Source organism: Anabrus simplex, chromosome 3, assembly GCF_040414725.1.
Source record: "Anabrus simplex isolate iqAnaSimp1 chromosome 3, ASM4041472v1, whole genome shotgun sequence".
Lineage (NCBI taxonomy): Eukaryota > Metazoa > Arthropoda > Insecta > Orthoptera > Tettigoniidae > Anabrus > Anabrus simplex.
Window position 1 is genome coordinate 47554164 of NC_090267.1, and position 72089 is coordinate 47626252.

The following is a 72089-nucleotide window of genomic DNA, read 5'->3' on the forward strand; positions in this document are numbered from 1 at the left end:
AGCAATTAAAAAAAATGTCTCTCACAAAAGTTCGTCCTGCGAGTATATCCGGGAGAAAAAGGACGTTGAAGAGTGGCAATCTGGCAACACTGTAACCACATGTAGGGTAACTACCTCTGTCAGCACGTAATAGTCGTACTGTACAGATGGTGCAATGGAAACTTTACATTAATTTATCTCAGAGTTTGACTTTTTGACTTGTTCCTCTATTGCAGCCCATAAGCAATATATGCAATCTTCAGCTTATCTCCGCATGAAAACTCAACCATTCATCCATGAAATCATTCATCGATTCATTCATACAGTAACTCAGTCTCTTATTGATTCACAAAAAAGTACAACAAAACAATATACCATAATTAGCAGAATATCAACCTCTACACCAAAGAATACATAAGCAGCCAGCTATAACACAATAAAGCACTAGCCAAGAAGCCGACAAAACTTTCCTATCATCTTCACTATTCATACCATTCACAAACACCTCCTTTGATCCCTCACATCTCCGTTTACAGCCCGCATCTCTTGGCCAGAGAGAGGGCATAGCCTCTGAGGGTAAGAAATGAAAACAGTTGATGATGATGATGAAATCAACCTGGGAAAAATTTAGACAGAACCGATATGCTTGGATCAGAGAGCATAGATGCTAGAGGGGCAGCCAAAATACACCTCGTATAGAAAGTCAAGCGGTTGCGGGTGGCCTTGGAATATCCCCCCCCCCCCGTCTAGTCGCTCCCCATAAAATTCAGAAAATTTAGCACTCAAAACATGCAATTTTAGCCTTTTTTTTGCTAGTGGCTTTACGTCGCACCGACACAGATAGGTCTTATGGCGACGATGGGACAGGGAAGGGCTAGGAGTGGGAAGGAAGCGGCCGTGGGCTTAATTAAGGTACAGCCAAAGCATTTGCCTGGTGTGAAAATGGGAAACCACGGAAAACCATTTTCAGGGCTGCCGACAGTGAGGTTCGAACCTACTATCTTCCGAATACTGGATACTGGGTGCACTTAAGCGACTGCAGCTAACGAGCTCGGTCAATTTTAGCCTATTTTGTAATGATTCTGTTTCAATAAGCTTTCTTTCTTTTTCTTACTTTCTTAATCTGTTTTCCCTCCGTGGTTGGTTTTCCCTCGAACTCAGCGGTGATCCCATCTCTACCACTTCTAGGGCAGTGTCCTGGAGTGGGGGGCCTCACCTGCTATGCTAAACAGGAGCCTTGTGGTGGGGATGGGAAGATTAAGTAAGGAAGAGGGAAGGAAAAGGCCGTGGCTTTAAGTTCGGCACCATACCGGCATTTGCCTGGTGGAGAAATGGGAAAACACGGAAAACCACTCCGAGGATGGCTGAGCTCGAACTCCCCTCTACTCAGTTGACCTCCCGAGGCTGAGTGTTCCCCGTTCCAGCCCTCATACCACTTTACAAATTTGGTGGCTGAGCTGGGAATCGAACCCGGACCTCCGGGGATGACAGCTAATAACACTACTCACTACACCACAGAGGCGAACTTAAAAAGCTTTAATAAATTAATTTGGTTAAAATGTATAAAAAATGGCTTTATTAGAAGCAAGTCAATAACTAAAAATCAAACATTGTTTGATGCCATCTCTGTCACTAGCTCTGGAATTCAACACTGACTAGGACACCAAATTATACAAATGTTTTGTTTTATGTTTGTAAGATATAATTATTTACTAACTAATTACTATTATCATACTTATTTTACGCCATTTTCCGACGTTAATGCCCAATTTAAAATGAGAGAAAAAGTGTCAAGTTTCCCTTTGGGAAAATGCTGTGATAATCAGTGTTGCCAACTTAGCGGATTTTTCGCTAAATTTGGCGGATTTAGAAGACTGTCGGCGGAGAAATATATTATTTAGCGGACAGCGGATTTTTTGGCGGAATTCTAGATTTATTATAGCGGATTTAGTGTTTTATCCATTTTACGTTTTTTAAAAAAAATTGTACTCCAGTCTTTCTCCGAGCTATTCCGTATTTCTTGTCAGGAGCTAGCAGTCACCTGAGGAAAAAATGTTATTGGGATTCGATGTTATGAGATCATGGTATCATAAATTTGTAATGGGTGGGGAAAGGGTATTTAACTCCTAGTTGACGAATGACTACAGATAATGAAACTGTGAGAGAGTAGCATTTACATTTATGCTGTGAAGGAAGACCGTTTAATAAACTGGCCTGTTCTGTATGTGGCCCTTGAGGTAGAGGATTCACCTAGTTGGCACCCGGCAGTAAAAGGCCTACAAGTTTTAGCTCGCCGGCTCACAGGCAGGGTGTTAATCCCAGTGAAACTCACAGATCAGGTGAGTGCAGACATTTACTTTTATTATTATTATTATTATTATTATTATTATTATTATTATTATTATTATTATTATTATTATTATTATTATTATTATTATTATTATTATGCTAGTTGCTTTACGTCGCACCGACACAGATAGGTATTACGGCGACGATGGGATAGAAAATGTGTAGGAGTCGGAAGGAAGCGGCCGTGGCCTTAATTAAGGTACAGCCCCAGCCCTTGGTGTGGAAATGGGAAACCACGGAAAACCATCTTCAGGGCTGCCGACAGTGGGGTTCGAACCTACTATCTCCCGAATACTGGATACTGGCCCTCACTTCGGCGACTGCAGCTATCGAGCTCGATATTATTATTATTATTATTATTATTATTATTATTATTATTATTATTATTATTATTATTATTATTATTATTATTATTATTATTATTATTATTGTTGTACCGAGCGGTACACCTCCACGCCGCTAATTTAAAATGTGCGCCAGTTGAAACTCCTCTGCTGGAGGAAGTCTGAACTTTATTGACGGTATTAATTTTCAAGTTTCTCAGAAGATGTCACTACCTGGAAATTTTGGAGTTTTTGAACTGTGTCATTTTCGACGTATTTTTGTTTTACTTGTAGTAAGAAGTGTGAACTTTCTCTTCTAGAGGACACTACTGAAGATCAACAATAGTGCACCCTAGTGCGGAGTGAAAGAACTGTTTTTTTGGAGAAATTTTTATTTCAAAAGTTTGTTTCTTGTTAAATTTCCTTCTGTTATTGTTTAAGTTGGCTGTATACCCCTCTCTTTCCCCTTGTTTTGTATTTAGCCAATCCCGAATTTCTTTAATTAATTTCTGACCAATCCGATGTATCTTCCCCCAACTGGGATATATTGCTGTACCCTACCCAATAAAGTGATTGTGGGCGGGTGTTTTCTTCCCTAAAACGCCTCGAACCTTCCGCGAGAGTATATAAACTGCTGATTTTTGGGTCTCTGGGCCACTTCTGTTCCATCTTTCAGTGTGTAAAGTACATAGCAGGGGGCGGGAAGCGCCTCCTTCTCCGGCAGCGATCAACAACCAGGTAATGGCCGATTAATTACTTCTTTTCTTGCTTGCTCAGCAGTTTAACTCCCGGGGCGGGTTCGAAGTTTTTCCATCATGTAACCTTCCTTAAAATGTATCTATTCTATCTTTAAAAGGCATATCGGGATAGAGAGTGCTTAACACTCTCGAGCTCCCAATCATATTGTTTTGAGGTGAACTTACTTCTCACAACCGATTCTTCCTTAACGTAATGTAAATTTGTTTCTTTCTTAAGTCACCTCTTTAGTATGGGATTAGCCCTTGCATTTGCGGCCTAGAGCCAAATTAGGTTTTAAAAACAAAATGTATTAGGAGTGCAGTTCGCCTCCTCTCAACTTGGTGTTTTAGAGGTCATGTAATTATCCTTCTTTTCATTTAATAGACCTCAGTAGGTTGGGTATTTTACCCCTGTGTATATGTCCTTAGAGGACAACTTGAAGGTGGAGTTAGGTGTGGCCTTGTGATAGGCTTAAAACCTTGAGAGCGGATCGCTCTTTTGCAATTTGTTTCTGCGTGCCTCTAGGAGGTATTACTGTGTAATTTGGAGCAAGTACTCCTGGGCATGATTGGGGTTTTCTGCCCCTTTGCTGAACCTTATGTACATGTAAATTCGGGCTAACTGCTCGAGAATAGGAAGTTCGGGGCCTGAAGCCCAAAACCTGTAAATACAATTGTTGCTCTTTGTTGCCTTGCTACTCTGTACCTGCCATTCTTGTTATTTCTGAGTTTGAAAAAGAAAATATAACCTTGTTAATTTTTACATGCACTATAATTTCGTAGCTTGAGATCTGTTCACCACCCCGCACCTTCTTTCACGCATAACTACCACAAAAATACGGTAACAAGTGGTAGCAGAGCGTGGTTGAATGGGTCTCATTTTAGCCCCTTTTGACGGCTAAACATTGCTTTGATTACAACTTTAACTATTTTCTCAGTTGCTGGAATTTTTTGAGTTTTTCAAAATTGTTCTGTCATCATGCCCGGCCCTCGCGATGTTCTCCATCTTAACTATTTGCGCAAAGAGGAGTTGATATGTGAGTTAACTATCAGAAATGTGCAATCTGGAGGCACGGTTGCGGTAGACACAAACAAGCTTAGAGAGTCCCTTGATTTGCCCATTTCCATCCCCACCTTGGGAGAGAAAGAAATTGACGACTCTCTTTCCACGATCGCCGAGAATATTACTGGGCCAGCATCTGTAGTTAGTTTTTTTGATGAAAATGATCCTTCTCCTAATCAAATTAAGCGTGTGCAAGCCAGGCTGTTTCATTTCTCAAATAGAGTTAACGATCTGTTGTCTCTAAAGCTGAATGACGTTCAGAAGAAGGAAGCTAGTACGCTGCTTGAAAATATTTCTGAATTATCTAGCAAGGTCACTCAATTGTTAACTGGGGAGGTTCCTCCCAAAAGCGATCTACCCACCACAGTGAATGTAGGTAGCGAGGAAGAGCCTCCTAAGGGAGAAGTAAATAGGAAAACCATCGCTGCTCAAACAACCTCTGCCCCATTGCACGAGTCTGAACGCCGTGCATCGTTGAATAATATACGTTCTGAATTAACTTCCTTGCCATTGAAACCTTTACCTACTATGTCACCCGGGTTTAGCAGCTTGCCTCATCCATTGGCAATGTTGCTCAGAGGTATCTCTAAGTTTTCCGTTAATACCACCAGTGAAGTAATTTCCTTTTTAAGATTTTTAGTTGAATTTCAGGATCATGCCCTTGTTTTTTTCTTTCTCCGTGTCAAATTTTGCAAATCATCTATCCTTATGCAATTGGTATTCTCTCTGACAAAATAGTAAGAGCCATAGCCGAACAGTCATCTATTGAAGATTTTCATGCACACTTACTTGCAAATTTTATTCCCGCCCGCGCGAGGTCATCTCTGATTCAGAAATACTATTATCGTGTACAGCGCTTGGATGAAAACTTGGCTGATTTCATACAGGACATTAAATTTTATACTAGGGTGTTTGCTCTTCACTTCCCTGAGGATCAGATTGTACAAGCCATTGTGGAAGGTATCTCACCATCCTATAGGTCATATTTGTGTTTCGCGGCGTGCCCGCAAACCTTCTCGGAACTTGAAGCATTGGCCGTTTCAGCGGAAGGGGTCAGATACGCCGATTCCTTGCGTGTCGCGAAAGAACCCCCGCCTTCTTTTAGTAATACTCGGCCTCCACCTCGCCGATCAGTCACACCTCGTAAATGTTACGCTTGCGGGTCGCCCGACCATCTTCGGAACAAGTGCCCATTGCTCAAGTCTAGTGGGACAAGGAATGGAGCGGGTTCATCACAAGGCTGCTTTAAATGTGGGGCTTTCTCACATATTGCCAAGAATTGCCCAAATTCAAATAGCACCCCCTCCTGCTCAAATTCTGGTGCAACTTCCAACAACAATCAAAAGTGACAAGTGTCTTCGGCTGAGTCAACTAATCCATCTTCCCGAGACTCAGCCCCTGGTAAACAGGTTGTAAATTCAGGGAACGATCAGTCTTCAAATTCATCTTTTGAATGCCCTAAAGAATGTCTTAGGATTGCGGCGGATACCCCCGCACCTGTTCCTTTTCTTAAGATTGAGTTAAATAACGAGCCTATAACCGCTCTATTAGATTCAGGCAGTGTTTGTTCAATTATTTCGAACCAATGGTATTCAAAATTGAAGTCTGTTTGTAAATTACCTGACTATGGCTCATCTACTGTTCAATATGTTTCGGCTAATTCATCTCCATTAGAAATTCTAGGTTCCGTACAGGTCAAAATTCGTATTTTTAAATTTACATGGAAAATCAAACTGTTTGTGGCTAAGCACTTGTCTTGCCCCATCATACTGGGAGCTGACTTCATTTCTCACACTGGTCTTGTGCTCGATCTCCAGAGTAGGTCGTGCACATTCAAATTTGCGTCCAATTGTAAAATTCCCTTGTTAAAGTGTAATTCTGTATCATGTTCATCTATTTCGCCTACCCAGGATGAGATGTTGTTAGACCTTAGACATCTACCTGAGGAGCAGGCTGATAGTATTCGTAAGCTGTGTCAGTCGTTTCCAGAGGTGTTCTCTGATACTCTTGGTGTTACTGACCTTATTGAATACAAAATTGTGGTCACGGATTCGATTCCTGTCCGTTTTCCACCATATAGGCTATCTCCACCTAAAATGAAGGCTCTGAAAGAAATCATCCATCAGATGTTGAAGGACGGTATTATTAGGCCCTCTAAGTCGGCGTATTCGTCACCTATTTTTCTAGTCCCGAAACCCCAAGGAGGCTTCAGGCCTGTCATTATTTATAGGGCTCTCAATCGGAAGGTGGTGTTGCAATCCGTGCCCCTTCCTGACCTTCATTCTTGTTTTTCATGGTTTCGTAAGGCCAAGTTCTTTACTATCTTGGACTTGAATCAGGCCTATAATCAAATTCCCCTTGCCGAAGAGTCTAAACATCTTACAGCGTTTGCCACGGACTGGAATTTATACGAATACAACCGCGTGCCTTTCGGGCTCCCCACGGGAATAGCTGTACTCACTAGGCTACTAGATAGGGTCTTCTCCGACATCAAATTTGAGTACTTATATCACTACTTTAATGATGTCGTCGTATTTTCAGAGACTTTTGAAGAACATGTAGATCATCTGCGAGAAGTTCTCGATCGCCTTCGTAAGGCTGGGTTAACTGTCAAGTTGTCCAAGGTTGCCTTTGCTAAGCCCTCTATGTCATTCCTAGGGCATATTGTGTCACCTGATGGTGTAGCAGTCGATCATTCTAGAACACAGGCCATCAGTGATTTTAAACCTCCCAAGGATATTAAAGGTATCGCCAGGTTCATCGGTATGGTGAATTTCTTCAGGAAGTTTATTCCTAACTTCGCTAATAGAGCGGCGCCCTTAAACCTTCTTCGTAGGAAAGGCATCAAATTCGAGTGGGGACCTTCTCAACAAGCCGCCTTTGAAGATCTTAAATTAGCTCTCTGTAATGCCCCTGTCCTTGCTATGCCTGATTTCTCAAAGAAATTCATCGTCCAAACCGACGCGTCGTCGTCAGCAGTAGCTGCATTCCTTCTTCAAGAGACTGAACTAGGGAGGCGACCCATCGCCTATGCATCTAGGACCTTGTCGGCTCAAGAAGCCAAGTATTCCATCTACGAGCTCGAAGGTTTGGCAGTCTTATTTGCCTTAGAAAAGTTCCGTCTCTATCTGGAACATGTCAAATTCGACCTGGAGACAGATAATCAAGCTTTAAGCTGGGTCTTAGGTAGGCCGCGTCGTACTGGTCGTATAGCCCGTTGGGCCATCCGTATTTCTGCCTTCCAATTCGATGTCCGGCATATCAGAGGTACCGAAAATGTTGTCGCTGATGGACTCAGCCGTATGTTTTCCAACGTCGTCGAGACCCATCAACCGGTCGACAGTTCATCACCTCCCGAGTCCAGACTATCTGATGTTAATGCCATCTTAACAGATGCTCCCATGCTCTTTAGGGATATCGAGAAATACCAACGTGAAGATCCGACGCTGGCTCCGATAATGGAAACCCTTTCTTCTGGGGAACATGTCGTCCCTTATGTTCTGAGGAATGGTGTTTTATGTTGCCCTTCGAGGCATGACAAGATGATGAAATTTGTCGTTCCAGCTGTTCTTGTGCCTATGATCTTCAAATACTATCATGAGACCCCATTAGGGGGGCATCTTGGAATCTTTAAAACTCGTGAAAAGATTCGTGAAATGTTCATCTGGAAAGGTATGGACGGTGAAATCCGTGAACTAGTGAAGGCTTGCAAATCCTGTTTGCTTAGTAAACCAACCATGTCCACCAAGGTAGGCCTTTTGTCTTCTCATCAAGCGTCGCGCCCCATGGAACGCCTGTATATTGATTATGTAGGACCCTTCCCCCAGTCTAAGGGAAATGCTAACAAGTTTATCTTTGTATGCGTAGATGGCTTTACTAGATTTTCCTGGTTATTTCCGACTAAGCTGGCTACCGCTCAGTCTACCATTACTTGCTTAAATTCTATTTTTGCCTCTTTTGGTCCGTGCCAATATATTGTGTCTGATAATGCTAAGGCGTTCACATCAAATCTTTTTCGTAAATTCTGTTTTGACTTGTCCATCTCTCATGTAACTAACCCTCAACCATCTCTGGCTGAACGGGTTAACCGTAATCTCAGGTCCGCGCTTATTGCCTATCATCATGAAGATCATTCCAGGTGGGACACGTCCCTGCATTGGTTAGCTTTTGCTTTGAATTCGGCGGTTCATGAATCACATAAATTTACTCCAGCCTCTTTGATGTTCAAGTTTGTTCCCAACACGCCGCTCTCTAACCTCTGGTCTCTGAGTGACATTCTACCTGAGACAATAGATCCGGACAACATTAAAAATCTTTGGAAGAAGGCTAAAACCAATCTTAAAGTGTCTCATGAAAAGGTTAGGGAAAGATATGATCGTGGACGGAGACCCACCCCTTTGAAGGTAGGTGACCAAGTTATGGTCAAGAATTTTGTTCCCGCGGGCAAGCTTGCCCCCAGATTCCATGGGCCGTGTGTCATTCTCGATTTCCTTACGCCGGTTACGTTGTTATTAAGCAATCCAGCCACCGAGAGGATATTTAGGGTTCACTTGTCGCAGGTGAAACCTGTATAATTTCTGTGCTAACTTGCCTCATATTATTTTGAAAGGAATATGAAGGTTATATTTTTTTGAGTTTTCACTTTTAAGGCATTCTGCCCCTTCTATAATATTTTGTTTTATACGTAAGCATCTGTGTAAAACCTGTCCCGAACCGTTAAACTGCCATTCTGTCCTTACCACGGCCATTACCACGCTCCCGTCTCCTGCTTCACACACTGTGGCTTGCTTCTATAAAATGCCATGGATATCTGCACGCCGCTGGCCCCTCAACCTCTCCACATAGCCTGTGCCCTCAAAAAATGATGATGGTCCAACAATTTTGCCGCCTAGTTTTAATGTTTCAGTGCCCCCGCAGCCGCGCGGCGCCGTGCCGCGTATGGGCTAGAGGAAAGGCCCCCTCGACCCCAGCGAGGACGATATGTGCACGGCGAGCCGGAGCTCTCCTCCCGGCCAAGGCTGATGTGCGGCGCACGACCTGCTACTGGCCCGCAGCCTGTATCTGTTCACCGCGGGCGCGGCGTGCTTCAACACCTCTGCTCCCCTCATAGTGCGGGCGAGCGGTATCTCAGGGTACTTGAGGGGCCCGGGCGGCTTCCTCTGAACGCAAGCAGTGGCGGCTGGTCTGGCCGTTAAAATCATCAACGTTTGAAGTACATATCCAGCTATATGGACATTCCAGTTCTACTTTACTACCTTTTCTTGGGTATTCTACGGCAATATTTGGTGGACTTAGAAAATTTTCCTCAACTTTAAAAACTAAAGTTTATCTTCTGAATTCAACTTCTACAAACATAAAATCTTTACTTCACCAGTCACAACGAAATTTTGAAACTGAATCAAACTAAATTTCAGCCATTTCGATAAATGCTTCTGCAATCAATCTTCAAATCCACATCATAACTTGGACCTTGTTTTCAAACAGATTTCATGTGTCACCCCTGGAGGAACCTTTGGGTGGGGGAGGTCTGTACCGGGCGGTACACCTCCACGCCGCTAATTTAAAATGTGCGCCAGTTGAAACTCCTCTGCTGGAGGAAGTCTGAACTTTATTGACGGTATTAATTTTCAAGTTTCTCAGAAGATGTCACTACCTGGAAATTTTGGAGTTTTTGAACTGTGTCATTTTCGACGTATTTTTGTTTTACTTGTAGTAAGAAGTGTGAACTTTCTCTTCTAGAGGACACTACTGAAGATCAACAATAGTGCACCCTAGTGCGGAGTGAAGGAACTGTTTTTTTGGAGAAATTTTTATTTCAAAAGTTTGTTTCTTGTTAAATTTCCTTCTGTTATTGTTTAAGTTGGCTGTATACCCCTCTCTTTCCCCTGGTTTTGTATTTAGCCAATCCCGAATTTCTTTAATTAATTTCTGACCAATCCGATGTATCTTCCCCCAACTGGGATATATTGCTGTACCCTACCCAATAAAGTGATTGTGGGCGGGTGTTTTCTTCCCTAAAACGCCTCGAACCTTCTGCGAGAGTATATAAACTGCTGATTTTTGGGTCTCTGGGCCACTTCTGTTCCATCTTTCAGTGTGTAAAGTACATAGCAGGGGGCGGGAAGCGCCTCCTTCTCCGGCAGCGGTCAACAACCAGGTAATGGCCGATTAATTACTTCTTTTCTTGCTTGCTCAACAGTTTAACTCCCGGGGCGGGTTCGAAGTTTTTCCATCATGTAACCTTCCTTAAAATGTATCTATTCTATCTTTAAAAGGCATATCGGGATAGAGAGTGCTTAACACTCTCGAGCTCCCAATCATATTGTTTTGAGGTGAACTTACTTCTCACAACCGATTCTTCCTTAACGTAATGTAAATTTGTTTCTTTCTTAAGTCACCTCTTTAGTATGGGATTAGCCCTTGCATTTGCGGCCTAGAGCCAAATTAGGTTTTAAAAACAAAATGTATTAGGAGTGCAGTTCGCCTCCTCTCAACTTGGTGTTTTAGAGGTCATGTAATTATCCTTCTTTTCATTTAATAGACCTCAGTAGGTTGGGTATTTTACCCCTGTGTATATGTCCTTAGAGGACAACTTGAAGGTGGAGTTAGGTGTGGCCTTGTGATAGGCTTAAAACCTTGAGAGCGGATCGCTCTTTTGCAATTTGTTTCTGCGTGCCTCTAGGAGGTATTACTGTGTAATTTGGAGCAAGTACTCCTGGGCATGATTGGGGTTTTCTACCCCTTTGCTGAACCGCTGAACCTTATGTACATGTAAATTCGGGCTAACTGCTCGAGAATAGGAAGTTCGGGGCCTGAAGCCCAAAACCTGTAAATACTATTGTTGCTCTTTGTTGCCTTGCTACTCTGTACCTGCCATTCTTGTTATTTCTGAGTTTGAAAAAGAAAATATAACCTTGTTAATTTTTACATGCACTATAATTTCGTAGCTTGAGATCTGTTCACCACCCCGCACCTTCTTTCACGCATAACTACCACAAAAATACGGTAACAATTATTATTATTATTATTATTATTATTATTATTATTATTATTATTATTATTATTATGATTATTATTATTATTATTATTATTATTATTATTATTATTATTATTATTATTATTATTATTATTATTATTATTATTATTATTATTATTATTATTATTATTATTATTATTATTATTATTATTGCTGATTATTTGAGATCGGATTTCTTGGCGGAATTTTAGCGGATTTTTAGTAGTATTTAGCGGATCTTGAAAATATAAGTTGGCAACACTTGTGATCATAACTATGTCTTACAATACATGAATCTCAAATTGATAACGATTAATACATTTGCACCTAAAGAATCATTTTCCTGAGATATCTGTATGCAGCGTTCAGTGCATCGAAAGGGGGAGTCTGACTAAGGGTCTCCGAAACTACCACGAATGAAATAATCACTTTTCTACAATGTGAGGAGATGAGGCCTCTTTGATAAAAGAGCCTTCCATATGTCTCACAGTCATCGCCATCCATTGATACTTCACATCACAGCCTGCAAGATTTTATCGACCATCTGCACTCTAATGCTCATCTTTGACAATATGTCTGTCATGGCCATCCGTCGATACGTCACATCACAACATGCAAGATTGCATCGACCATCGGCACTCAAACACCGCTCTTTGATATTATGTCTTTCAGTCATGGACAACCATCAAAACTTCACACCACAGTCCGCAAGATTATATGGGCCATCTGCACTCTAACGCCCGTCTTTGATAATATGTCTCTGAGTCATCGACAACCATGAAAACGTCACACCACAGTCCGCAAGATTATATGAACCATCTGCACTCTAACGCCCCTCTTTGATAATATGTCTCTCAGTCATCGACAACCATGAAAACTTCACACTACAGTCCGCAAGATTATATGGGCCATCTGCATTCTAACGCCCCTCTTTGATAATATGTCTCTCAGTCATGGACAAACATCAAAACTTCACATCACAGTCCGCAAGATTCTAACGCCCCTCTTTGATAATATGTCTCTCAGTCATAGACAACCATCAAAGCTTCAGACCACAGTCTGCAAGATTCAATCGACCATCTGCACACTAACGCCCGTCTTTGAGAATATGTCTCTCAGTCATGGTCAACCATCAAAACTTCACATCGCAGTCTACAAGATTACATCGACCATCTGCACTCTAACGCCCGTCTTTCATAATATGCCTCTCAATCATGGACAACCATCAAAACTTCACATCACAGTCTGCAAGATTACATCGACCATCTGTACTCTAACGCCCCTCTTTGATAATATGTCTCTCAGTCATCGACAACCATGAAAACTTCACACTACAGTCCGCAAGATTATATGGGCCATCTGCATTCTAACGCCCCTCTTTGATAATATGTCTCTCAGTCATGGACAAACATCAAAACTTCACATCACAGTCCGCAAGATTCTAACGCCCCTCTTTGATAATATGTCTCTCAGTCATCGACAACCATCAAAACTTCACATCACAGTCTGCAAGATTATATCGACCATCTGTACTCTAACGTCCCTCCTTGATAATATATCTCTCAGTCATAGATAACCGTAAAAACTTCACATCGCAGTCTGCAAGATTATATCGACCATCTGCACTCTAACGCCCGTCTTTGATAATATGCCTCTCAATCATGGACAACCGTCAAAACTTCACATCACAGTCTACAAGGTTACATCTACCATCTGCACTCTAACGCCCGTCTTTGATAATATGTCTCTCAGTCATGGTCAACCATCAAAACTTCACATCACAGTCTGCAAGGTTACATCTACCATCTGTACTCTAACTCCTCTCTTTGATAATATGTCTCTCAGTCATCGACAACCATCAAAACTTCATGTACCGGTTGGTACACCTATACGCCGCACATTTGAACTTTCCGCCTTAAAGTACTCCTCTACAGCTAAAACTCTGAACTTTAAAAACTGAATTAATTCAACCATTTATCAGAAAATGTCAGTGTTAATTTCGAATTGTTTTTGTTTACTAATCATCAAGTAGTGTGGACATTCTCTAATAGATGTCTACTAAAAAACTATGATCATGCACCCTGGTGCGAAGGAATGAACTTTCTTCAAGAAATTTTGTATTCAAAAGTTTTTGTCTTTACTAAATTTTGTTCTTTCATTTGTGGGTTGGCAATATTAAGCTTTCTTTCCACCAGTTTTGAATTTAGCCAATCAGTAATTTCTGTAATTAATTTTCCTCCAATCATAGCTTTCTTCTATTTCGATGTGTACTCTAAGCTACCCAATAAAGTTGATTGGGCGGGTCGTAATTACTCATGAAAAGTCTCAAATCTTCTGCGAGGGTATAAAAACTGCTGATTTTCTTTGTCTCTCCGCCACTCGAACAACATCTAGCTCAGTGTGTGGATATGTAGTAGGGGGCGGGAGGCGCCTCTTTCTTCGGGCAGCAGTTCTTCAACAAGGTAATGGCCGTTTAACATCTTTTCTTGCTAGCTCAGCAGTTTAACCCTCGGGGCAGGTCCGAAACTTTTAATATGTAAACCATCCATTGAGACATGTAAAATCCTTCCGGTCTTTGTAAAATTTTCATATAACTTTAACTGTAAATCGGGGATAGAGAGTGCTTTACCCTCTCGAGCTCCCCTTCATTTTGAATTTGAGGTGACTACGTTTTCGTAATTGCTTTTCCACTCTTTCCTTCTGTAATATCTTAAGAATTTGCTTGTACGAGTCACCTCTATAGTATGGGAATAGCCCCTGCTTATCGGCCTAGCGCCACTTAGGTTTTAACAAGCTTCATGCAGAAGTGCAAGTACACGCCTCCATTCATCTTGGTATTTTGGGCCATTTAATTTTTCTGTTCTTTTTCGACGAAGGCTCCGTAGGATGGGTACAAGTTACCCCTGTTTATTTGTAAGTGTACCTTGAGAGGCAGTTAATGGGAAAGTTGTTGTGGCCTTTGATAGGCGCGAGAACTTGAGAGAGGGCCAGCTCTTTCTGATGTAATAAAGTGCGTCTAGGAGGCCCGATATGGTTTTTGGAGCCTATGCTCCTGGTATGAAGGGGATTTCTGCCCTTTGAATAAATGTGCAAAGTTGGGCTAATTGCCCAAGGATTGTGAAGATTAGGGCTCGGACCCCTGAATTTGTAAACACCCGGAACTCGGGCTTTCTTTGTAAAACTATACCGTGTACCTGATTATTGGATTGTTGTTGATTGTTTTTGTTAAGTTTGGTCATTTGCAAAAATATAACCTTGTTGAAATTTTAATTCTTGTTTCGGCCTTGTAGTTAGACCCATTCCACCCCGCACCTTCTTTCACCTCTGCTGATCCACCAAACCATGGTAACACTTCACATCACAGTCTGCAAGATTATATCGATCATCTGTACTCTAACGGCCGTCTTTGATAATATGCCTCTCAGTCATGGTCAACTATCAAAACTTCACATCACAGTCTGCAAGATTACATCTACCATCTGTACTCTAACGCCCCTCTTTGATAATATGTCTCTCAGTCATGGTCAACTATCAAAACTTCACATCACAGTCTGCAAGAATACATCGACCATCTGCACTCTAACGTCCGTCTTTGATAATATGTCTCTCAGTCATCGACAACCATCAAAACTTCACATCACAGTCTGCAAGATTACATCGACCATCAGCACTCTAACGCCCCTCTTTGATAATATGTCTCTCAGTCATCGACAACCATCAAAACTTCACATCACGGTCTGCAAGATTATATCGACCATCTGCACTCTAACGCCCCTCTTTGATAATATGTCTCTCAGTCATCGACAACCATCAAAACTTCACATCACGGTCTGCAAGATTATATCGATCATCTGCACTCTAACGCCCCTCTTTGATAATATGTCTCTCAGTCATCGACAACCATCAAAACTTCACATCACAGTCTGCAAGATTACATCGACCATCTGCACTCTAACGCCCCTCTTTGATAATATGTCTCTCAGTCATGGTCAACCATCAAAACTTCACATCAGAGCCTGCAAGATTATATCGACCATCTGTACTCTAACGCCCCTCTTTGGTAATATGCTTCTCTAGTCATACACAACCATCAAAACTTCACATCACAGTCTGCAAGATTATATGGGCCATCTGCCATCTAACGCCCGTCTTTAATAATAGGTCTCTCAGTCATACACAACCATCAAAACTCCACATCACAGTCTGCAAGATTACATCGACCATCTGTACTCTAACGCCCCTCTTTGGTAATATGTCTCTCAGTCATGGCCATTCATCAGTACTTCACATCACGGCCCGGACGGTTGTTAGGTATCATCGCATCACACGTTTTCATCTCTTATTTTGTAACGCAAATATTCAGATGACCCCCAGCGATATGACTTATTTATGTCAGAAAAGAAAGATCAGCACAAACGGGGGAAAGTAATATTAGTTAACTGGTGCGCCCACCCTCATCGGAGGGTCTGCCTTACAAGGGCTGCACTCGGCTAGAAATAGCCACACGAAATTTTAAAATAACAGGATTTAGTTGCCTTTAATGTTACAAATACATTTTTAGACAAAATATCACGTGAAATATTCGTTATAAATGACTTCATGCCATATTAAGCTGACTACGGACCTGAAAGGTATGAAATCACCTTTCAAAATTGTTTCTGGAAATGAACATTGAAAATCCACAGCCTATTTCCAGTTTCTACCGGATCAGAAATGGAATGTATGAAGCCCTAATCTAGCGGCGAGGATAGGAACTGTGCCGGCTGCTGAAGCCTGTCACACTCCTCTCGAGCAATGATTAGTGATTTACAGAAAGATGACAGGGAAAATCGGAGTACCCGGAGAAAAGCCTGTCCCCGCCTCCGCTTTGTCCAGCACAAATCGCACATGGAGTGACGGGGATTTGAATCACGGAACTCAGAGGTGAGGCGCCGGTGCGCTGCCGCCTAAGCCACGGAGGCTACTGATTTTGCAAATTGTTTATTAAATTAACAATGGCCTCCCACTAACACAACTATAAACTGAGTAGCTGCCCCACAATATACAGAGTATATCCGTCATGATGTTAAAAACTTCAAATGTATCAGTTTGAGATAAGGAACCATATTCCGGAAACGATCGATTCAAACTGGTACGGAGTTATCCGTGGAAGTCAGAGGTGAAAGAAGGTGTGGGCTGGAATGAGTCTAACTACAAGTCCGAAAGACGAATTTAAAATTGAAATAAAGGTTATATTTTCAATAGACAACAATAGTTAACAAAAGTTTACATAGAATTTGAAAACTTAACAAGTCAATCAGGTACAAGACCAGAAAAGCACGGATTTAGATACAAATTAATGATCTGGGCTTCAAGCCCCACCTTTTACAATCTCTGAGCTCTCAGCTCACAACCACAACATACCAAAGGGCAGAAAACCCTTAATTACATGGAGCATTAGCTCCCAACTTTACATCTCAAGCCTCTCTAAGGCACTTTTACCACAACACCATAAAGAGCTGACCCGCTCTAGATCTTTCAAGCCTATAAAGGCAATAACAGACTTTTACACAAACTGCCATCAAGGCATAATAAAGAAACAGGGGTATCTCGTACCCAATCTACTGGGCCTTAGTGTGCAAAACTAGGTTAATTTAAATGGCCCAAATCAAAAAGGATGGAGGCGTGAATTTGCACTCCTAAATCTATATTTTAAAACCTAAGTGGCTCTAGGCCGATACACAGGGGCTAATGCCAAGCTAGGGAGGTGACTCATATGAGAAAACTTTAATACATTAAGGAAGAGAAGAAACGGTTACGAAAACGTAGTCACCTCAATTTAAAATGAAGGGGAGCTCGAGAGGGTAGGCACTCTCTATACCCGAATTAAAGTTCAAGAAAACGGAAGTTTACCAGGAAAAGGGTTTACATGTTTAATAGTTTACATATTAAAGGTTTCGAACCATCCCCGAGAGTTAAACTGCTGAGCTAGAACGAAATAAAGATGTTAAAAGGCCATTACCTTGTTGGAGATCTCTTGCCCGAAGAAAGAGGCGCTTCCCACCCCCTGCTACATATCCACACACTAAGCTAGATGTTACTGAAGTGGCTCCGAGACAAGAAAATCAGCAGTTTTTATACCCTCGTGGAAAATTAGAGACCTTTCAGGAATGAGTAGACACACCCACTCAATTTTTATTGGTAGACTAAGAATTACACATGGAAATTTGAAGAAGAAAGCTATGATTGGAGGAAAATTAATTACAGAAATTACTGATTGGTTAAATTCAAAACAAGCGGAAAGAAAGTATTAATATTGCCAACCCACAAACCACAGAACAAAATTTAGTAAAGACACAACTGATGAATACAAAATTTCTTCAAGAAAGTTCATTCCTTCACACTAGAGTGCATAATCATAGTTTTGTTGGTAGAGACCTCTGTTAGAGAATGTCCACACTTCTTGATCAATGAAAAACAAAACCAAATCAAAAACGCTCAGTGACATCTTGTGATAAACCGTAGAGTTAGTTCAGTTGTTAAAGTTCCGGGTTTCTCCAGTTTCAATTAGGGCAAGATTTGAACTTGCGTCGTAGAGGTGTACCCCCCGGTACACAAACGTTAAGCAACATTCTACTCATTTAAGTCCGTTTACCTACACAGGTTTCACAAGCTGCTCTATTTACAGCCGATGTTCGAAATGCAGGCGTGGCATCGTCGCACAAGGTTCTGTCGTACCCGTTCGAATATCCTCGGTGTCGTTTGAACAGCGTCGCACGCAGCGATGATTCTTGCCAAGAGATCCTCTTCAGTATCGACATGTGTCTCAGACACAAGGCTTTTCACATGGCCCCACAAGAAGAAATCAAGTAGACTGCGATCAGGTGAACGAGTGGGCCACGAAGCAGGAAACAGGACCTCCCCTTCCTATCCACTCTGCAGGGAATGACTGATCCAAGTGTTCACGAACCTTCAGTCCAAAGTGAGGTGGGGTTCCATCACGTTGGACGAAGGGCAAGTGAGATGTGTTTCAGGAACTTGGGTAGTACATCCCTGAACATCACTGTGTACACTGCTGCTGTTAAGACGTTAAACAACTTGGATAATCCAGTATAATACGGTTCCTTATCACAAATTGATCCATCATCCCTGAAAGTTTGTAACATCATCACGGATACACCTTGTAGAACAATAATTTAGCGGTTTTGTTATGTTCTATTCGGAGGATAACATCTGTTCCCTCTCCTGAAAAGTAGTGAAAACTGACTTAATGCTTCTTAGCTCCAGCCGATGCAATTAAGGAACAGTCTGGTGTGAAAACGGGAAACCATGGAAAGCCAACTTCAGGCTGCCGACAGAGGGGTTCAAACCCACTATCTCCCTTATGCAAGCTACAGTTACGTGACCCAAACCGCGCAGCAACTCGCTTTGTTTTCACACTGGTAGTAATACAGATGTCCGCCTCTGTGGTGTAGTAGTTAGTGGGATTAGCTGCCACCCCTGGAGGCCCGAGTTTCATCTCCAGTCTCTGCCACGAAATTTCAAGCAGTAGAACGGGGTCCACTCAACCTCGGGAGGTCAGCTGAGTATAGGGAGGTTCAGTTCCCGCGTCAGCCATTCTCGAAGTGGTTGTCAGTGGTTCTCCACTTCTCCTCCAGGCAAATGCAGGGATAGTACCTAACTTAAGGCCACAGCCGCTTCCTTCCCTCTTCCTTGTCTATCCCTTCCAAACTTCCCATCTCCCTCACAAGGCCCCTGTTCAGCATAGGAGGTGAGACCACCTGGGCGAGGTATTGGTATTCCTTCCCAGTTGTATCCTCCAACCCAAAGTCTCACGCTCCGGGACACTGCCCTTGAGGCGGTAGAGGTGGGATCCCTCGCTGAGTCCGAGGGAAAAACCGACCCTGGAGGGTAAACACATTAAGAATAAATAAATAAATAAATAAATAAATAAATAAATAAATAAATAAATAAATAAATAAATAAATAAATAAATAAATAAATAAATAAATAAGTAAATAAATAAATAAATAAAATTCCTTTTGTAAACATTACAAGGGGAGGTTTTCTAGCCCCATATACCTCCTCTCCCCGTGGATACACCCTCGTTCAATTACCACCGGACCGAGCCAGGCACAGAAGACCAGCGTTCTACCGTCGGAGCCATTCAGCCCGGCGAGTGAGTTTAAGACAGAATTCCTCAGGTGATATTTATCTTATGATTAAAATGCTAGTTTCTGGAAGCTCTGGATACCGATTGCAACGTTAAGTGTGTTGATTTAAGATTTAAGATAATCCACAGCAGTCCTACTGAACTATCATGGAGTGAACTCCCATAAATTATGATATCTATTCGTAAGATGCTTCCTTGTAAAATTCTCCGCGATAAGTTCCCGCGAGGGATTTAGTTGTAAGTCTTCTTCCAATAAGCAGCAGCCGCTGGTAGCACAGTATAATCCAGGACGATCTGGATCCATAGTGAGCGCGCATCTTAAAACCCATTAAATCCCATATTATTAAACTCTAATTTAATTTTTAGTGAAAACACATCTGTGCATCTGTCAAACCCTTTGCCTTTCTCTACGAGGTCAGGTATGATGTGGAATTTTTACAGCCAGATGCCAATCCTGACGTCAACCTCATCAGAGTTGATGAGATGAAATGAATGGCATGATATTTGATAGCCTACTCCTGTCGAATAGCACTGAGGGGTCTGCTCAAGGCTTGACGACCCCATCCCACCGACGAATCACCACCAACAGCGTCACATGCTGCCACTCCACATGAGCACTGCGGAGAGGTTCGGAATAGAATCCAGGGTTTTGGCAAGCAATTTAGTGATGAGAAATTGTATACCACCACCTATCCTACGAGGGTGAAAGTTTGTATGACCAATGGGACTCAAACCAGCTAACCACAATGTTCATAGCCACCAGGCGGGCTGCTAAACCATCACGGAGCAAACTGCCATAAATTATGGTATGTACTCGTAGGATGGTTCCTTAAACAATTCAGATTCGTGACATATGATGGTAGGAAGACAGAGGGTGAAATCCGGCGCCATAAACTATGAAAATCCGTCGATACTTTATTTCTTCTTCTACTTTTGTTTTGCCCGACTATGGATCACGTTATTTCGAATTCAGCTTCGTAAATTTCTGGGTTTTAATACTCTTCCAGTACTCCTTCATCAACTCACTCTGCAATATCTTCCTTTCTTCTGTCCATGGCTCTTGGGTATTTCCCCTTCTTCTTCTTAATCTGTTTACCCTCCAGGGTTGGTTTTTCCCTCGGACTCAGCGAGGGATCCCACCTCTACCACCTCAAGGACAGTGTCCTGGAGCGTGTGATATTGGGTCGGGGATACAACTGGGGAGAATGACCAGTACCGCGCTCAGGCAGCCTCACCTGCTATGCTGAACAGGGGCCTTGTGGGATGATGGGAAGATCGAAAGTGATAGACAAGGAAGAGGCCGTGGTAAGTTAGGTACCATCCCGGCATTTGCCTGGAGGAGAAGTGGGAAACCACGGAAAACCACTTCCAGGATGGCTGAGGTGGGAATCGAACCCACCTCTACTCAGTTGACCTCCCGAGGCTGAGTGGACCCCGTTCCAGGCCTCGTACCACTTTTCTAATTTCGTGTCAGAGCCGGGAATCGAACCCGGGACTCCGGGGGTGGCAGCTAATCACACGAGCCACTACACCGCAGAGGCGGACGGCTATTTCCTTTTGAATCTATATTCTAAGAAGCCTCGTAAGTTGGATTTTACTCTGTGATCTGAACATACTGTAGGCCTATCTTCCGCTGTAAAACTGTTGAACTTGATATTATTGTTCTTGTTCTTTTTTTGAAGAACTTGAAGAAGTTGCATTACGTCAAGTCGACGCAGATAGGTTTTATAGGTTTTACGGCGACGATGGAATAGGAAAGGGCTAGGAGTGGGAAGGAAGCGGCTGAGGACTGAATTAAGGTACAGCCCCAGCATTTGCCTGGTGTGAAAATGGGAAAGCACGGAATACCATCTTCAGGGCTGCCAACAGTTTGGTTGTTCTGTATTTTAATATAAGATTCTGTACTGTGCCAGTATTGCAATCTGAATATCAACATATTTCACTTGTATCAGTGTCCTTATAATGGCCCGCATTCACCCGTACCCCACACACGCTCAAGCACCTTCATTATGTTCTATCATAAGTTTGCATGTATATCCCCGCCCCTCCAATCGGTCGATCCTGGTTACGCTACAGTATTTGAAGGTTGCGCCCCCTCTATATCGTACGATAATGTGGTTGTGTTAGATCAGTCCCATGTTATTCTTCTCACATGCCCACGCCAGGGTTGGGCACGATGAGCACCGAGGAATAAATAGCCGGAAAACACAACATATACACAGGCAGAAAGATAACGAAAAATGAAAAAAAAAAATCAGTGGAAGCTCAAATCAACCAGAGGTAACGGGGCGATAAATAAATACTTACCTATCATATTCGCGCGGACCGGGTCGAAAATGACCAGAGACAAAGTCATGAACTGAACTCGAGCCTATTAAATCAAAGGGGTAAAATTCAAAAAGGCTACTCCTCGTATTACTACAATAATACCGCCGAGAAGAAAACAATGAGTTTATTAAATAAACTTTACATCAAAATTATAAGTGGCCACATGAAAATTAAAAAACCCAAACCAAACCAAACCAAACCCCATGGCACTACAGCCCTTGAAGGGCCTCGGCCTACCAAGCGACCGCTGCTCAGCCCTAAGGCCTGCAGATTACGAGGTGGCATGTGGTCAACATGACGAATCCTCTCGGCCGTTATTTTGGGCTTTCTAGACCGGGCCCGCTACCTCACCGTCAGATACCTCCTCAATTCTAATCACGTAGGCTGAGTGGACCTCGAACCAGCCCTCAGGTCTAGGTAAAATTCCCTGACCTGGCCGGGAATCGAACCCGGGGCCTCCGTGTAAGAGGCAGGCACGCTACCCGTACACCACGGGGGCCGGTACATGAAAATTAGGAGAAATAAAATAAGAAAGAAAACTGGCCCTGGTGGAAACAATGCATAAGCATAATAACCTAATTGCTGTGATCATAGCATCTTGCCTACCCAATAATGCGATTCGGCCAACAGGTTCAACCATTCATAAAATACAATAATTCAGAACCAAAAGAAATTGTTACCTTAGGAACAAAGTAGAGTAATTCCATGACGCAGACCTGGGCCCAAAATAATAAATCATGTGATATCCATATGAACAGGACGAGTATTTACAGATAGCGACACATTGCCATTAAATGGTTTGCAACGAATTCCAAAATAGGCGAAAGAATAAAGTATGGCCGAACCCAAGATCAAAGAAGGGAGGCACGCTCAAGCATGGCACCCGAGATCAGCTATAAACAAGGCGTTGATAAGGGAACATCCACACACAAAAAATACATGTACCCAAGAAAATATAAAGATAAGAACGAACGACACAACTAGGCAATATGATATGCGTCCTAAATATCTCACATTCGAACACTCACGCAATAGGTTAAAAGGGTGCAAGGAACAGGGAACGTATAACAGGTAACTATGGTCAAAAGGACCACAACGTGTTGAAGCACGGTTCATAAATAACTTCTCACGCGGATATGCGAAGCTAAATCCATACAAGATCGGAGGCCCAATTCACATAATTAATTAGTCTGTCATATACAACTCAAATGCCAAAGCAGTACAAACCTTCCATGTACAGGCCCTTCCGATACACTACCACATAGCGGGGACATCGGAGAACAATTGGTACACGAGTAATAACATAGAGACCTCCACAACATGAACCGTAAAATAAAGTCGATGTAAAACACATCCAAGATGCAACAGGGCTCATTCATGGAATACAGACACTCAATGATAGTAAGACACAAATCAATGTACCGAGTTGTGACACAAAGATAAACATAGCTGATATAAATAACGTCACATGGGAAACAACAGAAAGAACAAATACGAGCCACCGAAATAAATAAATAAATACATACGGAGAGCAAAGAAATAGTGGCTAACCACAATGCCACGTGGTGATAAAAAGAAACACAAAAATATAGAAGTTACATTACCTTAATCAAGCCATTCATATATGTGCAATAAAGATCGTTGGAAACCTCCGAGACTAATAGCATTCACGTGTTAAAACGATTGAAATAGCGCTTGTAATAACAAGCGTCGAGGGACATTGTGTCGCTCGCCATAACCCTTCACAATGATAAAAAGCTTAGAAGAAGAGCCATTGAGAATCTAGACAGGCAAGGTCGGGAACAAACGTCTTAAAATCACAGGACGACAAAGGGGACATCTGTGATCTCGTTGGGCTAAGTTTGCCTGCAAAATAAAGTCAAAATCGGCCATCCTAACCAATGAGTACACATAAGTAACAGAGGGCAAGGAGTTCGTCCGAAAAGCGAACAAGATAAAGATAGAGATGGTCAGGATATGGCACATGTTCAGATACGTGAGCCTCGAGTCAGTAGATTCACTTGAACGTAAAGGAACTCCTGCGTGACGAAATTCCATCACTTCGACGTCTCTGATGACAGTAAGAAAAAAGTAGTTAGTGGGACGTAAAATCAACACCGTTATTACTAAATTCAGTCAATCTTACAGCGAGAGCCCTCCGCGTGGTCCATGCGTTAGCACCCCAGGAACCCACAGTTTCTGAACATAGTGTGTAGACCACGGGGTCGGAGCTGAGTCTGGTATTGCTTCCACTTACTTGTGCCATACTCCTCCCGTTCAGCTTTTGTTCTCTTCCAGCCCAGACAGTATTATACTTCCATGGCCCTTACTTTTTAGCATTATCCAAAATCAAAGTTGACGCCATTTATCATCTGTTGGTGATTTAACGGACGGCTCTGGCTCACAAACACGGAGTGGCCCAGAAAAAAAGATAACCGAAATGTTTCTACAGAATATGGCAACTATCGTACAACTAAGTGTTCTACATGTCTTCCGTCACTCTCTATGACTTCTTCCATGTGCTGTACTGAGCCGTATCCTGCCGGCCCATAAGAGATATTCAGATTATTATTTGACATAATATATAAATTTTATTCATATAAATATCAGTCGTATATGGTAAAGTAATGAAGCCCAAGATAGCTGAGACAGGAAGTCGATGGAGCCATCAAATCGCTGGATATTGCCCAACACTTCCTCGGGACCGTGAGAATAGCTTAGGGTCAGCAAGCGTTGGCACAGATCGCCACGTGTACAAAGTGCTGACCAAGCTAAATATTCAGCCAATGAGAACGTGAGGATATGGCAAACATGGAGTCTACATCGCGGGAAGTCATAATCCCAGGTTTACCAACGTGTGCAGTTGCTTGAGTTAAATTCTGTCATATGTCGGATTTCCACAGGTCTATAAGTGAAATATAATCGGGAATACGATATAAAAATTATAGGAAGAGATTTGATATTATTTGAACTGTGTTTTATTAATGTGTTATAATTAATATTGTGTCATTATGAATGGCAAGCATTCTGATTGATGGTTTGTCTAGACAAGCGGGAATCCCGTGCTTGCAACGGCGTTACCGAAGCGTCCTTAGCACCCCAAGCTCTGGAGAGCATCATTCTGATCGCGGTAGCCGAGGTGATGTGACGTTGTTCGGTGTGCTCTGAAAATTATACTTAAAAGTTGCCACAAGTATATATCAGTAACAGTATATGGTTTTAAACAGTGTTTCAGTCGTGCAGTTGGATAAAGTAACTGATGCAGAGTTAATTGCAGATTATATTATAGCAAAGTTCACTACCAACATATAGACGGTGATAATTAGCCGCAGTGTAGAAAGTGCAGGAGAGACGTGCCATTGTCTCATATTTTCGTGTCGGTTGCGTTTCGCGAGGAATTATCGATCCGTACCGCGTGCCGCTCTCAAAAACTGTGTACATATACCCTTAAATATAAAGTTTACAGTATTTATCTGTCAGTGTGTTTGGCTGAGTTTGTAACCAAGGGTTGTTCGGCACGTGCAGAATTGAGCGGTGAAGAGATATTCATTCAAAGCCTTCTGTGTTGCAGTGTTAAATAATTTTCAGCAAGAAGATTGCTTCGCCTATGGAAGAAGGAAGTGTATTTCTACGTGTTGAAACAGTGATCGACATGGAGTAGAAACCCAATCAGGCAGAGATGTGAGCTGCTGTCATGTATCCAGAGAGTCGTCCAAGTTAAGATAAGACGCATGTGTTAATTATGGAATGTTATATGGGTTATGTTAATATACTAGTGCAGTTTAGAATAGGGATTTTATTTAACGTAAAGTAAGCCTGACGGCATGTGTTTGTTTCACTTTGATATTGTTGTACATACGGATAAGAGAGTAATGCATGTTCTCTATAATTTTATTTTGATTTATGACTAGATAGTTGGGATAATGAGGGATTTGTTAGGATTATTTTGTTGTTCATTTATGCATGTTTACTTAGTGTAGATTATTCCGATTTTCCTTGTATATTAGTGCTAGGAGGATTAGATTGACAAGTTCATCCAAGTTCAAAGTTAAATACTTGCTACGTTATTTTATTTTGGTCATTTAGAGAGACAGTAATAGTTGATTGCATGACGCATGGTATTTCAGAAGCTGTGCGTAAGGAGCTGCATAACGACGTTGAAAGAATAGGATCTTCGAATTTAGGTTGGAATCTGTTTTTACCCAATGATTTGCACAGGAAACGAACCGGGTCTCATAATGTAAAAGGCTGATGTGATTTGTAAGAGATATGAGAAGTTATAATGCATGCGGAGTTATAAAGTGATTATAAAGTAATATGTGAAAGAATAATGTGCAGTGGATATGTACATGCTATTGTCTTCTGAGAGAATGTTAATTATCAGAATTGACGGAATTGATTCCAGACCAATGAGTCTGATGTGTGTTAAATTGTAAAAGCATGCTAGGAAGGAATACGATTACACGTGAGTTTCCCTGTCGCCGACGAAAGATGTTATCTCATTGCAAGCTGATATATTGGCCATGTTTTCTTAGACGGCGCGAATGAGATGGTATTTCCGTGTTACAATCTTGGGAGATAGTATCTAAGCCTTAGTACAGTGTTGAGTTCAACATTTCCTTTCAGCTCACAGCCCACCAGGAAATACAAGACGGATGATCGCGCTGTTGAGTGCGCAAATGCAGCAGAAGAAGGCAATGTTGCCCATTGCTTTCTACATGATATTGATGGATCATTATATGTTTTTCCCTTACAGGATGATGTTTTATGATGTTTCATGTTGTTTGTATACGTTGTCTCGTTGTTAATGGGGAACAGCCCGAGTGCTGATTTATATTGATGGTCAATCTAGTTCTCACTAGATCCTTTGTGGTGAACCGTGATTCACGTAGAATCTGTGTAGTATGTAAGATTTTCTCTATATCCGATGTAAATAGATGTGATATTTTTGCTTATTTTGTTTATTGTAAATATAGCGTAGGGAAATGCCACTAGTATTTTTCATAATTCATATCATGTCCCACTGCGTCTTAGTTTTTCTTTTCATCGTAACTTTTCTTTATATGGTAATTTTCTTTTAACGATAATCTTTTGACGACTCTCAATCTAAATTAAATTCGTAACCCGTATTTTTGTGATATTTTCAAGGGTGACTCATTCGAAATAACTACGTATCAGTGTATGCGTACATGTGTTACTATATAACATGAACAATGGACAATAAGAAGAAGATTATTTCTGAAAGTATGCAAGTATTCAATGTTGTGCTTGATACTTTATTTTACCTTTGTTTCTTTGAACAATTAACGTTGTTAATGTCCAGTTATTTCTTTAATTTTGAGATTTTTGTAATGACATTTTATTATTTGATTTATTTGATTTTCGAGTAGTATGATTAGGGGATATTTATGAATAAATTCATCCTACTCCATATATTTGTTTCTCATTCGAGTTATACCTCCATTTTCCTGTCATTTACTTATATTTAAGTGTAGAACTTCGATTTTAAGCCTGACCCAATTGACGACCAACTCACTCTCAACCCAACCCTGAGTTAGTCGGATGTTCATACAGGAACGGAGGCATCGTCCTAGAGGGTATTTACCCTTGGGTACGGTACAGTATCATCCTGGTAACCAAAGCATCACGCTGTTGTCTTGTTAGGTTGTGCAGAATTGGTTCGATGTTTTCACGTAGAGCGTGAAGGCTACGTGGGACGAGTCTGAAGCACTGCTCTTTCACTAGTGCCCACAGAAACGCACCACAGAAAGACAGATCAGGATTTCGTGCAGGATACGGAAAAACTGATCGCCTACTGATCAATCGACCAGGAAACAGCTGTTGCAGTAGAGGCGGTTACCGCACCTTACTGAAAAACTTACTGTTCCAAATCAAGCTTATTTAACTCACAAAATGTTAACAAATCCCCGTGAAAAATAAAATAAATACTAACTATCCTTAGAGGGTTTATTTTTTCGTGTAGCTATTTCTAGCCGAGTGCAGCCCTTGTAAGGCAGACCCTCCGATGAGGGTGGGCGGCATCCGCCATGTGTAGGTAACTGCGTGTGATTGTGGTTGAGGATAGTGTTATGTGTGGTGTGTGAGTTGCAAGGATGTTGGGGACAGCACAAACACCCAGCCCCCGAGCCACTGGAATTAACCAATGAAGGTTAAAATCCCCGACCCGGCCGGGAATCGAACCCAGGACCCTCTGAACAGAAGTCCAGTACGCTGACCATTCAGCCAACGAGTCGGACTCCTTAGAAGGTGAGACCTTGGCATGGGCATTTCGTACACGCTGCAGCCTCAAGCCTTGTTTATTATTTAGTTATAATTAGTGGACACGTGCTGTTCCGGTGCATTCGTTATTCGGTATGTCGCAGTTCGTCGTCAGAATTCATTCATTTTGACGTAATCAAGCCGTGGGTTTGGTAAAAATCGATCAGTACATTTGCTTCTTTTATCCTGCAGTTCTTGATGTAAAGCTTGGTACTGTGTCCTAGAAGTAAATGGTATTTTTAATCGCAGTTCTTCTATATACTACAGTTGTCTTGTGAGCTCATAGGTTAGTTTTGAAGAGCGGTTTTTGCCAGGCAGAGCTCATTTTTAGGATACATAGCCTTCACTCTTTCTAGTGTAGCTGCGGTAGGTTATCCCTCGTTAGGTGTCCCCAGATAATGTCTAAGGCATATGCCATGATGGGGTCTGTTTGTACATAGACTATTTTCTCTTAGCAGCATGTAGGTTATTAGGAACGGTCTGCCATCTGTTGAATATATTTGGAAGCTGGGAAAGGTTAGAGAATCAAAGAGTATCTAGCAGGGAATAGTATTCTTCCGTGATCAGAGGAAGTGTATATTCTCTGGCTTGACAGGTAGTAATCAAACATGGCTGTATGAAGTCACATTACTATAGTTCCATTTTTATGAGTTTCGACTTGACAGTTAACCGGAAGTCAGGCAACATTGGTGCCAAATTGATACGAGTACAAACAGCTAATCCACGATACGCAACACGAACGGAAATGTATATACTCGAATATAAGTCCAGAATCAATTATTCTTTGTAGCATCTTGCATAACTCACATAAAATTAACAATAACACACCCCATATTTGGGATAAGGCTATAAGATAAAAATATATCAATACTCAAAGAGGTAAACGCGAGAGAATGGTCTGGTGGAAGAGGAACAACTTTATGCTCATGCCCTTTGGCTATTTCATCCACCACGTAAACTAGGTACTAGGTCTTGCTTTGGTTTACAAGATGCATGAGATCCCCTCCCCCATCCTCATGACAGCGCGAACCGAAATATTGTGCTCCTTCAACCTCTCAATTAACTAATTATTTCTAGCTGCCATTGTTGGTTCTTTGTTAAGAATGACCAAGTGAACTGACAAAGACCACTGGACTGTATCGCGATTGACCTGTCTAAGGCATTTGATAGGGTAGATCATGGGAGACTACTGGTAATGATGAGTGCAATTGGACTTGACAAAAGAGTGACTGAATGGGTGGCACTGTTTCTAGAAAATAGAACTCAAAGAATTAGAGTAGGTGAAGCTTTATCTGTCCCTGTAAATATTAAGAGGGGAATTCCTCAAGGCAGTATTATTGGACCTTTATGTTTTCTTATATATATCAATGATATGTGTAAAGAAGTGGAATCAGAGATAAGGCTTTTCGCAGATGATGTTATTCTGTACAGAGTAATAAATAAGTTACAAGATAGTGAACAACTGCAAAATGACCTCGATAATGTTGTGAGATGGACAGTAGGCAATGGTATGATGATAGACGGGGATAAAAGTCAGGTTGTGAGTTTCACAAAGGGGAAAAGTCCTCTGAGTTTTAATTACTGCGTTGATGGGGTGAAAGTTCCCTTTGGGGATCATTGTAAATACCTAGGTGTTAATATAAGGAAAGATCTTCATTGGGGTAATCACATAAATATGATTGTAAATAAAGGGTACAGATCTCTGCACAGGGTTATGAGAGTATTTAGAGGTTGTCGTAAGGATGTAAAGGAGAGAGCATATTTGTCTCTGATGAGACCCCAACTAGAGTTTGGTTCCCGTGTATGGGACCCTTACCAGGATTACTTGATTCAGGAACTGGAAAAATCCAAAGAAAAACAGCTCGATTTGTTCTGGGCGATTTCCGACAAAAGAGTAGCGTTACAAAAATGTTGCAAAGTTTGGGCTGGGAAGACTTAGGAGAAAAGAGACGAGCTGCTCGACTAAGTGGTATGTTCCGAGCTGTCAGTGGAGAGATGGCGTGGGAGGACATCAGCAGACGAATCAGTTTGGATGGTGTCATTAAAAGTAGGAAAGATCACAATATGAAGATAAAGTTGGAATTCAAGAGGACAAATTGGGGCAAATATTTGTTTATAGGAAGGGGAGTTAGGGTTTGGAATAACTTACCAAGGGAGATGTTCAATAAATTTCCAATTTCTTTGCAATCATTTGAGAAAAGGCTAGGAAAACAAGAGATAGGGAATCTGCCACCTGGGCGACTGCCCTAAATTCAGATCAGTAGTGATTGATTGAAGAACAGAGCACAATACAACACACAGCTGACAGCACGTGGTTTCAGTAAACAACAGATCGGCAATCCTGTTAACCGGAAGTAGAGCCTAACGCGCTCTATCGGACCGATCGGCTGCCTATGATTGGCTGTTTATTAATTCACTTAGTCTCCGCCAAAAGGCAGCACTCAAATGTCAAGTCGAAACTCATAAGAACTGAACTATAAGGACAAAAATCACATATATCAGAATATTAATGAAAGTAGTAGTCGCTTAGCAACCTGCTAAGTATGAATGTATTGCGGGTCAGGATAAGCCTTCGCCTGTAATTATTAGAGTAATCATTTAATGATTTGAGCCTTCGCCTGTAATTATTGGAGTAATAATTTAATGATTTGATTTTATGATTACTCAAAGTTGGCTTCACTGGCAGGTAATTCTGGAGAGAATAAATCACAAATAAAGCAAATCGTTCCAATAGAACGGACGAACGGACGGATTTGTTAAAGCTGCTTTTAGTAAAATCTTATAATTTATAGATGTTATTGTTTTACGCTTTTCCGGACACATTGAGGTGCCGGAATTTAGTCCCGGGGGAGTTCTTTTACGTGCCAATAAAACTAACGACACGAGGCTGACGTATTTGAGCAAGTTCAAATACCACCGGACTGAGCCAGAATGGAACCTGCCAAGGTGGTGATAGAAAGTCAGTGCTCCTACCATGTGAGCCACTCATCCCGGCTATTTATTATTTATATCAATGAAAACTGTAAGTTATTTCAGTAATCGAACAGCTGGAACAAAAGCGATTGTAAGAGCTTCATTTTCAGGGACTGCAGGCTTTGACATAGCTTTTCGCAGACATTTGTCACATACTGTGACCAGTGTAATGTTCCGCTTATAGCGACACCAACATTGATAAGTGCAGAACATTTCTGAATTCTCGTCGTAGTTCCCATCTGAGCCACTCGAAACTTACTCCCCGTTCCCATACTCGAGTCAGCTTGCACGGTTACATAAGCCCAGACCAGGAAGCGTGAGACTGTTAGTTGTTCAAGTGAAGATAAGGCACTCAAACATTTAGAACTACTGCACGCGGTTCACTGAAATGTGATAACATTTTTCATAGCTGAAGAGAAAACTTCTAGAAGAAGGCCTGGAAATTACATAGCAAGGACCTCACTTAAAAATTCCAAACATACTTTATTATTTGTTTGTGATAATGAAAGATGGTTTTCATTGAGTAGGCCTATAATTTATTTATGTATCTCCCAGTGGTAGGGGTGGAAGAATACAACCACGGTATCCCCAGCCTGTCGTAAGAGGCGAATGAAAAGGAGACCAGGGACTCAGAAGTTTGGAGCGTGGGTTCGTAACCACGCGTCCTCTAACTGAGTCTGCCAATGCTTCCACTTAATTGTGCCAGGCTCCTCGCTTTTATGTTTCTTATCCGACCTTCTTTTCTCAACCTACTCCGACGTTATTAGGTTTGTAAGGCCAAAGGAATTTTTCATATTCATGCCAATTGTAACCCTTGCATTACTTTTGCATATATCTTCATGTTTTCGAAGTGTCGGACCTCTTTCTATTATTCCTCTTCTTTTTCTATCGCTTTTCCCACACATGTGGGGTCGCGGTTGTGAAATGCGTCGCACATGTGCATTTGTCCCTGTTTTACGAGCGGATGCTCTTCCTGACGCCAACCCTATATGGAGGGATGTAATCACTATCGCGTATCTCTGTGGTGTTGGGTAACGTGGTATGTTGTCTGAATATGAAGAGGACTGTATTGGGACGGACACAAACACCCAGTCCCCGAGACAGAAGAATTAGTTAGAAGCGATTAAAATCTCTGACTCGGCCGGGAATAGAACCTGAGACCACTGAACCGAAGGTTAGTACGCTGACCATTCAGCCAACGAGTCGGACCTTTCTATTGTTCCTCTGATTAGTGTTAATAGATGGGGCCGATGACCTAGATCTTAGCATCAACATCTGTTAATTGAGGACGTTTGCTCTATTGTATTTTATGATAAAATGATAATCACCACCAGTTTTATTTATATAAGGGGCGATCAAAAAGTTTCCGTTCAACGGCCGTACACTCCTGAATCGGGATGCCAATCAGGCAAAATCACCGTAAGCATTGAGGCACTCATCCCACCAACCCACCAGGTTGAAGATCGCCGTGCGGTAAAACAGCGTGTCCTGCTGTATATCCTCGTCCGATGGGGAGTGTCAACCCTTGAAGGCCTTTCTGAGAGGACCGAATGCGTGATAACCGCATGGGGAGAGATCAGTACTATAGACCTCATCCAGCCCGCTTGTTGTTGTCCGTTATGGATGAGGCTGCCCTCACAGATCGACGGTGGCCCGTACGAACTTGGTGCACAATTCCACAACGGTGATTTCGACAGACATGCTGCCCCACACACAATCTTCATTCTCCGGTGGATGTCCACCGGTGTTTGTCCTTCGGCAGCTAAGAACAGAATAACAGCACGTTGGTCCTGTTTGGACGTAACGTCGCCATAGTTCACGTGGCCGCATTTAACGCACGACACGACTGCCACACTAATCCCTTTGAGGTTTAGTGGGAAGTGATACAAGGAGTATCTGTCGGTTTCCATGTCAGACACGTTATCATGGCAAGAGTTTGTGTTAGGTAAGGTGGTGTTGAAGAATGGTATTGAAGGGTCAGGGAAAAACCACATAGGCAGAGAAAAGAAATAACTTACATGTAAAACCTGACATCTTTTGATAGCACATGCAAGGATGTGGGCTGGAAAAAAGTCCAGTGGTAGTGTTAGTTGAGAAGAGGTATCATGCACCAGCTAGCCATGAACCATAGTCTCGCCGTTCCATCTGCCAGGGGATCAGACCCTCTGGGCACTGCCGTGACTAGCGCGGGCCTTGCCGGCTGCGGAGCAATGCGTCGAGTACCACTAGGGCCTGCCGCACCGCACCACCTCCTTGGGGTCCCCGGTACCCAGTCTCCGATCCCGAAGAATGAGGCCAAGCCCGCCGAGGCGGGTACCTCCTGGAAGGGGGTGGGTCATGACGCCGGGCCTCCTTCCTCTCTGCCCGCGCCATGGCCCGGTAGACTGGGCAACTGCGATGGGAGGCCGGGTGGCCCCCCGCGCAGTTGGCGCACACCGGCGCCTCCCCAAGTGTTGAACAGGCCGTGTAGTGATGATCACCCCCACAACGGTTGCACTTCACCTGGAGCCCGCAGCTCTCCTGCCGGTGGCCCCACCTCAGACAGCGGAAACACTGCAAGAGCTGCTGAGGGGGACGTTTCCATCTCACCTGACTGCCGCTACCCTCTGAGGTCCTCTTCTGATTTGTTCCTCGGTAGACTGCTGACCTGGGAGCAGTCCTGGGTTGCGGCTGGGTGGCCCTTTCCTGGTGGGCCGGCGTCTTCTTCCTCCTGGTCCTGGGGCGGTGTCGTTTTCTTCCCGGGGGTTTCTTCTCGGCAGGGGAAGAGGCCTCGTCCTGGTGGGGCCCTCTTCCCGGCCTGGTGACCTCGGGGTAGCGGGTGGTCCTGCTGCGTCGCCGTCTTCTTTCTCCTGGCAGGCGGTGGTGGCGTCGGTCGGTGCTAACACTCGACTGCGTTCCCTGTCCTGTGGGGCGCACATAGATGTCTGCAGCTCGACGGGCACGCTGGCAGGCTGGGCCTGGACAGCAGCCTCAGAACGCCAGGGGCGTCCTCCTCCACAGCCGTGCTGCAGTCTGCCTTCACGGGCGCTTTCCTGGATTGCGCCCGGGTAACAGGCCGTTCCTGGTAGGCCTGGGTCTGCGTCCACTTTGTGAAGGTGGTCCATAGAGGAGCGGTCTGCGTCCATTTCGCAGTACCGAGCCGCTCAGCCTGGGTCGCACAGTCGCGGCTCCAGGGGGCAGCAAGCTCCACCTCCGTTGGGGAGTCGCAGGTTGCCGGCTGGGTGGCCTGGACTAGGTCGGTGTTAACCGCCCTATGTCGTAGCCTCCTTGGCGTCTGGGTGATGGCCTCCCTGATCTCCGTCTCGGCTCTCCTCCTGAGTGCGCCGGCGTTGGTCCCTGGGACGCCGTCCCTCCCTGTTAGGCGGATGACCTGGAACAGAGTAGAGAGCTCCCTCTCCGCGTCGCGCATCCGCTCCTGCTCCTGGTGCCTAATGATGAGGCCTCCTGGTGGGAAGCTTTCGACGGCCATGGTCGTCGATAGGATCCTGCCTCTGTAGCGGGGACGCCGCATTCTATCCAGGACTAGGTCCCGTTCAGAAGATACAGGGCACCCCGGCCTGTAGTACACCAGCAGCGCCTCGCACTCCGGGTCGGAGTAGCCCTCGGAGAAGAAGAAGCCGTCAGGGGGTCGCACTCGTCCCTGTGCGGCTCAGTCTCCACCTCGATCTCCGGCGCCTCCTGCTCCAGCTCCGGCTCGGGTGCCCGGGTCTCTGGCTCCGTGCTGCTCTCCGTCGCTGGTGGGACTCGGCTGAAGAGGTTCCGGACCATGAGCCCGAACTCCCTCGCAACCTCTTCGGGTTTCCTCGGTTCCATCTGACTGCCCTCAGTTGTCCGCAGGAGTCCTCCTGAAAGAGAAGCGAGCACTGAGAAGTGCTCAGCTTAGACAAATGCTCCTTCGGGAAAGTACTAATAAGTACAGTTTCCTGGCTTGCACTTAAGAAGTACAGAGCGCCTGGCGAGGAGAGGGACAGTGGAGCGAGAGACACGTACGTGTTCTCGCTAGCGCAGGCAAGCACGTCCTCGTTAATCCCTTTGTCTACATGCCCGTGCTTATATACACGCATTGGAGTCGCGCTACGTTGCATGTCCGCTGCAGCAACGCCCTCAAACGGAAAGGTTTTGATCAAGCCTGATATATCTAGAGACTAGACCCAATTACAATCGACGGAGAAATTGACATTTGACTCAAAGACTTCAACTGAAACAAAATAACAGAATAACCAACCAAAGGAGCACACTGTACTATAGAAAAAGAATAGTGAAATAAATTTTACATTTAATCAGGTTTCAAATATCTGAGGCAAAGACAATGTCATGTAACATTTACGTTAAATAATTAGACTAATCAGGAGCCTCTGTGGCTCAGGCGGCAGCGCGCTGCCTCTCACCGCTGGATACCGTGGTTCAAAGCCCGGTCACTCTATGTGAGATTTGTGGTGGACAAAGCGGAGGCGGGACAGGTTTTTCCCCGGGTACTCCGGTTTTCCCTGTCATCTTTCATTCCAGAAACACTCTCCACTATCATTTCATTTCATCTGTCAGTCATTAACCATTGCCTCAGATGAGTGCGACAGGCTTCGGCAGCCGGCATAATTCCTATCCTCGCCGCTAGATGGGGCTTCATTCTTCTCATCCCACACCCTGTCATTGACTGGAAAACGGGTTGTAGGTTTTCATTCAATTAGAATAATCAATCAATCAATCAACCAATAAATAAATAATTCAATGATCTGCATTTAGTGGTGTCGCCCAGTGTGGCAGATTCCCTAGCAATTGTATACCTAGTTTTTCTTAAATTATTTCAAAGAACTTGCAAATTTATCGAACATTTTCCTTAGTAAATTATTCCAATCGCTAATTCCTCTTCCTATAAATTAATATTTTCTCCAGTTTATCCTCCTGTATTCCAACCCTCTTCATGTTATGATCTTTCCTACTTTTAAAAGCCCCACTCCACCTTATTCGACCACTAATGTCATTCCACGTCATCTCTCCACTGACAGCTCGAAACATATCGCTTAGCTGAGCAGCTCGACTCTTTACTCCCAAGTCTTCCCTGCCCGAATTTGCCAACATTTTCGTAACTCTATTTTGTTGGAAATCACCCAGAACAAATCGTGCTGCTTTCCTTTTAATCTTTTTCAGTTATCCTATCAAGTAATCGTGGCGTGAATCCCACACACTGGAGCCATACTCTAAATTGATGTCTTACCAGCGACTTAAACGCCCTTCCCTTTACATCCTTCCTACAACCCTTACATGCCCTCATAACCATGGGAAGAAACCTGTAATTTACAACCTCCTTTATGTGATTAACCCGATGAAGATCTTTTCTTATATTAACATGTAGGGCAACCAGCTGCTTGCAGTAATACGTAGGAGGAACTATTACCCTCTTAACAAAGTAATTAAAACTGAGAGGACTTTTCCTCTTGGTGAAAATTACAACCTGATTGTTCATCCCATTTGCCATCATACCATTATATTCTATCCATCTCAGAACATTGTCTAGATCCCCCTGCAGTCGCTGACAATCCCATAGCGTATTTACTACTCTGTACAGTATAACAAGCCGTACCTGTGATTTCAGTTCTTTAATCGTATAAATATACATAACTAAAAGTAAAGGCCCAATAATACAGCCTTGTGGGACCCCCCTTTTAACCATTACGGGATCAGATGTTATGATTTTTTCGTGAATTAATCCTGCTTTGTCATGAGATCAATAGTAGTTACTTTTGTAATTTGCACGTCCATGTGAGGAAAACCATTTCTCATCATTTTGGTTTTCAGTTCACCAGTCACGTCACTCACATATCAGTTTCAAAGCAACTGATGTTTTCTCAATTGAAGTATGGACAAAGTGGTCAGGAAGGACAGCAGAAACGATACCAGGACGTTCTGAAGTCCTGGCATCGGCATCCATCCGGTTGCAGCAGCTGCTGGACCGACGTGGAAACGTATTACTCTCGAAGGCAATTTGAACAACCCCGACGAAGACACAATGAACGAAATTGTACAGTGTGAGTCTCAGTCGAGTTGCTGGTTATTTCCTGAGTCGTGTTTGGGCGAGTGGATGATGCAATAGTCGCCTGCCTCATATAGCTCACCCAGAGCTCGCCAAAGGAACAGGCATCCTGGAGAATCTTATGGCGGAGGGAATAGGTAAGGCAAGAGAACGCGAGGAATACACCCAGTCAGTAGGTGGACAGCTGCAGTCTCTGGTGGGGAAATCTTTCCACCAGGCTACCCTTAAAGTGACAGACCGCCAGACTTGGAGAAAGTAAATCTCGACAGTAAAAGCATGAACTCCGCCATGCCCTGTCCGGGGTAGAGATTAAAGAGAGAAGGAAATATAGTGGACCCTAGAGAGGAAGACAATTGGATAAAGGAGCTCAGGAAAGAGAGAAACAACCCAGATAGTGTGAACAGAAATGGAAACCTCCGTGGCTCTCGAGACAGTGTGCCGGCCTCTCACCGCTGGATTCCGTGGTTCAACTCCCGGTCACTCAATGTGAGATTAGTGCTGGAAAAAGTGGGGGTGGGACAGAGTTTTCTCCGGGCAATCATCTATCAGTCATTAATCATTGCTCCAGAAGAGTGCGACAGGCCTCTGCAGTGGGCACAGTTCCTAACCTCGCAGTAGGTGGGGCTTCATTCATTCCATTTCTGACACAGTTCAAACTGGATACAGGCTGAGGATTTTCATTTCAGTCTGGATAGAAATGAGAAGAGTACCCGATCTCCTCCTTGCATTATTCAAACTGACCCGACGAAACTTATAATCTCGTCTACGAATTGGTAAAGACACTTTTTTCATTGAAGAGCTACGAATAAGATTGCTTTACACGAAGCAAAGCTGAACAGAAACCTTTAGACATCAGGGAGGAAAAGATAAATCAAATATGGTCAGATTTTTACGTCACATATGTCATGGTGGACAGGAAATGGGAAAAGGAAAACCAAGATTTAGGACACTTGTTCGTAAGATTGGTCTTTTATGACTATCATCATAAAATATGTAGGAACCCAAAATATCGTGAGCCACATGAAAGTTGTGTGTGCAAAGTGCGTGAAAAGCAGCGCGGCAGATACCACATTGCCGACTGCATGACAAATAAAAAAAATTTTAAAAAAAGAGGCGTATGGCTTTCAGAGCCGGGAGTGTCAAAGGACATGTTCGGTTCGCCAGGTGCAGGTCTTTCGATTTGATGCCCGTAGGTGACCTGCGCGTAATGATGAGGACGAAATGATGATGAAGACGACACGTACATCCAGTCTCCGTGCCAGAGAAATTAACCAATGGTGGTTAAAATTCCCGACGCTGCCGGGAATCGAATCCGAGACCGCTGTGACTCAAGGCCAGTACGCTAACCATTTAGCGATGGAGCCGGAGTGCATGACAGCAACTAAGGGATTACAGTAAAGAATAAAAAAATCACTGTTGTAGTTTGAGTCATCAGTCCATAGACTGGTTTGATGCAGCCCTTCATGCCACCCTATCCTGTGCTAATCTTTTCATTTCCACGTAACTACTACATCTTACATTTGCTCTAATCTGCTTTTCATATCTTGGTCTACCCCTGCCGTTCTTAAGGCCTACACTTCACTTAAAAACTAACTGAACAAGTCCTGGGCGTCTTAGGGTGTGTCCTATCATTCTATCTCTTCTTCTCGTCTAACTTAGCCAAATCGATCTCCTCTCACCAATTCGAATCAGTATCTCTTCATTCGTGATTCGATCTATCCATCTCACCTTCAGCATTCTTCTGTAGCACCACATTTCAAAAGCTTCTATTCTCTAGTTATTGCCCATGTTTCACTTCCATACAGTGCCACGTTCCAGACGAAAGTCTTCAAAAACATCTTTCTAATTCCTATATCAACGTTCGAAATGAACAAATTTCTTCTCTAAAAAGAAAAGTCTTCCTTGCTTGTGTTAGTCTGCATTTTATGTCCTCCTTACTTCTTCCATCCTTAGTCATTTTACTACCCAAGTAACAATATTCATCTACTTCCTTTTAAAAATTAATTTCCTAATCTGATATTTCCTGCATCACCCAACTTCGTTCGACTGCACTCCGTTACTTTTGTTTTTGATTTGTTAATTTTGCAATCCTTCCTCAAGACTCTGTCCATACCATTCAACAACTTTTTCAAATTGTGTGTAGTCTGAGACAAAATAACAATATCATCGGTAAATCTCAGGTTTTGTTTTCCTCTCCTTGGATTGTGATTCCCTTCCCAAAGTCTCCTTTGAATCCATTGTAAGTTTCCTAACTGATTGACTTATTTTACAAAAATATAAATCTGCATTTAACTTAAAAATCTGAATATCTGCATTTAAAATGGAAATTATGAAAATTAACATTCATTAAATAAAATACACATTCGTCGGACCTTGTACTCACACTTACTTGTTACCTGCTTACTTACACATACGTTATTTGAAGGGCGCCAGCTGTCACTCAGTACAGCAATAATAGAATGAGACTCCTGACTACCTCTAGGGTGTGGGGTAATAAGCTTACTTTTGACAACATACCATATAAGTTCTGGGAAAAGGAGATTGGCGTTCGGTTTCCCCATTAATTTTGAGGTTAAGATATTTTACTGTCAATGAAATGAAACTATGAATTCGTTTGATAGAACAATATATATTCTTTAAATAATATATCAAAAAATAACGAGTCTTGTTGCGATAAAACAGATGAGAATGTGAAATTATGACATTGCAACTGAAAGAAACTAGGCATGAATTTGAATTCTTCTTGACCGGACATTTAACAATTTATACGAAATATTTCCCTCACTTATTCACTTGACTGTACCTTCAACACTTTTAGTGTAATTACGACGTATTCCTTTGATCTGGTGTTTACTGTAGATGTGTCACGCCTAACTTGGTGATACATCCTTGTGACTGCTTCTTCTCCATATCATCTGACTTCTTTGTAAGTCAATATGGTATTACCTCTTGGTAGGTCCAGGGTTGCCCTCTCTGACTTCATGGTAAGCCCTTGCGTCCGTGTCTTCCACTAAGTGACGGACCAACCAATTGGTCTCACTCTCTCAATGACCAATAATTAATGGCTCACTGAGTCTTCACCATCTCTCGTTCACACTCGTTCTCTGACCAACTAAGGCCTCTTGATCTAGTAGACTTCTTCACTGTACTGCATCCGTATAACTAATGACTGACGCTACAATATGCACCCACGTTATATAGACGTTGGTTGACACAGCTACGTAATCTCCAGAAATAACAATGACATACTCCCACCTACGCGACAGATATTACATACAGTGGTGAAATAGCCCCGGGCCGGCCGACTCTCTGAGCGCATATTCTAAATAAATACGATGACATAGCCATGGAGTGGCGATTACTTGGCAGAATCGCCACTAATCTTGCACAATGTCCCAACGTCACACCCAATCTCTGATATATACAACAATTCTCACTGTACAGGTATTGAGTGTTATACTACACATACGTATATATGCATACAACTAAGTACAATCTTGCAAGCAACAGGCAATTGCAAAATCAAATTGAATAAAACGGATAATTACAATAATAGTAACAATATCACAGATAACATAATAATAATACTGACATAATAATAATAATAATACTAATAATAATAATAATAATAATAATAATAATAATAATAATAATAATAATAATAATAATAATAATAATAATACAGATAAAATCATACAATAATAAAAATCCAGATATCATCTTGTAACGGGATTTGAACCGTTACACCATACACTGCCTGTTCCACGAAAATAAACATTAAAACATTGAAAAGGAGAGAATAAACAATCACTACTTGTAATTAATAATCTCTTTGCACAGTTGTACTCCTTATATAATAATAATAATAATAATAATAATAATAATAATAATAATAATAATAATAATAATAATAATCGTCATCACCACCATCATCATTTTCCAACTATATTTCCCGAGTGTGGTGTACAAGCGGTCGCCATCTCTTCCTATCTGCATAAATCTTCTGTTCCAGGACATCTTCCCATCTGAGAACTCTTTCCTCCACAGCTTGTTTCACTGTGTCTATCCAGCATTTCCTTGGCCTTCCCCTTGGTCCTTTTCCTTGGACAGTAAGTTCGAATTATTTTCTGGCAGGTCTGTCGCTCTTCATTCTCATAATGTGCCCTTAAAACTGAAATTTACGCTTCTCTATTAGACTGGTGATGGGGACCTGCTGTTTATGTCATTCCTGATCTATATCCTCTTTGTTCCTGATTTTGTCCTTTCGAGTATAGTTTGATTCATACCTCGAATGAATCTCATTTCTGTTGTCTGAATTCTACTGGTAGTCATCGTTTAGTAGAGTATATGCCCCTTATATGTGAGAATCGGTACGAAGTAGGTGTGCTACAGGGTTATTTTTGCTTTCTGCAGTATTTTACAGTCCCATAGCAGATTTCTGATTTGATTGTAACACTTTGATGCTTTTTGTACCCTGCTGAATATTTCCTGCTTGACATCGTTGTCATTGGAGATTGTGCTTCTGAGGTTCTTGAAGTGAGAAACCGTTTCTAATTTTTCTCCTTCCGAAAAGAGGTTTCAGTTTGTTCCTTTCCTGTTGATGGTCATTTGTACAGTCTTTGTTTTACTTAAATTCATGTCAAATTTCCTGAAGATGTTGTTCCACTCAGCTTTTTCTGTACTTCAGCTTCTGTTAGGGTATTTGGTCTGCTGTCCATTTTTTTTTCGTAGACTTTATGATATAGTCCATTTCTATTCTGAACAAGAGTGCTGGTAAGGCACTTCCTTATTGGACACCTCTCTTTGACTCAAGCCATTTTGATCGTCGTTTTCCTATATCTAATAATAATAATAATAATAATAATAATAATAATAATAATAATAATAATAATAATAATAATAATAATAATAATAATAATAATAATACCGGGCAACTTGGCCGTGCGGTTAGGGGCGCGCACCTGTGAGCTTGTATTCGGAAACCACAATGTCGGCAGCCCTGAAGATGGATTTCCATGATTTCCCATTTTCACACCAGGCAAATGCTGGGGATGTACCTTAATTTTTTTTCTATTTGCTTTACGTCGCACCGACACAGATAGGTCTTATGGCGACGATGGGATGGGAAATGCCTAGGAAGTGGAAGGATGCGGCCGTGGCCTTAATTAAGGTACAGCCCCGGCATTTGCCTGGTGTGAAAATGGGAAACCACGGAAAACCATCTTGAGGGTTGCCGACAGTGAGGCTCGAACCCACGATCTCCCGATTACTGGATACTGGCCGCACTTAAGCGACTGCAGCTATCGAGCTCGGTGTACCTTGATTAAGGCCACTGCCGCTTCCTTCCTATTCCTAAGCCTTTCCAATCCCATCGTCACCATAACACCTATAAGACCTATCTGTATCGGTGCGACGTAAAGTAAATATTATTATTATTATTGTTGTTGTTATTATTATTATTATTATTATTATTATTATTATTATTATTATTATTATTATTATTATTATTATTATTATTATTATTGATACGGGGTAACAGGCTTTCACTAGGTGCGATCGCAATAACATATCAGGTACCATGACAAAGTTTTTACAAGGCCAGTACATCCAAATTTTAGTAATCCGGGCTTCCAGCCCCTTGCTTAGCATTTCTTGAGCTCACGGCTCCCAGTTACAAGAAGGTACAAAGGTTTAGAGGCAGAAAACCCCAAGTTCACGGAGCACTTGCTCCCACCAACAACATACCTAGCCTCCAAGAGGCACTCCTTGTAAGTACAAAATTTTAAGGAAAGAGCTATCAGGCTCTCAAATTCTCAACATCAAAAATTTACAACACTCTGTCCTACTATGGCCCAATTTTACAATTTGAAACAGGGGTATATCGTACCCAACCTACAAGGGCCTTCGTGGAAAAGAACAGAAAATGGCCCAAAATAACAAGATGAATGGAGGCGTGTACTTGCACTCCTACATGAACACTTGTTAAAACCTAAGGGGCACTAGGCCGATTAAACAGGGGCTATTGCCACACTAGGGAGGTGACTCGTATAAGAAAATTTTAATACATTAAGAATAGAAAATCGGTTATGAAAACGTAGTCACCTCCAATCAAAAATGAAGGGGAACTCGAGAGGGTAAAGCACTCTCTATCCCCGATTTACAGTTAAAGACTTTCGAAATGTTTACATTAGACAGAAGAAGGTTACATTTAGGAACAATGTTACATGTTTAAAGATTCGGACCTTCCCCTTGGGCTAAACTAGCGAAGTAAGCAATAAAGAAAGATGTAATGTGGTCATTACCTTGATGGAGAGCTGCTGCCGGATGAAAGAGGCGCTTCCCGCCTCCTGCTACATATCCATACACTAAGCTAGATGTAGTAGAAGTGGCCAAGAGACAAGAAAATCAGCAGTTTTTATACCCGCGGAGAAGATTCGAGACCTTTCATGAATAATCAAGCCACATCATCTTTCTTTATTGGTCAGTCTTGAAAATACACATCAACATCGAAGAAGAAAAACATGATTGGTCAAAAAATAATTAAAGAAATTCGGGATTGGCTAAGTTCAAAACTGGCGGAAAGAAAAGATTAATAATGCCAACCCACAAATGAAAGAGCGAAATTTAGTGATAAGAAAACTTATGAATACAAAATTTCTTCCAACAGAGTTCCATAACAGGGTGCATGTTCATAGTTTTTTAGTCGAGACATCTAGAAGAGAATGTCCACACTTCTTGATCAATAGAAAACAAAACACGTTGAAATCCACACAGTATTGACAACTTTGTAATCACAAATTTTACAGTAGTGACATCTTCCCAGAAAACTATGAGTTAATACAGTTTTAAAGGTGCACAGTTTCTCCTGTAGAGGAGGATTTATTGGCTCAAGATTTGAAATTGCGGCGTACAGGAGTACCACCCGGTACAATTATTATTATTATTATTATTATTATTATTATTATTATTATTATTATTATTTTTTCCTAGGGGTTTTACGTCGTACCGACACAGATAGGTCTTATGGCGACGATGGGATAGGAAAGGCCTAGGAGTTGGAAGGAAGCGGCCGTGGCCTTAATTAAGGTACAACCCCAGCATTTGCCTGGTATGAAAATGGGAAACCACGGAAAACCATTTTCAGGGCTGCCGATAGTGGGATTCGAACCTACTATCTCCCGGATGCAAGCTCACAGCCGCGCGCCTCTACGCGCACGGCCAACTCGCCCGGTGTTATTATTATTATTATTATTATTATTATTATTATTATTATTATTATTATTATTATTATTATTATTATTGCTAGTTGCTTTACGTCGCACCGACACAGATAGGTCTTATGGCGACGATGTGACAGGAAAGGCCTTGGAATTGGAAGGAAGCGGCCGTGGCCTTATTTAAGGTACAGCCCCACCATATGCCTGGTGTGAAAATGGGAAACCACGGAAAACCATCTTCAGGGCTGCCGACCGTGGGGTTCGAACCCACTATCTCCCGGATTCGAGCTCACATCTGCGCGCCCCTAACCGCACGGCCAACTCGCCCGGTAATAATAATAATTATAATAATAATAACAATAGTATTAATAATAAACTCACCTATATTCAGTAATAGATAGGCAGTGAAAGAGGAAGAAAAATGTTATCGAAATAACTGTTGAATCTTAGTGTAGCATGTTTTCTTGCCTTCTGAGCTCTTATTCAGGCCAGTCATGTAGCCGGTACGGTTCATTCAGGGGGGCAGTAAACAACTAGTCTCATTCATTAGCAAGTAAACCGTGACGGCTCCCAAAGACAAACCGCAGAGTAACTCTTCGCGTAAACATCGATCTGTGTATCTGGCTGATCGAAATTATTAGGCCAAATAATACATGAGTACGTAATTCAAACAGCGGGGAATATTTAGAAATGATTTTTGGGTCACACTTGACATGGCGGAGCCTATTCACGAGCACATTAGCGCGTGAACACTTAATTTAATTGTATGATAACTGATTCAATACACCATTCAAATGTCAGTCTTTTCGGCACTTGAATAAAACTATTGACGTGTGGCGTCTGGAAGGGCTGATTCAGAGCGTGATGATGATGATGCAGGTGGAAAGTGAAACCCGGTGTTGGCACATAGCCTACTCCTGTCGAATAATACCATGGGGGTCTGCTGAAGGCTTAGGGTCGCCATGCGACGGACTAATCACCATCATTCCAAATGAACACTGCCGGAAAGTGTGGAATTTAATCCAGACTTTTGGTACGTAGTCTAGTGAGAAATTGTGTACTACCACATCTCCAATCCTGTCGGCCAGCATTCTGAAGGTGAAAACTTTTCCCACCAACGAAAATCGAACCGGCCAAACACGGTGTCGGATCGTAAGGGCTTAACACATTAACTACCATGGCCTCCAAGCGAACTGGGTGTACCGGTTGGTACACCCCGACCCCGCAAATTTAAATTGAGCGCCTAAAATGTATCCCCTACAGGAGAAACTCTGAACTTCAAAATCTGTATTAAATCAAAGGTTTCTTGGAAGATGTCACTACTGTAAATTTTGAAGTGTTCTGAACTGTGTCTATTTCGATTAGTGTTTATTTGCTCTGTAGCAAGAAGTGTGGACGTTCTCTTCTAGATGTCACTACATAAAAACTATAACTGTGCACCCTGGTGCGAAGTGAACGAACTGTTTTTGAAGAAAGTTTGTATCCATAAGTTTGTTCTTTGTTAAATTTCTTTCTTTCATTTTTTTGGGTTGGCAATATAAATCCTTTCCTTCCGCCAGTTTTGAAATTAGCCAATCATAAATTTCTGTAATTAATTTCCCACCAATAAGGTGTTTCTACATCGTCTTGTGTATTCGTTTTTGCTGGTAGCCAATAAAAGTTTGTGGGCGGGTTGTTATCATTCATGAAAGGTCTCGAATGTTCCACGAGGGTGTATAAACTGCTGATTTGCTTGTCTCGGTGCCACTTCTGTAACATCTTTCTCAGTGTGTGAATAGGTAGCAGGGGGCGGGAAGCGCCTCTTTCTTCAAACAGCAGTTCATCTACAAGGTAATAGCCTGTTAACATCTTCATTTCTTGCTAGCTCAGCAGTTTACCCTCGGGGAGGGTTCGAAACCTTTAATATGTAACCTATTCCTTTAAAATGTAAATTAACTTTTCTGTGTATGTAAAAACTTCAAATCTCTTTTACTGTAAAGTGGGGATAGAGAGTGCTTCACCCTCTCGAACTCCCCTTCATTTTGAAATTGAGGTGACTACGTTTTCATAACCGTTTCTTCTTTTCCTTATGCATTAAAGTTTTCTCATACGTGTCCTCTCCCTAGCTTGGGATTAGCCCCTGTATATCGGCCTAGAGCCACTTAGGTTTTAAAAAGTGTATTAGGAGTGCAAACTACGCCTCCAGTCAATTTGGTATTTTGGGCCATGTACTTACCCTGTTTCTTTTCTGAGTAGGCCCAGTAGGTTGGGTACATGATACCCCTGTGTAAATTTGTAAGTTGTGCCTGCAGGCAAGTGATTGTAAAAGTTGAGGATGCCTTAAATAGGCGTGAGTAACTGGGAGCCGGTTCGCTCGTTTCAAATTAGGTTTTGAGTGCCTCTTGAAGGCCGGAATGTATTAGGTGAGAGCAAGTGCTCTTTGATTTCAGGGGATTTCTGCCCCAGGTGGTCTGGTTGAATATTGGTAAAGTGGAGCTTGGAGCTCATTAATTATTCACCCGGGGCTTGAACCCCAGCAAATGTAATTTATTAACTTGTTTTCCTGCTACTTGGTACCTGTTACTCTGTTGTTGTTATTTGTTGATTTTGAAAAGAAAATATAACCTTTGTTAAAGTTTTAAATTAATTTTAATTTGGTAGTTGAGACCTATTCCAGCCCGCACGTTCTTTCACCTCTGCTGTCCCACAGATACCTCGGAACACTGGGAATATTAATAAGTACCTCAGAATGAAATTAAATTGCGGTTTACCGAGATAATTAACATTAAAAGATACTTGTCGACTTTAAAATTAAGGAATATTGCATTCGGGAGATAGGGGTTTGAGCCTATCTGTCGGCCACCCTAAAGATGGTTTTCCGATTTTCACACCAGGCAAATTCTGCGGCTGTACCTTAATTAAGGTCACAGTCGCTTCCTTCCCATTCCTAGTCCTTTCCTATCCCGTCGTCTCCATAAGATCTATCCGTGTCAGTGCGACGCTAAACACATTGAAAAAATAAATGGAGGTCGAATAGCATACACGAGCACGTGGTTTGTTGATATTTTCTAATTCCTTCATCTCTTAAACCCTGAACTATTATTTGGAAGATGGTATTTTCGGAACAGTAACAACCGGAACTGTTCCATAAAAAGAAGAAAACCAAGTTCGATAGCTACAATCGCTTAAATGCGGCTAGTATCCAGTATTCGGGAGATAGTGGGTTCGAATCCCATTGTCGGCAGCATCGAAGATGATTTTCCGTGGTTTCCTATTTTCACACCGGGCAAATGCGGGGGATGTACCTTAATTAAGACAACGGCCGCTTCTTTCCCACTCCTAGCCCCATCGTCGCCATAAAACCTACCTGTGTCGTTGCGACGTCAAGCAAATTGTTAAAAGGAAACTTTTCCTTTTACGAAAAGCTAATGATTTTGAATATGTCTCTCAATAAATGAATCTCAAATATTGATAACGGACGATTTATTTGCATCATTTCATGACTAAGGCCCACGGTAACGACTAATGTCACATCATTGACGGTAAACTGACTAATTCACATCTGCAGCATCTTTGGCGACCAAGGCCTACTGCAACGACTAACGTGACGTGACTTCCGTCACATATTTTGCCGCGTGTTGCACAAATTTTCGAATGACCCCCTGCCATAACATATTCATGTAAAGTAATAATAATTATAATTGCACCATGGTTACATCGTTCCCAGCTGATTAAACAGTGCGTCTTCTGTATGGCCATCTATGTCAGTGAACACAAACTTTTAAAAATTTTCTAAAAACCTTCATTCTCCAATGGTTAGATGGCTTTGCATCTATTTTCTAGCGACCTCCAGTGGACTAAACACAAATTAATTGCTGTTGTAGTTGGTCAACCTCTTTTATTATTGTCAACACTTCACCTGGTTCATCCTCTAATGTAATCTGCCTATCAAATTGCCTGTAACTATGTTCTCTAGCCATTCAATCCCGAGGGTGTGTGTAGAAATTTAGCCTATCAGTGCTCTGTATTTTAATTTAATCTGGAAATTTCCCCTACGGAACTATTTAAGGAGAGCCCTTTCGGGCCGTCTTGTCTGATTTTCTCCGGTTATTGAGAGTGCGACTTGACGGAGGTTGGAGAGGGCTAGGGGGCAGGGTGCAGTCGGTTTGAAGAAGATCCAGTGCTAGAAGGTAATGGCAGAATTGACCTAAACGTGTGATTGTGCTGGCGTGTATTTCGGGGATAAGGTTTCAGCAGTTTTCTTAACATCTAATACGTAATCTTTTCTTTCGGGGCTGAAATGTAGGACCTTCTGCGTAGTCTTCGTACTCTATTTATATTCCTTACTGGGAAAAAATTAATGTAAGGGAGCACGAGTGAAGATCCTTGGAACTCTCCCCTTCAAAATTTGAGGTGGGTTACTGAAGTTTTCAACTTATAAATGTTGGAAATCTTGTCTCGGCTTTTTAATTCCCCCTCTTTAGTCACCCTTTTTAGTATGGGATTAGCCTCTGCATCATTGGGCCTTAAGCCCACTTAGGTTCTTTCTCTTCCCGGATTTTCGTTAAGGAGTGCTAGTATTTCGTCTCCTTGTCTTTTATTAATGGTCTGTTTTGTATAACCTTCTCTTTTTATCCTTAAGGCCCTGTAGTATGAGTAATTATGCCCCTGTATATTCTTTATGGTTCTTCGGGTAACCGTGCCTACGTTTAGGTTCCCTTAAGGAACAGTACTTAATATTGATTGTGAAATTTTGTAATAGATAAGCCCATCATCGGGCAATCGGTGTGTGAACACTATGAAGTGGGGTCACCCTAGGGGTTATCGAGTGTAATTCAGATAATAAATAGCAACAGACTGCTTCATTGAGGCTAGCCTCTGTTGAACCTTGGAGCTGAGACTCGTATAATATTGTTCCCGTTCGGAGCAACTTCGCTCTTTCATAACATTGTACTTATCAGGAGAAATTATACCCTGTCATATATAAGATAAAACGCTAACAATAGTAATAAACTAATAGTAATAAAGTAATAATACTAAACTATATGTTAGATAAACTTGAGGTACTAGAAAGGAGAATCATGAGAAAAATCTGAGGCTGTGTGAAAACGACAAAGTATGGAAATTAAGATCTAATGATGAAATATACAGGAACATAATCCGGCTCCATGGCTAAATGGTTAGCGCTCTGGCCTTTAGTTACAGAGGTCCCGGGTTCGATTCCCGGGTCAGGAATTTTAGCCATACGCCATTTCATTTTACTGGGATAAGCTGAAGAAAGATGTAAGAGAGGTTACCATGAAGTTGAGGAGGAAGCAACGCACCAGTGACGATTCGTATACTGTGAAGGAGCTTAACATCCACAAGGTGTTTGTGGAAATTGTTAAGCCATACCGAGGAGCAATATTCGGCTGAAGAATAGGTAAGCGCTAGAGCAGTTGTTCTGAATGTGTTAGCGCATCACCCCGTAATGTCCCGGCTAAGCGCTGAAAGAGGTTATTACTGTTCCTCAGTTTCGCAGCAGATTGACGTAAAAATGAAATGTCGTATGGCTTTTAGTCCCGGGCTATCCCAGGTTCGGCTCGCCAGATGCAGGCCTTTTGATTTGACGCACGTAGGCGACTTGCGAGTCGTGATAAGGATGAAATGATGATGAAGACGACCGTGCCAGCGAAATTAACCGATTATGGTTAAAATCCCCGACCCGGCCGGGAATCGAACCCGGGACCCTCTGAACCGAAGGCAAGAACGCTGACCGTTCAGCCAACGAGTCGGACTACGAATAGTGATGAATGAACGATAATGCGAGTGCGTGTGGCTGAATTAAACAATTGCCTTTCTGTCCACCGCTTAGTCCCGCTTGTTGATACGGGGTAGGTTATGAGGTGAGGTTAAATTACCTGCCATGTTTTACGGCCGGGTGCCCTTCCCGATGCCAACCTCAGTTTTGGAGCTGATTAAGATGAAGTGAATGATGATGAATGGAATTGAGTAAGCAGGTGGAAGGAAGCGGCTGTAGCATTGTGTGCCGGCATTTGCCTGGAAGTGAAAGTAAGAAACCAGACGAAACCGTTCTCAGCTCAGCTGACGGTGGGGTTCGAACAATTCGTATCTCGAATAATCGATAGCCGTAGCGCTTTAACACGCGCAGCTACTCCGCTTGGTGTATGAATGAAATCATTTTCACAATTTTTTGTAACAGCAGTTTTGACTGGTCTTCTTCTTCTTTCTTCTTCTTCTTCTTCTTTTCCCACACGTGTGGGGTTGCGGGTGCGAACTATATCGCACATGTGGATTTGGCCCTAATTTACGGCCGGATGCCCTTCCTGACGCGAACCCTGTATGGAGGGATGTAATCACTATTGCCTGTTTCTGTGGTGGTTGGTAGTGCGGTGTATTGTCTGAATATAAGGAGGACAGTGTTGGGTCACACACAGACACCAATTCCCGAGCCAGAACAATTAATCAAACGCTATTAAAACCCCAACTCGGTCGGGAATCGAACCCGGAACTCTCTTAACTGAAGGCCTCAATTCTGACCATTCAGCCAATGAGTCGGACAGTAGTATTTATATAATAGTTTAAAATTATTCTTATGTTTATATGATTTGTAGTAATATAAACTTACAAATTACTTTTAACATTTAAAGTCTGTTTAATAATTTGAGTCTATGACCTTCAATGTTAGGCCCCTTTAAACAATAAGCATCATCATCATCATCTTTTTTTGCTAGTTGCTTTACGTCGCACCGATGCAGATAGCTCTTATGGCGACGACGGGACAGGAAAGGGCTAGGAGTGGGAAGGAAGCGGCCGTGGCCTTAATTAAGGTACAGCCCCAGCATTTGCCTGGTGTGAAAATGGGAAACCAGGGAAAACCATTTTCAGGGCTGCCGACAGTGGGGTTCGAACCTACTATCTCCCGAATACTGGATACTGGTCGCACTTAAGCGACTGCAGCTATCGAGCTCGGTGATCCTCATCAGCATCAATAATTTCTTACTAACTAAGAGATGAGCAAACAAACAAACTAACTAACTACCTGATCAATGTACACCTGTTTCAACAAATCTGCTTTAGTCGGAGATACAGTAGGTTTTCAATGTACTTGGAAATTATTGTCATCTTTGGTCCTGCAAGAAATAGCATATTACGCAAAATTATTGGAACATCCTGGAATGCAGCAGCAAAAACAGTTAAAATGACAGCTTTATCTTTGTGTTATGCCGCAGGCGAATATGCCAGCCCGGTATGGTATAATTCTACACATGCTGAACAAGTACATATCGCTCCTACTGTGTCATGGGGACTTATTACTGGATGCCTGAAACTTACCACCGATGGATAAATTATACTATTTGGCTGGAATTGTCCCTCCAGAGTTCAGGCGTGAAGCAGCTGCATACAGAGAAAGGCATAAGGTTGCTATTAGATGTTCATCATCCATCTTTTTTAAGACTAATATCAAGGAAAAGTTTCTTAAGAGCAACAGATAATATCGGTCAACAGAAATCTAACAATAAATAATAATGTTATTTGCTTTACGTTCCACTAACAACTTTCACGGTTTTCGGAGACGCCCTGGAGCCGGAATTTTGTCACGCAGATGTTCTTTTACGTACCAGTAAATCTACCGACACGAGGCTGACGTATTTGAACACCTTCAAATACCACCGAACTGAGTCAGGATCGATCCTGCCAAGTTGTAGTTAGAAGGCCAGCGCCTCAACCCTCTGAGCCACACAATCTTCTCTGATTATCCATGTGGTAGACGAGATCTGAACACCATTGGATGACACCATCAGAAAATCTAGCTGCCGGTTTCACTGAGGAAAACTCTGAATAGGCTCAGAACAGGGGTCACAAGGTCAAAAGATAATTTGCAGAAATGGTGTTACACCATATCATCAACCTTTTGCGACTGTGGTGTTCAACGAACTACAGAGCACTTCCACTAATGTAGGCTATGTCCTGCAAGCTCTGAAGCAATAGTGATTGCTAAATATCGGACTAAAATTATTTATATTGTCATATTTGTCTTTTATCCCCTCTGTCTTAATTGTATATACATATTATTATGTATTATATACTGTATAATGTAATGCTTTTGACAGGAATAAATACTAACTAACTAACTAACTAACTAACTAACTGTAATGTGGTTAAGTGTAAGAGAGGACCATGAATCCTAACTTCACCACTACTAAAGGCAGGTAAACAAAGAAAGTAATATAAAAAATAAAATAACACGTCAATGACTAAAATCTCGAAATTATCAATATTCATCGATCATGACTCTTGATCCATGCAGTTTCTGATATTATTGCCCTAGTATGCTAACTTGTTCTTTAACAATAAGTATATAGTTTAAATATTGGAAAGGAGTTAAATTTGGCTGTTTTTAATACGTTTGGCTGAGGAAAACTACGCAATTGCTAACGTAAAGAAAGATTATGTTAATGTCTATAAAATAAAACAAAATTATCGTTGGAAAGTTATGTAATGTAATGAAATTAACATACTTTACTGACGATAGAGTCCTCCGCCTCTGTGGTGTAGTCGTTAGTGTTACTAACTACAACCCCCGGAGGCGCGGGTTATATTCCTGGCTCTGCCACAAAATTTGAAAAGTGCTATGAGAATTGGAACGGGGTCCACTCAGCCTCGGGAGGTCAATTGAACAGAGGTGGTTCGATTCACACCTCAGCCATCCTCGAAGTGGTTTTCCGTGGGTTTCACTTCTCCTCCACCTTCCTTGTCTATCTGTTCCAGTTTTCCTATCCCCCACAAGGCCCCTGTTCAGCATAGCAGGTGACGAAGCCTGGGCGAGGTACTTGCCCTTCTATCCAGTTGTCTCCCAATATCTCACGATCCAGGACGCTGCCCTTGAGCAGTAGAGGCGGAATCCCTCACTGAGTGCGAGGGAAAACTAACTCTGGAGGAAAAACGGATTAAATAAAATAAATCAGAATCCAAAATTGTGTCTTTTGAAGGTTGTTATTTTAAGAAATGTAGCGATCCAGTCGAGACTTGAAGATTTTTATACTGCCGTAGTATCAGGCCTTAACGGTCTCATCCTGTGATCCCTCCCTGATCTCTTATAAACTATCAAAAGATAGACATAATGATGGATCGTTTTAAGAAGATCAGCGGATTACTGAGGAAAAGAACGTCAAGGTTGCTTGAGATAACAGAACCCACCTGTATTACATTTCCCTTACCAGTCGTCCATATGACTGACACGCCAGGGGTCCCGATCTCCGTTACACTTTTCCAATTCCCATGCTGTGCATTTGATAGACTGCAGGGTGAAAGCATATGTTATGTTATGAAATAACCTCAATCGTCTCAAAGAAGAGAATGTATATACGAGTATATTACTGAGCTTATTTCTGAAGACATTTTGATGAAAATATGTTATATCAATATCGGAGGGCTGGGTGTGTGATTAACTCAGCGGTCTGGCTGCGGACTCCAGGCTGAGGTTCGAATCCCGTTTGATCCTGATTTTAGATTTTCATCTCAAAAGTCAAGTGGCTTCAGGAAGGGCATCCAGCCAAACCAAAAAAAATAGCCTCCCAGGTTCTATTCCCAGCAGGGTCGGGAATTTTAACCATAATTGGTTAATTTCGCTGGTACGGAGCTGGGTGTATGTGTCGTCTTCATCATCATTTCATCCTCATAACGACGCCCAGGTCTCCTACGGGAGTCAAATAGAAATGCCTGCATCTGGTGAGCCGAACTTGTCCTCGGACACTCCCGGCACTCAAAGCCATACGCCATTTCATTTTACTGGGATAAGCTGAAGAAGGATGTAGGATAGGTTACCTAGGAGAATGATATGACCATGAAGTACAAGACAAAGAATTAAACCAAGCAAGTAACTGCGCGGTTTGTTTCACGTAGCTATCACCTTGCATTCGAAAGATACTGGGTTCGAACCCCACTGTTGGCACTGCCAGTTTTCCGTGGTTTCACATTTTCACCAGGAAAATGTTGGGACTGTAACTTAATTAAGGCCACGGTCGCTTTCTCTCCACACCTAGCCCTTTCCTATCCCATTGTCGCCATCAAGCCTATCTGTGTCGGTGCGACGAAAAAGCAGGTTGTAAAAGAAACAAAAACAAAAAATGAAACTATGAATTAAAAAGTGAAGAACATACACGTTCATTAAAAATAAACCGCTCACTGGCGTTTCCGTTTAAGACAGGTTTTGCTGTATATGTGCTGTGTTCCTCACTTAGCACTTATTTTTTCTATATAACCTCCATGGTTAATGGATATTTGCGGTCACTGACATAAACTTCTAGATTAACATTCTGGATAAAGTGTGATGGGAATCAGCATTTTAAAACATAAGTTATCACTTACTGTCGACCAAATCATTTTACGTACTCTACTTTGGAGGTTGTTCATTAAATAACCAATAGGCCTACATAAAATCCAATGACGTCATAATTTTCCTCGATTCATTTTAAGTTTCATTTTACGTTAGGTATTTTTTTTATCGCAGGTGGTCATTGAGATAAGAAAACAACTGGTCAAGACAAATGTGTGGAGCGTGAGACCTGGAAACAAGGCGTGATATAGAAGAAGGGTCGAGTTATGGTGTCACAGAAGAATGCTTAAGATATCCTGGACAGACAGAGTTTGCAACCAAGAATCACTGAGAATAATAGGAGAGACGGCATGCTTGACACAGTATGTGAGGAAAAGAAGGAACATCTACACTGGATATATAAACAGGCATGGAAAGTCTTCTGGCCACCACCTTGGAGGGAGGAAATTATAGAGGCAGGTCTAGACTGAACTACATCGGACAAGTAATGGAGGAGCTGGCCTACCAATCCAATGTGGTATTGATGGGATATTCATTTACTGAATCGATTCATTTGATTCCGGTTACGTTAATGAACTGATACAGTGATCCGATTCACAGTATATTAGAGTCACAGCTCCTATTACATCTGTGTAGACATGTTTGCGAAATTAATAACTGGTTTGATAGAAGGCAGTTTGGGTTTAGGAAAGGTTATTCCACTGAAGCCCAACTTGTAGGATTCCAGCAAGATATAGCAGATATCCTGGATTCAGGAGGTCAAATGGACTGTATAGCGATTGACCTGTCTAAAGCATTTGATAGGGTGGATCATGGGAGACTAATGACAAAAATGAGTGCAATTGGGCTAGACAAAAGAGTGACTGAATGGGTGGCTGTATTTCTAGAAAATAGATCTCAGAGAATTAGAGTAGACGAAGCTTTATCTGACCCTGTAATAATTAAGAGGGGAATTCCTCAAGATAGTATTATTGGACCTTTATGTTTTCTTATATATATATAAATGATATGAGTAAACAAGTGGAATCAGAGATAAGGCTTTTTGCGGATGATCTTATTCTCTATAGAGTGATAAATAAGTTACAAGATTGTGAGCAACTGCAACGTGGCCTCGATAATGTTGTGAGATGGACAGCAGGCAATGGTATGTTGATAAACGGGGTTAAAAGTTAGGTTGTGAGATTCACAGACAGGAAAAGTCCTCTCAGTTTTAATTACTGCGTTGATGGGGTGAAAGTTCCTTTTGGGGATCATTGTAAGTATCTAGGTGTTAATATAAGGAAAGATCTTCATTGGGGTAATCACATAAATGGGATTGTAAATAAAGGGTACAGATCTCTGCAAATGGTTATGAGGGTGTTTAGGGGTTGTAGTAAGGATGTAAAAAAGAGGACATAAAAATCTCCGGTAAGACCCCAACTAGAGTGTGGTTCCAGTGTATGGGACCCTCACTAGGATTACTTGATTCAGGAACTGGAAAAAACCCAAAGAAAAGCAGCTCGATTTGTTTTGGAGGATTTCCGACAAAAGAGTAGCGTTAAAAAATGTTGCAAAGTTTGGGCTGGGAAGAACTGGGAGAAAGAAGACGAGCTGTTCGACTAAGTGGTATGTTCCGAGCTGTCAGCGGAGAGATGGCGTGGAATGACATTAGTAGACGAATAAGTTTGAGTGGCGTCTTTAAAAGTAGGAAAGATCACAATATGAAGATAAAGTTGGAATTCAAGAGGACAAATTGGGGCAAATATTCATTTATAGGAAGGGAGTTAGGGATTGGAATAACTTACCAAGCGAGATGTTCAATAAATTTCCAATTTCTTTGAAATAATTTAAGAAACGGCTAGGAAAACAAGAGATGGGAAATCTGCCACCTGGGCGACTGCCGTAAATGCAGATCAGTATTGATTGATTGTAGTGTGTAATGGAACTTAGCCTACAAGGAATACAAAGCCTGTCCAATAGCCACTCATAGCTGTCCGCCCTGTGGATGCTATATTTGCCGCTAGAGGCGCTGCAATTCAACCTCACATGAACACGTCGGTTGGCGGTATTTCTACACACTGTATGCTTACTGGTGACGAAAGATGAATGTTAATACCGATAGAAATAATGAAACTCAATAATGATTTTGTTTTGTCCGAATCCTTGACTGCATGGTCAGCGTTGAGGCCTTCTGTTCAGAAGGTCCCAGAATCGATTGCCGGCCGGATGGGTGATTATAATCACGTCTAATTAATTCTTCTAGCTCGGGGACTGGTGTTTGTGTTTGTTGATATAGTGATTACTAGACCTCGGATTTTTAGGTGCTAAAATGTTATTTTAATTGCCTAAAACAGACTCTCAAATAGGCTCTACAATATTTTTAGGCAGCAGCAGTTTTACGTATCTTAATATGCATTATTTAAAACATCGTGTTGATTTTGTTAAATTGATAATAATTCGTTATGGGGAAATATGAAACAAGTTTCACTCACCTCTTGCTGCAAACGTCGCAAAATATAATTTTACCATCCGATGTGAAACGGGTAAACTCTTCTAAATTGAGGATGAATTGGAACCTGACACCTTCGGCTTAATTCACACACTGGCCAAATGGGAAAAGGGTATGGTTAAAATACGTCAATCATATTACGCTGGTGTACTGCTGCATTCCGTTTTGTAAACAAGGCTCTAGGAATAAAGTTCCTGGAACTAGTTTCCATGAATTCCCTTGCTAAGAGCCAACTAGGGAATTATGGATTAAAGCAATAAACAGACCAGGTATGGTACAGTAAATACACAGACCATGAGACGGCAAAAATTAGGTTACTTATTATTATTGCTCCTATCTGATGATAATAATTACCTTATTCTATTGTGTAGGTGGTAGCAAGAATAAGTTATGGAACCTTAGTGACCGCTCCGTCGAGTGTTGCAATGGCATATATTGGAGGGTATTTGGTAAGAGTTGTCAAAGACCACATGCCATGTCAAGAGTGTGTTGATAAAATTAGTAGTATCCAGAGTACCGCATCTCCACTAACGTCATTAATAAAAATCAAAGACAGAGGTGGTCTCAGGTATCCAAAGCCAAGTTTTGTTTCACTGCTAATGAAACTGGGGCAAGTAAGGGACGAAATGTTATCGGTAACGCTGGGCAGTCCAAAATTAGAACAAACATTAACCGAAATACTGTTGCCACGTGTTGCTAAAAATCCTATTCTACAGTGTGGGAAAATGACCATCCTGAGGAAGAAAGCAGAATAATACTGCAGAAGTTTCTGCACCTCTCTGTCACTAACTACGCTAATGGCATGACAGATGAGTATCGCTGAGAATACTTCTCGATAAGAAAAACAATTTATGAGAAGAAAATATCAAGGAAAATAGTTAAAGTCGTTCCTTTTCACTGAAAATCTACGGTGCGGTAGCAAAAATATCTAGTGCAGACCGTATATCCTTTTAAATGTCAGACGTAATTTTCGACAGTTATATGTGTTATCTGAAATGAAAATCCACAGCTGAATTGAACTCCTACGGGTAAAAGGTGAGCATTAATCATTTTCTACTTCATTCTGCTCAGTAATGTATATGATACACAGGAAGTATAGTATAGAGGTCAATTCGTGCTGGTTTTAACTCCCATTACCAATGCTAGTGAGTGCTGATGTGAGGTGGTATACTAGCGCTGCAGCGGTCAAGACACGCACTGCCAGGCGGACACTGTTTCTGAAGAGAGCACTGCGAGTGAGCAGGCTTTGTGTTCCTTGTAGGCTAAGAATGGAAGAGAGCAACAACAGCATTCGATGCTCACTGCTGTCATCTGGTCTTCATTCTATGAACTGCTTTCCTATGCGTCATCCAGCTTTCACATTCAGGTTTCTCCTCCAGCCACCTCTTGGGATCAAGTTTTAATGTTGCAAAGCCTTTATTGCACAGTGACAACTCCATTAGATAAGTATACAGAATTAAGATGAAAATATAACTGTACACATAATCATCAATGCTCTGCATTTAGAGCTATTGTTCAGGTGGAAAATCCCCTAGTTTTTCTTAAATGATTTCAAAGAACTTGGAAATTTCATAAAACATAACTTTGAGTGGCCATGGACACGAATCATAGTCATAGGGTAGGCTAGACAGGTGAGTTAAATTAATTGTCGAATATCAACTAGTTATAATACTCCTTTCTTAATCTGCTTACCCTTCCGGGTTGGTTTTTTCCTCGGACTCAGCGAGGGATCCCACCTCTACCGCCTCAAGGGCAGTAGTGTCCTGGAACGTGAGACATTGGGTCGGGAGATACAACTGGGGAGGATGACCAGTACCTCGCCCAGGCGGCCTCACCTTCTATGCTGAACAGGGGCCTTGGTGGGGGATGAGAAGCTTGGAAGGGATAGATAAGGAAGGGGCCGTGGCCTTAAGTTAGGTACCATCACGGTATTTGCCTGGAGGAGAAGTGGGAAATCATGGAAAATCACTTCTAGGATGGCTGAGGTGGAAATCGAACCCACCTCTACTCAGTTGACCTCCCGAGGCTGAGTGGACCCCGTTCCAGCCCTCGTACCAATTTTCAAATTTCGTGGCAGAGCCGAAAATCGAACCCGGTCCTCCAGAGGTAGCAGCTAACCACACTAACCACTACACCACGGTGGCGGACTAGTTATAATACTAAGATTCATCAAACTAATAAACATAATAAATAGAATTAACCACAGTAACCACGTGGTCCAAGGGGCCTCAAGGAAACACGAAGAATAACCCAATAACCTACCTACTTTGGAATTATGTTTTGACTACCTTTTTAACACTGCATATAAATCGAACTATTATTTTAAACCTCCCTGTAAGAAGAGGACAGTGAATTCAAGTGGGTATTATTTTCAAACTAGCTGAGAATCCGTTATAGCGTACGATTCTTTCAGTGAGCCATCGTTTCAGCTGCTGAAGTGTATAAAGTGATAGGGAGGGATTCAGTTAGTTGGAACTGTAGTTAGCAGTCTGGCCTATACTGACGACTTGGTCTTAACGTCAGATTATGCCGAAACACTGCACTATAATAATTTGGAACTTGAAAATATGTCCAATGAGTATGGTAATTTTATTAGCCTTTCCAAGGCTAAATCGATGTCAGTATATTTTAAGGATAAGTCAATATTCCACCTTTACAATACCAAAAGTTTATTGTCTAATTATTTAAACAACATTATTTAAAATATGACGGGACATGTTTCGTCTAACTTGTAGACATCATCAGCCGTAAAATATTCAAGAAAAAGCACAAAAATGACAGGGACAGAATAACACATTGAAATAAATCAGGTTGCCGAATACGTTCTAGATTGTTCCGAGCACAAACATTCAAAAGTTGTTGATGAACAAACTTAAAATTATACACATGAGATGATTCAGTTAAACTTGGTATAAAAATTATTCTTGAAGGTGGTGTTGACATGCAGTATTCAGGTCCGTCGGTAAAAGCTGATAATTAGGTGCACAATGTTATTTCTAGTAGAAAAAAGTCGATCAAAGAGCATGTGTAGGAAATCCAGTGAGATGATATAAAGATCGTCTAATTGGTGCAAAGTTGACATTTCTTATTAAAAATTAGGCGGAATATCTGATCGTATGACGTATGTAGAAATACAGTGGATGGCCCTAGAATAAGAATAAGGACTATTGTAATTATTGGAATTAGACAAGTTTTTTTTGTGTATCTTACGATAAAAGAATGAAAGAAAGGGAAGAATGCGGCACATCTGATTACTTACGTTCTCGCCTCTCAAGAGTAATTAGACGAAACATGTCCCGTCATATTTTAAATAATGTTGTTTAAATAATTAGACAATAAACTTTTGGTATTGTAAAGGTGGAATATTGACTTAACCTTAAAGTATACGTACGACAATGCGGACTTTACAATGAAATTTATTTTATGTAATAGTATTGATGTCATTAGGTAAGAAATCCGAGAGAACTGAATCTCAGATTGGAGATACAAAGATACAAATCTGTAACAGGTAGATAATTTCAAGTATTCAGGATGTGAGTTCTCACAAGATGGTAATATAGTAAGTGAGACTGAATCAAGGTGTAGTAAAGCTAATGTAGTGAGCTCGCAGTTGCGATCAGCAGTATTCTCTAAGAAGGAAGTCAGCTCCCGGACGAAACTATCTTTACATCGGTCTGTCTTCAGACCAGCTTTGCTTTACGGGAGCGAAAGCTGGATGGACTCAGGATATCTTGAAGTTAGAGGTAACAGACATGAAAATAGCGAAAATGATTTGTGGTACAAACAGGTGCGGACAATGGCCGGAGGGTACTCGGAATGAGGAGATAAAGGCTAAGTTACGAATAAAGCTGCACTTATAAACCGGCTTCGGTGGTGGGGTCATGTGAGGCGAGTGGAGAGGGATAGGTTACCTAGGAGAATAATAGACTCTTGTGGAGGGTAAGAGAAGTAGAGGGAGACCAAGACGACGATGGTTAGACGCAGTTTCTAATGATTTAAAGATAAGTACAGAACTAAATGAGACCAAAGAACCAGCTACAAATGGAGGATTGTTGCGGCGTTTAGTAAATTCACAGAGGCCTGCAGACTGAACGCTGAAAGTCATAATGGTCTATAATGAAGATATATGTGTAATATTCCTGAAGCTATGGGATTTGCCTTACAATCGGTCTCCTTGCTTGCCCAAACTCTTGTTCTATTGTAGTCGTAGCTACATGTATGCTTTAAAAGTTAAATCGTTGTAACTTCTCACAAAAATGTGAACACGTGCCTCTTTCCTATAATATATTGCCTGTGTTCTTACCTTATCCTTAGAGATAGCTCTTTATCGACCAGTTTACCTTGCTAGTCAGTTTGGGAAGGTCGCACCACTTTCTGATAGACGTCGAATTTCCTTTCTGCCATTGCCATGGCGGATTGTTGCTGTTTGGGTCAGCAGTCCATAGACTGGTTTGATACAGCTTTCCATGCCACCCTATTCTGTGCTAATATTTTCATGCCAACGTAACTGCTACACCCTACATCTATTCGTAATATTCATGCCTTGGTCTACCTGCAACGTTCGCACCGATAAAACTTCCCTTAATAAGTAACTAAACTAGTCTTAAGTGTCTTAAGACGTGCCATCTTTTATTCTCGTTCACATTCAGCCAAATCGATCTCCTCTCACCAATTCGATTCAGTATATCTTTATACGTGATTCAGTTTACACACCTCACGTTCAGCGTTCTTCTCTAACACATTTCCAAAGCTTCTATTCTCTTTCGTTCTGAGCCAGTTATCGTCCATGTTTCACTTCCATACAATGCCAAGCTCCAGACGAAAGCCTTCAAAAACATCTTTCTAATTCCTGTATCACTGCTCGAAGTGAGCAAATTTCTCATCTTAAGAGCTATCGCTAGTTATTGTACAACCTAAGTAACAATCCATACCAGTCACTATCTTATTATTATTATTACAACCGACACAGATGTGTCTTACAGCGACGATGGGACAGGAAAGGGCTAGGAGTGGGAAGGAAGCGGCCGTGGCCTTAATTAAGGTACAGCCCCAGCATTTGCCTGTGTAGGTGTGACGTAAAGCCTCTAGCAAAAAAAAAGGGAAACCATGGAAAACCATCTTCAGGGCTGCCGACAGTGGGTTTCGAACCCACTATCTTCCGGATGCTTGCTCAAAGCTGCGTGCCCCTAACCGCACGGCCAACTCGCCCGGTTTTCTTTTTTCTTTTTATTCAAAAGGGCCAGCAGTGTCCGAGGACATTTTCGACACGTCAGCTCTGTAGCTGTTTTTCCCGCCTGCCTTAACTGCACTACCAACAAAAAACCAAAAACCTAACACATACTCTCTCCATAAAAACAGTCACTGTTGCCCAGGAAATTACTGTTGCACTGCCTTAATGTCATCTGAGGCCGTATCACAACATCTGGCGAGAGGTGCCGGCGCGGAATAAGGGCCCACCCTGTTCCGGCCCAGTCTCCTTCATTACGGCGAACTTGGCCACCATCATTGGTGTTGGTGGGTTTGTAGAGGATCAAACCAGCCTTCATCCGACTCGTTGGCTGAACGGTCGGCGTACTGGCCTTCGGTTCAGAGGGTCCCGAGTTCGATTCCCGGCCGGGTCGGGGATTTTAACCTTAATTGGTTAATTCTAATGGCACGGGGCTGGGTATATGTGCTGTCTTCATCATCATTTCATTCTCATCATGACGCGCAGGTCACCTACGATTGACGGGAGTGTCCGAGGACAAGTTCGGCTCGCCAGGTGCAGGTCTTTTGATTTGACTCCCGTGGGCGACCTGCGCGTCGTGATGAGGATGAAATAACGATGAAGACGACACAAACACCCAGCCTCTGTGCCAGCGAAATTAACCAATGATGGTTAAAATTCCCGACCCTGCCGGGAATCGAACCCGGGACCCCTGTGACCAAAGGCCAGCACGCTAACCATTTAGCCATGGAGCCAGACGTGGTTGTACGGCATGGACCCTTCATTGAATCGATGTGACCTGCGCCTATGTCATGGACCGACATCTAAACTTCTAATTTACTTTAGAGTCATTGTGGATCATGACCGCAAGGAAAATGATGCTGTCGTGGCATATGGCCTTAATCTAAGCCACTGAGGTTGATGACCCCATGACCATCCAAGTTTCTAAGCTGAAGGCTAAACACAATTAAGTTACATCGTTTGATGACCAGAGTTTCCACTGTACTGATCCCATCACATTTAATGCTCAATCAATCAAAGTCAAATAATACAACAACAACAACACTCACAATACTTTTTTGGCAGTAAAATCCATTACCTTCGGACATGTCCCCTTAAGCATTACGTTAATATTTGAACTTTCCCAGAGAAATAAACTAAGATTTCTAGAATGCACCTTCAAGTTATTCAATTGGTTTTAAGTTAGTTTACAAATACGGTTTTCACTGAGTGTAATAATTTAATAAATTTAAATGATTTTATGAATCTTAATAAACAACAAATTCTATCTCCGCGGACGAATGCTTTCTTTAACAAGTCCCTACTCAAATTCTGACGTAATTAACTTTAATTCCATTATAATTTATATCGTCGTTTGTTATCGTGCAGCTGGAAGAAAATTTACATCATTTATTTCCAGTATTATATCTTGTTTCATGACATCACACAATAAGTTTAATCTAATACCGGTACTAGCAATTATTAATACTTGGATAACCCTAATTATTAAGTACAAAACAAAACTCTGCATAAGTAACTCGTAAAATGTAAGCCAATTACTATGTCACATCCCACCGTGACATTTTCAGAAAGCTTTGTGCACCCCTCAAAATATATCAATCACTACCACCATCACGCTTTTGGGCACCCTGGAATTGGCTAACTTCGCTCATTATAGTCTAACTTCGTGGTTTCAAATATACATTAAGATCTCGGTTAAACAAATTACTATTATCTAATAACCTACACGCTACTCCCGGGTGAAAATTTCAGATATTCACCGATCTGCATTATTCAACACGACAGCGCGCTTACACCCGATTGAAACTGGGTAACCACGGATATCTTGCACCACCTCCATTAATTCAAAGAGAAAATTTTTACGTCAGATAAAAAACATCTTAACTTGACACCACAAAATACAGGCAATTACATCACGGAAATGACGATCTACTTTGGACGTGATATCACTTCGTAGCCCTCATTATTGACTATTTACAACACGTTACACAACACTCGTAATAATTTATAAAATTTATCCAAGCAGAAGAAGAAAACAAACGACTTTTCGTCATATTGCCGACATTCACGAAAGAAATGGGTGACCGAACTGCGTCATAAATAACCAGTACAAATACGCATACGTTTGATGTCATGAAACAAGATATAATAGGCTGTGAGGTGGCATTCCACCTACCTTAATTGCACGTCAGCCTCCTTTTTTGGCTCACCAGCAACCCTCTGGCATTTATTTAGCCATTTTAATATTTCTGGCTTCACATTTGGTTTTATTCATGTTTCTTTCCTGAAAAATAAAGCGTTTAAAAAGAAATGCCCTTCACTCGGTATCTTCACTGATCGAACTCGAATGATTGGATTTGTTGCCCACACACGAAATACTTTTCTTTACAACACAATAATTATATTTTCACCAATATTACTTCGGTATCTTGACCATCTTTACATCAGATTAAATTCTGTGATAAACAACTACCTCCACTTGGAGTCAAGACCTCGGCCACATCGGCCAAAAATCTATATAATTATACTGGTCTTGTCTATTTTTCGACGATCGATTGATTCAATAGTATAACCCTCTTTCACCAGCTTCAATGATACAATGTAGGGTGATTTCAAGATGGCGTCCCCTCTTATTTATAGATTCTGTCCCCCCTCTCAGGCATTTGTGTGCTTTTCTGAATCGGTGGAAATGTATTTAAAACAGTTTTTGCTGTAAGCAAGTACTTGCTAACTTGCTAGTGACATTGTTCATGAACATGTAAAATCATCTCGTACCAAATTAACTGGTTAATTTACCTCATTTGATAGGTAGTATATTCTGACGACTTGGCGTGGGTAAAATAGACACGCGCGTCCTTCATGAAATATCTACGGAAATGGCTTATCAATATCAAATGTCTTACTAAAGACCAATTGTCTTACAGACAATCACAGGACACTCATTATACTACGTTCACTGCTAATTCCTTTATTTAAATATACTTATTTAACCAAAACTTTCTTCTGTATCCATCCACCTTCGACAAGTGCGGATGACGTCTCATCTCATAGCGTGGGAAAGAAAGCAGCCATCTTCCTGCCTCGCATCACCTCTGCGATATAAATATATATTCTAGTTTCTCATTACGGTTGACATGGGGCCTCATGTGGTAACTTTAAGACTCAAAATTCTTGGGACACAAAAGTCATGGATTCAATACATGCCTACCTACATACATACATACATACACAGGGAATTTTGTACATTTATTAAATCAACCAATATAATTTGTGGGTGTGTACAGGGCTTCGACCCAGAGAAATCTGGAACCTTTCTCTCCGCTATAATAGCTGGGGCCTTTTGGGCCATGTTGTCTTTCAATCGCTCCAGTCAAGAACTTTAGAGTGTGTTCGTAGAGGAGGCAGGAAGCTAGCCTTGCCCATCTCCTGAAGGCCCACCCGCTCTAGGTAATGGCAGACACTTTTCACCCGCGAGTGGTCGCTAGCCGAAATGTAACGTGAGTGGTCGCGCGTGAGACTTTATCCCACATTAAAATATATATGACATTTTTCACAGTTTTGTGGGGCGTAAGGCTGAAATTTACTATCGAGGTGAAACGCAAGTTCTACCTTATATAATTTAGATAAAAATGAAATGATTAGATGTTTATTAAAGACACAAATTACTACTTAAAATAACATATGCAATGTATATAAAAACAACTTACGTCCTGAAGTTGTAAAAAATAAATTCTCACGCATGCACTGTATCTAGTACTATTTACGTACAAAGCAAGGTTTCTGAACACAACACAATTTTCAAAAACAAGAAGTGCTCATAATACAAATACCAACGCGTAGAACAGGGGTAAGTTTCCTGCTCCACTTCAACATAACACCAACGTCATAAGAGAAACTCTCACGCAGCGCGCACGGACACATAGGGACCTTCGTTCTGACTAGGGGAGGGTTGCTTACCCTTCAAATGTGAATCGCTCTACTCACGACTGTCATAAACTCAGCAAGAAGAGGGAACAGTCTCCTTCCTTTACCACTGTGAAGTAATATCACAATAAAAAGTAATGTGAGAGAAAATCTCATATAGCGTCCCCTCGCGGGTTAATCATGTAATAGTCTCAGAAAGCTAACTTGAGGGGAAGGTTTCAACATTCTTTCAACGCAAATTTCAAACTTTCGATGTAAATTTTCAAATACGTCTAAGAACTTGATTCTAACTTAGGGAATAAAGAATGTGAACCCTCTTTTAATTCCTATTCAACTTGGTATTGAGGTGACTAAGATTTCGTAAACTTTAAAATTTATCTTTTCATTTTGTAATTTAACATTTTCTCTCCATCTGATCACCTCCGTAACCTCTGTAATTTCGGGCCATAAGCCCACATAGGGTTTTAAGCTTTTTCAAGTGAACTTCAAAGGAGTGCAAGAGTTCGGCTCCTAACATTTTGGTTTACGCCGGCATATTAAATCTTTTCTTTTTTCACTAAGGCCAGGTAGAAGAGGCACTTATTGCCTCTGTTAATGTTTAACTATTCTTATTTAAATGTAACTTAGACTGTCGATCGAATAAGACAGTGGAAACTGGTTGTAGTTGACCTAATATAAAAGTTAAACTGTGCCTTTGAGAGGCTTGAATCTTATAAATTTTGGAGAGTAGTCTCCTAGGTAACTGTGTGGAACAAAGACGCTCTTTCGAATTTGGTACATTTTGGATCAACGTCTCCTTACTTGTGATTGATTGGAGCAGCAGTGCTCTTGGTAATAGTGTAACGTTGGAGCTATTTATCTCATCTTCTTGAAGGTCATTGTTTGTTGCACCTAGGTTTCAAATAAATTTGTTATAAGAGCTGAATAACTCCACTTCTGTTTATCCAACCGTTATTTGTTATTGTTTTATAAAGTTTAAAATTTGAAAAGAGGAAAAAGGGAAAGAAATAAAATTTCAGATTTTAGAGTTTTAAATTAAGATATGATCTTTTCTCCGTCCACCCATTAACGCCCGCACCTTCTTACACCTCTGTAAACCACGGAAGTCCGTATCAATTATTATTATTATTATTATTATTATTATTATTATTATTATTATTATTATTATTATTATTATTATTATTATTATTATTATTATTATTATTATTATTATTATTATTATTATTATTATTATTATTATTATTATTATTATTATTATAGTATACTGAGGTAAGTTAGTTTAATTTCATCTGTTAAGAATACATCTTTGGAAATCTACAGTTTCCCACGCTGAGACCCTTACCGCAGTCCTCATGCACTACACAAACAGAAACTTCTGCCACCTGCACCTCACCTTGGGAAACGCATTTGTCCTCGAAGTCCCAATTATTTCGGTTATCCTTCACGGTAAAGAACCTTCCTAAATTCCCTCGTGACTTTCAAACAATGCTATCTTCATCAGTAGCACACTTGTTACTATACATATAACATGTACCTTTGTGGGACTTGCAGTAAGCAAACATTGCCAGAGGTCTCTAAAAAAAAAAAAAAAAAAAAAAGAGCCAGGAGGGTCCGAGGACATGTTCAAATCGCCAGCTCTGTTGCTGCTCTCTCCGGTACACCTCACGTGGGTATGCTACCTGTAACGCTGGGTGATGGTGTTGTCTGCGGGTGTGGCTATAACTGTAAGGGGTAGGAATGGGATTGTAGCGGCCTTGAGTTGAAATAAGTACCAAGTGTATACCTAGAGGTGAAATGGAAAATAATTTCGAGGATGGCCGACGGGAGGTTCGAACTCACCTGTTTTCCGCCTACAGAGCTAGTAGACATAACTGTCCATACCAGTAGTGCTGGATTAAACCCTTTATGGACCCATAGGTAGTTGAGCTCCTCGCGGCCCCCTCTGATAAATACTTCCTACCAGGTATTTAATTTTATCCCCTAATTTTAATAAAATACACAAGTTAGAAGTAACAGAAATGAAAGTAGCGAGAATGATTGCTGGTAAAAACGGGTGCGAAAAATGGCAGGAGGGTGCTCGGAATGAGGAGATAAAGGCTAAGTTAGGTATGAACTCGATGCCTGAAGCTGTACGCATAAACCGGCTTTTTTGGTGAGGTCATATGAGGCGAATGGAGGAGGATAGGTTACCTAGGAGAATAATGGACTCTGTTGTGGAGGGTAAGAGACGCAGAGAGAGACCAAGACGACGATGGTTAGACTCAGTTTCTAACGAATTAAGAGGTATAGAACTAAATTAGGCCACAGCACTAACTGCAAATAGAGGATTGTGACTTCGTAGGCTATAGTAAATTCATAGAGGCTTGCAGACGGAACGCTGAAAGGCATAACGGTCTATAATGATATATGTTCAATAAAATAGCCTAAAAAAGACAAACATTGTAATATCATTTCACTTATATTAAACTTCCAATTACTTTAGACAAAAAGAGTATTATTTATTCAATCTGTTTACTCCTCAGGGTTGGTTTTCCCCCCGGACTCAGCGAAGGATCCCCATCATCTCAAGGGCAGTGTCCTGCAGCGTGAGGCATTTGGTCGGGGATACATCTGGGCAGGAGGACCAGCACCACCGCCAGGTGGTCTCACCTGCTGTGCTAAACAGGAACCTTGTGGAAAGATGGGAAGATTGGAAGGGATAGACAAAGAAGAGGAAAAGAAGCGGCAGTGTCCTCAAGTTAGGTACCATCTCAGCATTTGCCTGGAGGAGGAGTGGGTAACCACGGAAAACCACTTCGAGGATCGCTGAGGTGCGAATGGAACCCCCTTCTACTCAGTTGACTTCCCGTGGTTGAGTGGACCCCGTTCCAGAACTCGTACCACTTTTCAAATTTCGTGGCAGAACCAGGAATCAAATCCGGACCTCCGGCGATGGCAGCTAATCACACGAACCATTATACCACAGAGGTGGACCAAAAACAATAATAAAAATAATAATGACATGGTTAACCAATATAGTACGGTACTACAAAACAGAAAAGAACGTATTAAGTCTCAACAAATTAACTAACACCACTTTGAACATCCTCTTTCTTTACAACCCTTAAGTAGTTTCAATAATTGAAAGATGTCCTTTCAGCAGAAGCAAGAATCCTATAAATCCTATCATGACAGTTGGAAATATCGATTGCATTTTCTTTTAAAATCTGAGGCTGTTTGACATCAAAGGAAATTTGGACAGTAAAAGTACTTCAAGTTCAACTTCAGTCAGCTTCCATCAATACTGATCTGCATTTAGCACAGTCGCCCAGGTGGTAGATTCCCTATCTCTTGTTTTCCCAGCCGTTTCTTAAATGATTTCAAAGAAATTGGATATTTATTGAACATCTCCCTTGGTAAGTTATTTCAATCCCAACTAGTCGATAGGGACATTCTTTTGTGACAACTATGGTAACAAGTGTCGAATTGCGTGATTCTTGCATTTCATATCTGCAATATTCATGAACAGTATGAAAGACAAGTGCTATTCGCACGACAATAGTTATTTTAAAGAAACTCAGCTCACTACTGTAATTCGAAAACTACTCGCAATTTTGTCCGTAAACTTATGTACAGTTCACACAGCCGCATAATTTACTATATTCGATCTAAATCAGATCTGCTGTCTTGGGAACCTTAGCAGCGCGGGGCGCATAGGCGGCAGCCTACTCTGCCTATTATTATTATTATTATTATTATTATTATTACTGTACCGGGCGGTACACCTCCATGTCGCTAATTCAAATATTCAACTTCTCTACAGGAGAAAGCCTGAACTTTAACAAACTGTATTAACTCAACGGTTTCTCGGAAGATGTCACTACTGTAAATTTGGTAATTTTGAAGTGTTCTGAACTGTGTCTATTTTGATTTGTGTTTGTTTGCTCCGTATCAAGAAGTTTGGACATTCTCTAACAGATGTCTCTACCAAAACTTTGATAACGCACTCTGGTGTAAAGGAATGAACTTTCTTGAAGAAATTTTGCATTCATAAGTTTTGTTTTTACTAAATTTTGTTCTGTGGTTTGGGGGTTGGCAACAGTTATCCTTTCTTTCCGCCTGTTTTGAATTTAACCAATAACTAATTTTTGTAATTAATTTCTGACCAATAGTGTCTTTCTTTCTCGATGTTGATGTGTAACTTTCAGCTATCCAATAAAAGCGAAAGGGTGTGTCTTCTCATTCCTGAAAGGTCTCGAATGTTCCACGAGGGTATATAAACTGCTGATTTTCTTGTCTCGGTGCCACTTCAGTAACATCTCTCTTAGTGTGTGAACATGTAGCAGGGGGCGGGAAGCGCCTCTTTCTTCTAGCAGCAGTTCTTCTACAAGGAAATGGCCTTTAACATCTTCATTTCTTGCTAGCTCAGCAGTTTAACTCTCGGGGAGGGTTCGAAACCTTTGGTATGTAACCTACCTTCTTAAAATGTAAATTCTTTTCTGTCTATGTAAAAATCTATAAATTATAAATCTATAAATTACTGTAAAGCGGAGATAGAGAGTGCTTCACCCTCTCGAACTCCCCTTCATTTTTGAAAAGGAGATGACTACGTTTTTATAGCCGTTCTTCTCGTCTTTAATATAGTAAAGTTTTCTCATACGTGTCACTTCCCTAGCTTGGGATTAGCCCCTAGCGCCTCATAGGTTTTATACAAAACTTGGTGTAGGAGTGCAAGTTATCGCCTCCATTCATTTTGTATTTTGGGCCATTTTTTAACCTGTTTTGTTTTCTTCATGCGAAGGCCCAGTAGATTGGGTATTAGTTACCCCTGTTTCCTTGTGTGCCTTAAGGGCAGATAGAAATGAAGTTTGTTGTAGCCTTTGATAGGCTTGTAAAATTGAGAGCGGGTCTGCTCTTTTTCTTAACATTGTAATTAGGAGCAAGTGCTCCTCGTACTTAGGGGTTTTCTGCCCTTCAGCAATTGTGGTTGTGAGCTGAGAGCTCAGGAATTAGACTTGGGGCTCGAAGCCCAAATCTTGTAACAAACTTTAATTTGTTAATCTTCTACTTGGTACCTGTTATACTCTGTTAATTGTTGATTTTGAAAAGAAAATATAACCTTTGTTAAAGTTTTAAATTAACTTTAATTCTATAGTTGAGACCTATTCCATCCCGCACCTTCTTTCACCTCTAACTACCACGGATATCTCCGTAACAAGTGGTAGAAGAGCGTGGTTGAATGGGTCTCAATTTAGCCCATTTTGATGGCTAAACATTGTTTTCGATTCGAACTCTAAAAATTTTCTCAGTTGCTGGAATTTTTTTAAATTTTTCTGTCATCATGCCCGGCCCTCGCGACGTCCTCCATCCCGGCTATTTGCGCAAGGAGGAATTGATCTATGAATTAACAATTAGAAATGTGCAATCTGGAGGCACGGTTGCAGTAGATACCAATAAGCTTAAAGAATCACTTGATTTGCCTATTTCCATCCCCACTTTGGGAGAGAAAGAGATTGACGACGCTCTCTCCACGATCACTGATAATACTACTGAGCTAGCATCTGTAGTTAGTTTTTTGAAGAAAATGATCCTTCTCCAAATCAACTTAAACTTGTGCAAGCTAGATTGTTCCATTTTTACAATAGGGTCACTGATCTATTGTCCCAAAAGTTGAATGACATTCAAAAGAAGGATGCTAGTGTCGTTCTCG